This window comes from Colossoma macropomum, unplaced genomic scaffold (genome assembly GCF_904425465.1).
Source record: "Colossoma macropomum unplaced genomic scaffold, Colossoma_macropomum, whole genome shotgun sequence".
Lineage (NCBI taxonomy): Eukaryota > Metazoa > Chordata > Actinopteri > Characiformes > Serrasalmidae > Colossoma > Colossoma macropomum.
In genome coordinates this window covers 15,319,648-15,391,736 of record NW_023494801.1, presented here as the reverse complement: position 1 = coordinate 15,391,736, position 72,089 = coordinate 15,319,648, and the positions used below count along the sequence as shown (strand labels likewise).

At 38.4% G+C, this 72,089-nt stretch overlaps 2 protein-coding genes across 3 annotated transcripts in view; both read left to right on the top strand.

The window, feature by feature from the left end:
* Nucleotides 1-14,274: 14,274 nt before the first annotated feature.
* ttyh2l (tweety homolog 2, like) lies at nt 14,275-66,562 on the top strand. Of its 2 annotated transcripts, XM_036590280.1 has the most exons (15): nt 14,275-15,187; nt 25,559-25,731; nt 36,962-37,073; nt 43,809-44,029; nt 46,177-46,272; nt 49,440-49,512; nt 58,412-58,481; nt 58,687-58,742; nt 59,353-59,445; nt 60,618-60,710; nt 60,804-60,946; nt 61,028-61,213; nt 62,272-62,350; nt 64,229-64,241; nt 65,361-66,562. In XM_036590280.1, exons 1-15 carry the CDS (start codon nt 15,059-15,061, stop codon nt 65,399-65,401), a joined length of 1,578 nt encoding a protein of 525 aa, XP_036446173.1. In that variant the 5' UTR covers nt 14,275-15,058; the 3' UTR covers nt 65,402-66,562. The 2 variants fall into 2 exon arrangements, with proteins under 2 accessions (XP_036446173.1, XP_036446172.1); XM_036590279.1 differs by lacking the exon at nt 64,229-64,241 and having other exon boundaries at nt 14,276-15,187.
* Nucleotides 66,563-68,801: 2,239 nt separating this feature from the next.
* Nucleotides 68,802-72,089, top strand: part of LOC118821658 (charged multivesicular body protein 6) — a 6,878-nt gene continuing 3,590 nt past the window's right edge. Inside the window, exons 1-4 of the mRNA XM_036590372.1 lie at nt 68,802-69,048; nt 70,591-70,700; nt 70,966-71,053; nt 71,233-71,319. Coding sequence (XP_036446265.1) covers nt 68,983-69,048; nt 70,591-70,700; nt 70,966-71,053; nt 71,233-71,319 — 351 coding nt within the window. The 5' untranslated portion in view covers nt 68,802-68,982. The remainder of the gene's footprint in view (nt 69,049-70,590; nt 70,701-70,965; nt 71,054-71,232; nt 71,320-72,089) is intronic.

Below are 72,089 nucleotides of genomic sequence, written 5' to 3'. Positions count from 1 at the left end.
TTTCCTCCCACATTCCAAAGACATGCAGTCAGACCAATTTGGATATGCTGAATTGCCCCTAGGTGTGAGTGTGTGTGAGAATATATGTGTATGTCTGTTTGCCCTGCGATAGACTGGCGACCTGTCCAGGGTGAGTCCTGCCTTCTGCCCAATGACTGCTGGGATAGGCTCCAGCACACCGCACGACCCAGAAGGATAAGCGGCTTAGAAAATGTGTGTGTGTGTGTGTGTGTATGTGTGTGTGTGTGTGTGGTATTGCAATACGACTTGCAATATATTAAAAGCACAGTCAACCAACAGTGTGACATGGTTAAAAATCGGTTTACATTACATGAATAGCTTGATTCATCAAAACACCCACAGCTGTGCTTGGTTCGAGGGCTCAATTGCATATTAATTGCAACCTTCTGCAGTATAACTATTGCAAAGGCCAATATCCTGTTGCGGTACAGCTTGATGCTGTCAATTCCTGATGCTGTACAGCTTTCACATAAATTACAGAATCATCTATAGCTCATTTTTTATCATTCTGGACACATCTTAAGCGTCTTTACAGCTTCCTACAAATGATCAGAAATCTATGAAGTTGTACAATAGTTGTATCATAACAGTTACCAAACGACATATTGTGCAGCCTTAATGCAGAGCATCTACAAGAGCAGAGGAACAGGATGTGTCGTGTTGAGCGGTGGCCGGGCGCTGAGGCCCTTTCTCCCTATGGCTTCGGTCCAGTCCTGAGAAATTGATTACCACCCTCTCCCTGATTGCAGGGCCTCCATCTGCTACATCTAAATTGCAACTTGAAAGTGCCGCACTCCCCTCTCCGGTTCCGGTCTCGCGCTAAATCAAGCTCGCGGACTCCCCACCAAGTCCCCAGCCAAAAAGAGACAATTACAGGACGTAAAATTGATTGCAAATTATCATGCAGCATGACATTTGTTATGCCGTCGGAATGGGCGGAGAGCAGGGAGAGGGGATTAAGTGGTCCAGAGTCTGAACTCCAATTAGGACAAGTACAGACCAAGTAGAAGTGCGAAGGACGTGTGTGATTAGTTCGACGGCAGGTCAGTTTTAAAAGTTTAACCGCAATTATGTCCACTCAGGTCCTCTCTTTAGTAAAAAAAACACAGACAGCTTATGCGCTCGAGACGTGTCATTTCAAAGATCACACCGACAATATATTTGAATGGTAATAATAGGATCCCACCTCACTGATTATGCATGCTTATTGTGTTATTCACTGCGTTTTCTTTTTTTTTGGGGGGCTTGCATTTTTTTATTCCCATTACAAAAATAGAGTGAATTTCCAAGCAGCACTAGGATCGCTGTAATGGATGGGTGGGGGGAGACCGAATTGGAAATGTGTTTGTATTGTTCTGCTTGCTGAGTGCTCACTAATGCACTTGAACACAGACTAAGCCTTGTTTTTTTGCTGCGCTGCAGAATTTCTCCACTTTTCTTTCTCTCTCTTTTTTTTTTTTAGACAATTGGAGTTAATTCCACCAGGGAAACTGTCTGTTTAATTACCCACCATCTTTCCAGCCCAATGATTTACATTGTTAGCCATTTTAATTATACAATTCATTGCATTTTAAATGTGGGTAAACTACTTAAAATTCACGGATTAAAGGTGGTTGCAAAGTATGAGCAGCTTCTTTGCAAATTGGGTCTAGAAAACGAAACCTGATGCAAAGCTCCTTCCTCTTCCTGTTTTCTATGCTGTTTTCAGCACGACTCCGCTGTTACACGTCTCCCAGGTGTCATTCGACGCGTCTGTTTTAATGAATCCTCGCCGTTAGTCAGTGGCAGAGCTATTGTCGCCAGTGGCTGCCGAGTCTGCTCGGAACATGCAGCAGATGAAGAAAGGTGGTGAATCAGCCTCTTTCCAGAAAAGTCAAGTATGCCACGGTCAAAAAGTTACAATGCAACCTCTGGTAAACACAGGCCGCCTGTGAGGACATTGAAATGCATCAGCTCTGCTGCTGGCACTTTACAGATAGAGGGCCTTGGCATTGGGTGAATGTATTATTCTATGGAGCGGCCAAGTAGTGGAGATGGAATAATAAACAAGGAGGCAGAGTTAGGATTAGGAAAACACAATAGAGCCCAAGCCACAGCTTCTGCACCCCTTGGGGCGGCGACCGCAATCGCATACGACATACAATGTTTTCTGAAATAGCAGGATTTTTATCAAGGTCTTTCACGTCCTTCTGCCTCTCACCACCGCATTCTTTCTCCACGCTCTTAAAGTGAGGGCTCTTTAGCAAAGACAGTGGTTATATAATGAACCACGCTAACTTAACTATTTAAATTATTAAATATGTTCATAGTTGTTTATATGCCATTCTAATTACACTGCAGTTGCTTTCATGAGGTTTACTGCATACAATAAATAGTACATTATCTATTGGAATGTATATGGATCATTCTACTGAATTAAGTCAAACTGCAATCCCACCGTAAAAAGAAGAAAAATTAAGTATTCAGACCTGAGATACTTACAAGAATTATGATCTGTTTAAACCCAATGCATTCATTTAGATAGTAATAAACTAAATACACCTCACAGAGCAGGTACTATTTGGGTGGTGGATCATTCTCAGCACTGCAGTAACACTGATGTGGTGGTGGTGTGTTAGCAGTGACACTGATGTCACTGCTGTGTCTGATCCACTCGTACCAGCTCAACACACACTAACACACCACCACCACGTCAGTGTTACTGCAGTGCTGAGAATGATCCACCACCTAAATAGTACCTGCTCTGTCAGGGTCCATGGGGGTCCTGACCACTGAAGAACAGGGTAAAAGGGGGCTAACAAAGTATGCAGAGAAACAGATGGACTACAGTCTGTAATTGTAGAACTACAAAGTGCACCTACATAGTAAGTGGAGCTGATAAAATGGACAATGAGCATAGAAACAAAGAGGTGGTCATAATGTTATGCCTGATTGGTGTATATACAAAATCATCATGTATAGGGTACTTTCTGTTGGGAGGTGGCATTCCCAAATCTTTTAAGTAAAATAATACTTACATTTTTTGTATATTTTTCTTTTTCTTAATATCTTACTGATTTGTTTTAAAGTGAAGTTAAAAGATTAAGATCAATTGTGAGTTTGATTTTTAAATAAATAAAAACTTTATTAAAAAAATGCTGTCCCAAATTTTCATGTCACCTGTCAAGTTTTAGTCCATTATTTTAGCCACACTCCTGCATTTTACAGCAGGAAGTGAGACTGCACCCTGTCTCTCATGGCCACACGGTGAGCAGTTATATCCCATTGTTTTGAAGTAAATGTGTCCCAAAATCTGAAAATTAGTGTGTAAAATTAAGTACTGTCACTACCAAAACACAGTTTCTCTACTGTTAAGTAAACTTTTGTTTTAATGAAAAATGATGATTTATTGTGTATTTGCTAGTCATGTACTAGCTAGCGTTTCTCAGTTATGCTCAAAATGAGCTAAAATTGTCACTACCGAAACAATCACTATCAAAACCTTTGGTAAAATTGGCAGGGCGCGCTTTTGTTATGATTGTTTGGTAGTGACACATACAACTGCAAATGAAAACTGTTTAATGTTATGTATCTCTGCAGTAAATGTGTTTTTGTCTGTAAAACAAATGTAACATTACAATAAAAAACAAATGAACAGAAATAGAGTGAACAAGGACAAGAATGTTTTGTTTTCAGTAAAGTTATTAACTTGATAGTTAGAAGAATACAGTTAGAACAATAGGTTTAGCTCATCACCTCTCTGTGAACTCCAGCCATTGTATGGGTTTGTTAAATTCCATCAGCAGCAGACATGATTTAATCCAATCACGGACTGATTAGTTGAACTAGGTATTGGTTGCTAACTGTAAATATTGGGCCTTTTCCAGAAGAGATCTGAAAATGGTTACTCCAGACCATGTCAGGACCCACATGAAAAGGTAGTGTTTAACCAGCAAACCACCAAATATTCTGTGAAGTGGAATAAGGCATTAATGTGCCAAGGAATTGCTACATTTTCAGTATTTCTACATTTTAGTTAACAAAAGTAATACACCATGACAAAAGAATGAAATATGCACATTGATGAGATTGTGGGATAGAAAAAAAGAAAAGAAATTAAAAAACACTTTTCTGTATTTTGAAGTAATCATGTTTTATGCAAGTGCCTTTGCAGGCAAATTTATGAAGATATGCAAAAATAGAGAAAGTGCCCTTAGACCCAAGAGAGTTAATAAATTTCATTAATATTTAGTTAGACATTACATGCCTTATTTAAATTTGTTCTTCCATGTTGTCAGCTAGTTTAGAAGGCTTCCCCACACTCTACTCTGGTCAGGTTGATTAATTAGGCTAAAGCAAGCTTGTTTTAGATGCAGCATGGCATCAGAGTAGACTGTATTTGGAGTATTTTGTACATTTTTCTAGTGGCAGCTAACTCTCTGCTAACGGAAAAAGTGTGCTCAAAGCATTGAGCACAGCAATTGTGTGTCTGAATAGTAATTTTACAATTATTTACTGTAAATTGACAGTACTTTACTGCCAACTCTGCTGACAGTATACTACTGTAAATTGCATTGTCTGGTATAATACTGGTATAATGTGGTGCATATAAACCAATGCACTGTTCTAAAAGCCCAATCTTTAACAGTGTGACCCTGTAAAATAACAAAAAGGCTATTTCACTGTAAAATAAACACAGTAAATTTACAGTGCAATTTTTTTTACAGTGTACTGTTGTCATTCGTCATGCATAAAACTCAAAAACTGCACTTCAAACGTGTGTGACCATGCATGCTTTGTGTGGCAAGTTAAAAGCCACAGTGATAACGGGTTAATCTACTGTGTAAGGACTTCAGTTCAGCTCCTGAAGTCCTAAACAATGGGAAAGCTTGGGTGTATCTGCCTAAGTACCACAGAGAGAAATCCTGACTGGATAATTTTCCACTGGGTGTGTAATGCTTTTGTTTCCAACCAAAACTCAACAATGAAAGAAGAGAATTACTACAATGCTATGGAGAGGAGTTCATGGCAAATTGAAAATCAATCACTCCGGAGAAAAACATGAAATGCAACTTTTCCATAATGACATACAGAACATGTGCCAAAATGAAAAACAAAACCTCTAAAACATTGTTTTCACTTTGCTTTACCTCTTTACTGAAAAACAACGCATGAAGTTTTGCATTTTAGAAACAAAATGCTTAATTCATGTCAGAATAGAACAGAATCCACCTTGAAATGTAATGAAGGCACAGCTATTTCTTTCCCCCTTGCAGTCTTTCAAACAACTTTAAAACAATATAATGGCTAATAATATAATTTAATCCTTAATAAATCCTTTCCTTTTCATTTTGACACTTTTTCCACAAGTTAGTGTTTAAACGCAATCTCATGTGTGCATTACATTTCACTGTTTTGGTTGCATTTTAATGAGATAGATATGTTTGAAGTCCAAAAAGAGGTCAAGCAATGGGAGAACATTGTAGCAGAGATTCTGCTTTTCATTTTGGTGCTCATTCCACACGTCACCGATGGAAAAGTAATGTCATCTGTGTATTGTATTTCACTGTTTTCCCTGTTATGACTGCATTTCAATGAGCTGAAACTGTTCAAAGTACAGCAAGGTGTGAAGCAATATAGCCATGCATTCATTACATTTCAAGGTGGATTGTCTTCAATTCTGCCACAAATTAAGTATTTCACTTTTACATGCAAATCCTCGTACTGTTTTTCAGTAAAGAGGTCAAGAGAAGTGGAAACAACTTAATAGAGGTTTTGTTTTCATTGTGGCACATATTCTGCTTGTCACAATGGAAAAATATCATCATGTGTGCATGCATTTCACATTTTTCCACTGCAGGGATTGCTTTTCAGTTTACCACAATTTCCTCTCCATACAATACTTACCATAATTACAATACCACATGTAACAAGTATGGTGATTTTAGTAAACAAAAGATATTATTAAACAAAAATATATGTCAAAAATAAATTAACAAAAAATTACAGGCATGTATTTTTTTTATTTCATAGAAATTATTAAGCCTTCTTTGAAGGCCTACATGGGGCCTACATGTAGGTCATGTAGGTCTGAGGGTTTCCTGCTGGTTTTACATATTTCTTTAAGAACTGCTTCCACATAGCACTAAAAAGGCCCTGCTATTGTTGCATATTTTTTTGGTATTTTATTGAACCAAGACTATATGCTGTGAGACAGCAGTTGCAAGGCTCTGAACAAATGAGGAGTATTGACTGTAAACTAACATTTCACTTTCAGGGAGACCTCACAAAGCAGCAGAAATAATCGTGGCATCAGAGCAAACCCTTCCAAACCAGACATCTGTCTATTTGTCTTCTCCTCTGTTCGCCGTGTAGCTTGCATTAAACCTCGCCTCGCCAAAGCAGGCAATAACATCCGCGAGCTTAGCGCTTCATCTCAATTCTCCGTCTGGCTTTATTCGACATCCTCAGAAAATCCAAGATACACATAAAAGCAGTTATTACACACAGAAGTCTTTGGCGACTTCTTTCTTCGACCTGCTTTGTTTGGCTCCCTTTCCATCACTTTGCGAGATCAATACGACACTGAGGCAATTATCACCATAAAGTCAGCGCTCGCAATGACTGGATTTGTTCTGCGGCCCTGTGTTCGGCCATCGGAGTTCGAGTTCTGCAGCACAGCTGTAATCATGTTTGGTGCAATCATATAAATTTCAGGCTATAGCGTTGGGAGCGGCTGGAGAGAAATAAAAACAAATCAAGGACCTGAGTTAGATTCCCAATATTGCCATTATCCTTCCCTGCCATGCAACTTGCAGGACTTCTCATTTACGATACAATGGCCATTACTCACTTTAACAGCCCATTGCGTTGAAACATTGCAGCTACTGTAGCGCACTCTGGCATGGTTTTCCCAACGTTCACCTGTGCAGTGCTGCAATGGAATGAAAACGTTCCAGGCCTGTGAGTTTTATATCACTTTACACAGCGCTATGTAGGCCTGCATGTGCAGAACTATGTCAAAGCCTTTTTTTAATTTCCTCTCTCGGTGCGCACAGGGCTCTAAAATGAAACTATGCCCATCTTGTTCTTAAAGCAAATGGATTATCCTTGTAATGGTCAAAGGGGACAAAGTACAAGATCAATGGTTTTGGTGATGCGCATTACAGTTAGAACTCAACGGAGGTGAAAAGTAACCGATTTGTCGACTCAAGGCCGTGTTGAGTCCTCAACTGACCCTGACAGAAAGTCAAACATGTACAGTGAGGATTTTACTATTATACCTTCATGTTTGCCAAGTAATTACGGAGGCCGTCTGCAGCCAGACAAAATGCCAGGGCAAGGAGGTGCCATTTAAAAAGGCAATCTCACATTTGCAGCTGGTAAGCGCTGTCCAAATATGGTTTGGATTAATTCCCATCTAATTTAGGAAAAAAAAGGGAGAAAAAAATGGAAAAAACAACACATATGGACATCTGAACGAGCCTAATTCAACATTTTAACGTCCCTACTCTACTGCTACAAACGATTAAAGACAGCAGGCTTGGCTGCACCAGCATAGGTCATAAATGGTCACTAATTCTGTCTGTGGATCACAGATCATTCTGAAAAGACAAAATAGTTTGACAAAAGGGCAGAGCATGGCACTGCAACAGGCTTTACGCTTTAATATAATCTTGGGAAACAGTGAATGGCCACATTTGATTGAATAACAGAGCACTTTGAACTGCACGTGTAAATCTTCATTCATATTTATGGGTCTAAGTCGTGCAGCACACTGCACAGGGATTTAAGTGTCACATGGGAAAAAAAGCAATAACCAAAAGAGGGAAAGTCCTTATTATAGCAATGCAGTTTTTTCCCCACTCACAACATCAAAAGCAAACCAGCACAGCAAGAGCAGGATTTTGAAGATTAGCGTATAAAAACAGCGAATGAAGTGGCATTTTGTGACACTTTTTGTGGTTGTTGTTTTTGTTTGCATGGATCAAGTCAGCGTAACGTGCACTTTAATGTGCGTCATGACCTTTTTGAAGAAGGTCATTATTCAGAAATGTCCTCATGTCAGTCTGCTATCTGCAGGATCTTATGGTCATTACAGTGGACAGCAGCGAAGCGGTAAATAAGAGATGCAAATCCTAAGGCATCCCGCATAGCCAGACAGTGCTGCCACTTGTAAACAAGTAGATAAAAAGGGCAGAAGAAGTACACATACATGGTGTGGTGTATGTATAACATAGGCCTGATCTGCTGGCAAATACCGTACAAGTACTGAGCAAAAGTCAAAGTAAGTTTTTCATCTTTCAGCGTCCGTAATTAAAGCAGAAAAACACAGAACCCTCAACAACTAAATATAATATCTTTTTTCACTACTCAGTGTCCACCCTTTCTCTTTATTACAGCGCCATTCTTTTCAGGAGACTTGCTTTCAGTTTTTCAAAGAAATCTGCAGGGATATTTTTTCACATCTCCAAAGTTCAGTCTTAGAAGTTGGTTGCATTTTCTGCTTCTCATGATCCAAGTAATCCCAAACACATTCAGTGATGTTGAGGCCTGGACTCTGGGGTGGCCAGTCTATTGTTCTGAGAACACCAGCTTCTTTGTTTTCTTTGCAAGCTTTCTTCTTTTTGTCTATTTCTTTTTCTCATGGCTACACATCCTTTCAGGCCCAGAGTGTTGAGTTGTCTTCTTGCAGTGGAAGGATGGACAGAAACACCTGTGGATTTTTTCAGATCTGAAGCAAGAGTGAAGCTTGACTTTCTCCTCTCTCTCAAAAATGAAAGCTTTAAGTACTGTTTATCTGATGGTGACAGTTTTGGTGGTCTACCACGTTTTTGCACAGTTATTGTCATTTTCTTTATATCTGTTAGTATTTTTTTAACGCCCCTTCCTTGTGCAAGTGGATCATCTTATATTTAATCTCTTCAGAAAAATCTGCAGAAACAAATGAATAAATTGTACTTAACGGCTATTTTTGAATGGAAATTAAACAAATAACAGGGACGTCTCTGAGTTTTTGCACAGTACTTTTCAATTTTAGCTCCCCCTTACTGTCCTTAGTTGTTAATGTAAAAATTGCATAGTGAATTGGCATTAACCATTAGAAATGTACACTCTTAAAAAAGGGGGTTCCTTGAGGGTTCTTTAGCAAAGACAATGGTACCATAACAACATAAAGAGCTATTTGAATGCTTAAATGGTTTCTTTACCATTATTGAGTACCTGTTGTATATGGTTATTTAAAGAACCTTTGAAAACTGGTTCAATATAGCAGCAAAAAGGGTTCCACTACAGTTTGTTCAAATCCTCCACCAGATATTATGTAGTTATATGAAGCATTCACTGAGCCAAATCAAATATTGAATAATAACTAAATATAATACTGGGCTTCCTCAAGGAGAGGGATGGAAATGGCTAAGCGAATACATTAACATACAGTCCCATGCAAAAAAGTGGGCCAAACCCAAAACACTAATGGTCTTTACTGATGGTTTGGCCTGAACAGAGTCCAGATATAAACCATATAGAGAAAATTTTCATATTAAATACAAACTAGCTTGGCAATGTTTTTCAACTGTTTGAAGCCATCAATGCTAAGTGGAACAATGTTTGCTCTTCTTTCTGCAAAAATCTGTCACCCAAATTTTACCCACAAGACATCAACATTTGTTTAATTGTTGCTAATTTACTGACTAATAAGACTAACTACTATTAGTCTTTTTCTGAGCAAATTAGTACTTACTACCCAATTAAATAGGTTATCAAATCTAATTGCCTAAAATTTTGCAGTACTGTAAATGAATCTAATCCCAATAGGACACCTTGCATCTGTTTCTGAAGCCTTTTATAGCTGCAACTTTAAAGATCACGCAGTCAATTCCGTCAAATATACACATCGTCAAGACAGAGTGCAGCAAGTCAAGGATAGAGAAAGACACAGGCTCCGCAGGGAATCCCCAACTGATATTTGAAATTCAGCGGGACCAAATCCATCTCAAATATTACCACGATGACTGGTCGACCTTGAAAGCAGACATTCAAGACATAGATGACTTCAGCTCTAACTCAAAACTTTCTGATCATATCATATTCCATCAGTTCACCACAGCCCTGACGAGGGAATTCTGCATATGAGAAACCGTGAAGAAATCGCACAGCCAAGACAGACATGGATCTTTTAAATGTTAAATGTAGGTTGGCTTACTTTTTGGTGCACTGATAAAATAATGGTTCCTTATTTGGTTTGGATGTAGTATTTCAGACAAAACCTTCAACTGGTGCGAAACCATTACATTATGAGGAGGTTCTTTAGACTTTAAAAGGGCTCTTCACATTCGCTTATTTATAAAAATGGTTATTCATCCATTGAAATGTTCCAAAATTGGTTCCTCTAAGGTGGTTGTCACCAAGATCTACTTTTTTTGCAAGCTGCCTCTAACATACTGTAACACTAATGGATCTTATGCAGCCGATCAAAAACTTCTGATAAGTTTTTAATTAGCTGTAGCAGGTAAGGCAGACTGGGGTTGGAACCAGACTGCACAAGAAGGTAGATTTCCAGGATCTGGGTTGTGACCACTGCTCTATTGCATCACCGCAAAGAATCAGGTTGGCACCTTTATTTTAAAGAGTATCAGTGGTGTCATGCAAGCTACATTTCAGGAATGTCATTACCTAGGTTGCACTCATTTGAACTGCCCACTTTGTCCACCAGATGTCAACCTTGAACAAGGTTGTCTTTGGCGCCAGGGCCTCTGCCCCCACGTTAACTCTGATGTCACGCCTGGCCATCGCTGATGAACTTATGCTGCAGGCATGAAATTCATTTTAACTGACTTATCGAGAAAATATGCAAACCCTTAGTACTTGGGAGGAAATGAAGTCATGAAAGCAAGCACTGTCAATTTTCCAGGTTTTGATTTTCCCACTGTCCTTGCTGTGAATTTGCATCATTAGCTTTCGTTTGTGTGCTTTCAAACCTCATTACTTTGAATCCATTCAGTGCAGATACCTTGAGACTTCTTTGACTTTCAATGTCTGTGCTCAGAAGCGGCTGTATTCTGTGGATGGACAAACTCCTCAGAACCCATCAGAACACACAAATGGGTAGAAATAACTGCAAAAAAAAATAAAAATGCAGTTAGAGCTGCCTGCAAAACCTACTTGTTTCTTGGGTTTGCGTCACGTTCATACTTTCTAACGTAATGATTTCTCACCGTATGCAGGCCTTCATGGTTGTACCTGCTATGTGAAGGTGCATTAATCCTCAGCATGCTGCAGGCATTTTAATTAATTGCTTCAGCTCGGCGGATTCTTTCTGGAAGGAAAACGCAGAGTTTGGTCCCGCTGTGCATGCTGGACCATGATGCTGCACATAATGTAACTAATCATTTAATCAAAACAGCTGCAATCATGATAGCGTGTGGGGTGTGATGAGATACAATTTGAATCACACTGCTATTTCTTTATGCATGCTGCAGTGGCAAAAAATGTCACATCTTATATCCAAATTACAAGATGATCTGTATAACTGTGTAGCTATAACCAAACAGCATTTACTTTCTGTTCAAGTAACAAAAGCAAACTGCATAAGCAAACTATATATGCAAACTATATTTGTCTCAACACACTTCTGCTTGGCAATGGAAGTTGCAATATATATACAGAACCAGACATGCAAAGAAACCTATCACAGAAACCTATTCCAGGTGCTGATATTTCCCACGCGAGGAAGGAAATATGATAGTATCTCTCACCATGGCTGATCGCTTGTTCATCAAAATGAAGTCACCTTGCTCTATGAATAGGGCCTTTGTCCTGGGCTTAGAGTTCAAGACTAAAGGGTACTCGCTTGAGCCTTGTTTTTTTTCATGCTACTAAATCTTTAGTTGGTAGGGCTTTACTCTGTGACCAATCATAAGCTTTCTATTGTCTGTTCTGAAGGGCCTGTATAACCTGCTGTCAGATGATGAAGAGTGAACCTTCTCGTCGCAAGACAGAACTCTCCCCGTACTGGAATAAAGGAAGATTTCCCTGCTAGAGCATGGACCAGCATGGCTGGTCACCAGCAATGCTGGTATGCTGGTATGCTTGTCAACCAGCATGACCATGCTGGGTGACCAGCTAAACCGGCACCAGATTAGCACTAGATCAGCACAAACTAGCTTAGTGCTGTTTTTCAGCACAGTTTCCCTCAACTGCATGACTTCTCACTTTTAATTTAATTACAGTATTTTCCCTAACACTTCTTATCCACTACATGCTGTTTATGTCATAATGAAAACAGTACTGTGCATTTTGTGAGAACAACAGCTAAAATTATTAGAGGTAGTGGCACTGGTAGGTGTTGATACCACTACCACTAATGGACAAAAAAACTCTGTGTAGTTTTCATAGCAAGGATTTTATTCTGATAACTGAAATACAGCCTTTTAGTATTGGTTAGCGAGCCCCTGCTTCCTCTTCTCTTCTAACCTCCTCATACAAGACAATAGTCGAAAGGGCGACAAAGCTTATAGCAAAGATAACAATGTGAAGTATGATAACTATGATTCAAAAACAACAGCTGATTAATGATAATAATTAATTGGATTTGTATATAGACAAGACATGCGCATACGGTAATGATGTCACTCTACTGCGCTCACCTGCATTAGCATAACCATAGTGCTTAAGAGAATATTTCAGGCTTTAACAACTTTATACATGAAATTACGCATACCTGATAACAGAAATAATAAAGCCTTTTCCTATTGTTTAGAGAGTCCCTCCTTCTTCCCTTCTCTCCTCACTACAGATGAAAATAGAGGGACTAAGCTTAGCTAACTAGTACACTGTGTGGATACAGTGCAATGCTATGCAACATGTGCATGAGAATAATTTACTTTAAAATTGACCATAAGTAAAATATGATACAGCACAATTGCTGCTAATGAACCCAGTAACATATAACAATCGGCCATGACCTTAAAACCACCTCCTTGTTTCTACACTCCAGCAGCACTGCTGTGTCTGTTCCACTTGTACTGGCACAACACACACTATCACGCCACCACCACATCATTGTCACTGTAATGCTGAGAATCTCAACGTGCTTCTGCTCGGCAACAATGTAAACACATATAAAGAACCAGACATGCAGACAAAAAAACTTATTAAAGAGACATATCAGGTGTTGATATTTCCCACGTACACAAGGGAGGAAATAAGATAGTATCTATCACCATGGCTGATCGCTTGTTCATCAAAATGAAGTCACCTTGCTCTATAAACAGAGCCTTTGTCCGGAACTGTGATAACTGCAGGGTTTCAAACCTCCTCTGGCATTAACATCACCACAAAAAACTGTGCGTTGGGAGCTCCATCGCATGGGTTTCCATGGCCGAACAGCTGCATGCAAGCCTTACATCATCAAGTACAATGGCAGGCGTCGGGTGGAGTGGTGTAAAGCAAGCCGTCACTGGACTCTGGAGCAGTGGAAACATACTGTGGAGTGATGAATCACGCTTCTCTATCTGGCAGTCTGATGGACGAGTCTGGTGAATGCCAGACGTTACCTGCCTAACTGCATTGTGCCAATAATGCTATGGGGTTGTTCTGCAGGGGTTGGCCTAGGCCCCTTGGTTCCACTGAAGGGAAATCTTAATGTTTCAACACACTAAGATATTTTGGACAATTGTATGCTTCCAGCATTGTGGGAACAGTTTGGGGAAGAACCTTTTCTGTTCCAGCATGACTGTGCCCCAGTGCACAAAGCAAGGTCCATAAAGGCATGGTTGGGTGAGTTTGGTGTGGAAGAATTTGACTGGCCTACACAGAGTCCTGACCTCAACCCCACTGAACACCTTTAGGATCAATTAGAACAGAGATTGTGAGCCAGGCCTTCTCGTCCAACATTAGTGTCGGACCTCAGAAATGCTTTTCTGGATGAATGAGCAAGAATTCCCACAGACACACTTCAAAATTTTGTAGAAAGCTTCCCAGAAGAGTGGAAGCTGTTATAGCTGCAAAGGGGGACCAACTCCATATTAATGCCTATGGATTTAGAAGGGGATGCCATAAAAGCTCCTGTAGGTGTAATATGTATATACATACAGACATATATACATGTGGACATCTTCCATGCACAAAGGTAGGATTAATAAAGACTATAAATGAGGCATAAGGGAAGGAGACATCCCAACGTGAACTGCCCAGCACCAGTACTATATTATGGAGAAGATTTTTGTGTAATTATAACACTAAAGCAAACATGGATTTTCTAATTCTAATTAGTGGTGGCCAGAAAAGATACTAGAAAATGAAATATCTTTGTAGAATAATTGAGCCTCTAAATGATGGTGCAGGTTATACAACTCTACAAGGTGGCATGGCATGCCATTACAAGAGAAAATTGATTTTAAATAAAATATGAACAATCCTCAGTCAAGGTCAGTTCATTTACACGCATGCATTATAAATGCACACCCTGTTCTTTCACAACACGCTTAGAGGCAGCATTTAAGCCTCTTTAGCAATCAAACCTCACTATCTGTGAGATAGCCCTCTGGATGGAGTCTGATATGGCCTAATACCGCGGATCATTCGAGATTTAACGTGACCTGAATAGAGTAATCTCTGTCCTTTCGCGATGTTAGCCTCACATTTTATCCCACTTGAGCTCAGGCTGTGTTTGAGAGCGATGCTCAGAGTAATCATTTCTACAACTTGTCAAAAACGATGAGAGTTACCCGGCTTCCCTCTTCCCCCCTCGCCGGACGGCCTGCTGGTCGTGCGCAGGCGCGTCAGGAACAGCCGTTAAGTGCGGAGCGGAGTTCGCAAGGGCTCTTCAAGGAGCGCGCTCCAACATGGGATTAAGGACGTAGCCCAACTGCTGTGTCTTCTTTTGAGCGAGACAAACGAGAAGGAGCGCTTTCGTGATGTGTTTTTCCTGCCTCTCGCTGTAACTGACCACGTACTTCTACGGCTTTCGCAGTGGACACTCTCTGTGTTTCGATTTGTTTGAAAAGTTGGAGGGCGCGCGGGCTGCTCGCACGAGTCAGACTCGGGTTATCGCAGGATGGCATCCCCGCGACAAGGCTACATTGCTCCGTGGTGGACTTACTGGCTTCACAATTTCCCTCACCTTAATTTTAATTTCCAGCCGGTGGACAGTGGCTTCAAACCGGGGCAAGTGGACTACCAGCAGGTCAGTGCTCTAGTTTTAGCCGCGTCTCGAGAGGACGGGCGCGTGACTACTTTAGGTTACCTCAGTACCTCAGCAAGGCGCCGCTCACCTCACTAGCCGGTCAAATTCCTACTAACAACCGTTAAAAAATAACTTTCTCACTGTCAAGATATATGACGTCTTTGTTGAAGCCCAAGGACAAGTGTATATGTTAAGTTATATGAGTTGTTTTCAGCATATACACTTAAAAAAAGATGGTTCTTCGATGGTTCTTTAGTAAAAGGAATGGTTCTGCATAGAACCATGAGTTTTTACATTGATGGAGAGTGTGTTGTGTATGGTTCTGTATAGAACTTTTTAAAAAATGGTTCTTTATAGCACCAGTAAGGTTTCTTCAGTTGGTTTTTGCTTGACATCGTAACGATAGAACCATTTTTGGTACTATACAGGACCCTTTTCAAAAAGTTACTATATAGAACCATATACAACACATTCTCTGTCAATGTAAGGAGCCATTATAGCACCAAAAATAGCTATATAGCACATCTTCTGTTGTGCTGTTCTATTGTTACAAGCTTGACATCATAACAATAGAAGAACCCTTTTGAAAAAAGATTCTCTGTAGAACCAGATACAGTACATTTGCCTTCAGTATAAAGAACCGTTTCACCATGCAAAATATCATTTCAGCATGAATTAGTTCTATAGAGAACTCATGATTCTAAATAAAACCATTGTTTTTATTAAAGAACCCTTGAATAACCATCTTTTTAAGTGTGTACAAAGTATCAGAAAGTGTGTTACATTAGTTGTTCATGATCAGATTTTGATCATAAATACAGTGATTAACCCTATCTTGATGCATCACTTGGGCCAGCAGAGTGTTTCACAGAGATGATGTTACAGCAGGACTTGACTCCACTTTCCATATAAACAAATCGATTAGAATATAGAAAGAAATTGGAGAAGTATAATGACGCTTCTTCCAAGTCTGTTCTGTGTCTGGAGACCAGAAGCAGAAAGTGTTGCTTTTACTGCCCATTATTCCATTTAGAAACAGTTAAGGAGTTGACCTTGTCTTACTTACAGCACCATATCGTCACTATGCAAAGAAAAACAAGTATCTCCAACATGGAAACTTTTCAGGAGAGCGAAAAATATTCTGAACTTTTAATGTAAGTTAATATAAAAGTTTGTATTCCAAGCAGTTTTGGAGCTTTTCTATTGGTCTAATTATCTTTAAATTTCCACACAGTGTAAAAGGCAGCTGGTGTGCTTAAAAGATGTAGAAAAATAAAAATTGAAAAAAATTCAGATACTTTTTTTTTTTTGGTGGTGGTGGTGTTGCAGCCATGACATGTTGACTAGGTTACGTTCACTCAGATACATGTATTTACATGTACTTAAGTAAAAAGTGGAAGACGTGGTACTTTTCTGAGTATCTTCTGTCAGTAATATCTTTCACTTATTCTCAAGGCACATGCTTTTAATTCCATCACATATGGACACCTCTGCCTAGTTACTGCTTTTTTTTTTTCAGATTTATTTTCAGTACCATCCAACATAACTATTACTGTAGGTCAAAAATGGCAATGAGAAAACTTCAGTTCAGATGTTCATAGATTCTGTATAAGCTGTTTTTGGAGGTCTGTTCAGTACGGCCTAAGTCAACTTCCCTCCCCTCTGCAGACTGCTTTCACAACCTGCGTTTAGAATTGTGGTTTCGGGGCAGGGCAGGTTATTGTGACATCTGAGGCCATTTCACAGACTAATTCAATGAATTCTGATGAAAGTCTCTCAAACAAGATTTTAAAACCTAAAGCAGACTTGAAAGCCTGCCATTCTGTGTAGTGTCACTAAGTAATTAGTGTCTGCTGTGGGCGGCCGCTGAACATGCCTTGTAAACCTGAGAGGAAGGCTTGTAAATGTGATTTCAGAATTACGCTTTATTACCAACAGAACAGGCAGTGTCATGTATGTCCGCAGGTCTTTTCTCGTGGTTTGCTTTTCATCCTGGTTAAGCTTTTACCGTAGATGCTTTCTGCTTGTCAGTCTGTTTTATGTATCTCCACATGTGTATTGTTTTGATAGGTGTGGTGTGTCGTCATCTGAGCTGTTGCTGCTTTATACTGTAGCCAGTTGGTTAAATAGACTTGGAAAGAAAGAGGGTGTTGTCAAGGAGCCATGAGAGTATATAGGTGCAGTTAACACTGTGTTGGAGCATAAAATAGCTCCCACATCAGCATTGGATCACTCAGATAAATCCTTTGGCTTTGGTTCCTTTAGTTCCAAATCTATGACTTATATTCTTATCTGTCTTGATCCCACTTCTAGTAGTCCAGAGTATTGGTGAATACAAACACTTCACCTTGAACACCTTGTATGAATGTTTTACTATAGGCACACAGGACACATAGATGGAGGGAGGTTTGAGACTTTGACATTTTATGGCTGTGTTCCTGACTGAATCAGTACATCTCTTTGTGTTTTTGCCGTATAGATTATTTTACAGCTCACGCTCAAGGTCAGATTTCTCTGATTCACTTGAAAAAAATCTATTAGGAAGGAAAATAAGTCACTTTTATATCTCAAAGAGGAACAAAGTGGACTTTTCCTGCTATTGCAGTGACTTGACTGATTGTGAAACTCATCTAATCTTTTTGTTGCCCCTCTCGTAGAACATTGGATATGCTGTTCTTATTAAATTTCTGTTTCAAAACATGTTTGCAGTTTCCCTTCAAGGACTAACTGGTTTATTTGGTAACTGACTATGTGAGGAACTGAAATGAACTTTGCTGGAAAATAGAAGCCCACTGGATTTATTTATCAAAATGCAATTTTACATTCAGTTCTGAGCTGTTTTGCTAAAGTGCTTACCAAAATCTCTAATGGAAACATTTGCTTCATTCACATTCAAAGTGTATGATACGCTGGAGTTGAAAAGCATCACACATTGATTCACTCTTTTAGGAGGTTTGTGGTGTTTTCTGCACCTTATCTCATATTTGTTTATTTCTGTGTTATACATTTTCATATATTTATTGTGATTTACACCCAGCATGTCTTCCAACAACGTGAACGTGGCTGCTGATAACAATAGGCTAAATATAGTTGTCAGAATGGGGTCATGCGTAGAAGTTCAGCTGCAGTGTCAAATCTCCCACAGATTAGTCATTCTGTATTGTGCAGGATCACACCGTGCCCTCTGAAATGGGAACTTTTATGTTGCTTCATCTCTCACACTTCCATTACTACAGATTGAATTGTTCTCTCTATCATCTGCCTGCTTAAAACCTTTTACCGAAGATCTATTTGAACCTCTAGTAATTCTCAGCACTTTAACTTAGATTGCCAGTGATATATCAGTGCAGAGCATCCTTCGGTACATTTAATTTTACTCACAAAATGAGCCATGGTATGATGCCGTACCTAATGTGATGAGTTAAATTCAATCAAGCAAATACGATGCCTTTGGATGAGCTTAAACTGAGGGTATTGTGAACAGGTTGCAAATCATTTTTATGATGTTTCATAACTTGACAAAAAAACATGATAATGTAAAATTCATTTGCTGTGGAGAACATTTTGAGCAACCTCAAGAGAAAAAAAAACAGACAACAACAAGGATCATTTACATGAGTTTTTGCTTGTAAGACTGAGACAGACCGAATTAGTTTGGAAATGGAAGCAGATGGGGTACTGCATGACTATGCTGTGTTTATGACCAATATCTTCTAAATATTGCTTGCTGCTACCAGGAACTATAAGTGTGTTCTTCTGAAGAAAAACAGTCTGAGAGCAGGGGTGTGTCCAGCACTGTTTTATTATCAGAGTGAAAGAAATTAACCCCTTAAATGGTGAGGGCCAGCTGGCGGGCTCAGCTAATTTGCGCTGGAGTCCCTGTAGTTATTGAAGAATAAGAGGTGTCAGATCGGATTTTGTGGCTACGTCATATGTTTTTAAGAGTTAACGTCAAATGCACAGGCTCGAAAAGAATGTCAGGCTCGATTTTTGTGTCTCAAATGCAAAATCAACATTATTCTGATGAATATATGATAACAATGGCAGATAATTCACTTACATTCTCAGAAGACATGTCCTTCACCAGCTTCCGCATGTAGCATGCAATTACACATTTCCACCAGACAGTTCTCCAAATCCCCAAAACTTACATAGTGCAGGTTTAAATACACTAAGTACAGTCAGTTATTCCATAGTGCTACTGTCATATTGTTGCTTTCGTGGAAAAACTGCTATCTCTGAAATGATGAGGATGAAAATAGGTTCTTAAAGGAGAATTTGACTGATTATTAAAACGCTCTGCATAATGCAGTTGTTGAAATGAAATAAAGGAAAGAGTGTTTTGATGAGAAATGGATAATTGTGGAGAAACTTACCGCCTTACGTGGTGGTAGGAACCAAGGGTCACAATGTCTACGGTGCAAATATATCTGTCTTATTTACTATCCAGAATGACCAGTGAACCTACACATTTCTTCTGAGTTTTATATGTAATGTTGATGATGATAAAATAGTGGTAAATTCTTTACCAGAAAAACTGTTCTAACTTAGAACACCCTTCATGTGCCTCTCCAGCAGGAATGCTTTTTAAAAAATACATTTAAAGCCAAAACCTTATCTCAAACCTATAGTGAAACAATGTCTCAGGCATCAGACAAGGTAGTCATGATCATTTTGTCTAATAGCTTCCAGTCGGGGAGCTTTTAGAGACATTAAACTCTTCAGACATCTGGTTCCTATCACCACCACCATGAGCAATTATAACTTGTCAAATTTCTCTACAGTGGACCATTTCACATCAAACCACTCTGAATGACTTTGTTTGCATCTTATTAACTTATTCATGCAGATGTTTATTGATCAGTAGAATTCCCATTTAACTGTAATGCAAATTAAAGCAAAAAGATTTTATTCAGTTATTACATTATTTTGGGCCATTTGGTCCATTGATTATGATATGTTTAATGTCAAAGGCAACTGATTTTTTCAAATGGATCAAAAAAATTAAACAACAAAACAAAATGGAGTTATCAGGTCTTGATGTGACACAATATACATGGATGCTTCTGTAAGAATCTGCATATTCTTATGCTACAACTAAACACTTGCTTGTCCTACCCATGAAATGTATTCTACTGGCAGGACTTGCATTTATATCAAATGTTTATATGTAATATATTTACCCTACTGTCAGCCATTCAATTCTACTGACTGGCATTCCAGGTACTAAGCCTAGACTAAGGCAGATTTTCAGTTTAGAATCCTTCCTGACGGTCCAGTTTAGTTAAGAACTAGGCTTAATCTGTGTCTGGAAACCTAAATTTCCTTAAAATGAATTGGTGTCCTCCCAGTGGCTCTCTTTACATGTCTCTGCCTTTTTTCTGTGGCTTAATTCTGTTACTTAGTGCAGTGAAGTTTTCTTTTGGAACTGTTAAGCCAAGTATGTTGAATTGTATTTCCTGTGATGCAGTGAATTTACATTATTCAGCTGTGTACATTTTTACATACGTCAATACAGTTATTGCCAAAAGTGAGTGAACTAGAAACTAGAAGTTAGTAACAAAACTGTGATGTAATATTCATGTGGAAATGATACATATGTTTGAATCACATGTGTTCAGTGTTTTTCAGAGCAATGTTCCATTTGATAACATTGAAATTAGCTCAGACTCTTTTTTTTCAGTTTTTCCTTCTAATTCGGTTCATGACTATTAATAATATTCATAAAAAAGACCTTTTTATTTTCACTAGTGATAACCATTATGAATGTACAGTAGACTGTGAAGTCAGACCAGCCAAGTAGAAAAATTTGTTTCTCACACTCATTTGAGCAGTCTGAAAGTGTATGCAACTTTTTAGTTAATTAAAGCATGCTTAAAACAAATGAAAAAAAACAATTTACGTCAATTTTTCAGCCCGAAGCTGAAAATTGTTCTTAAAAACACTACAAAATTTGCATTATCTGCACAAAATTGTCGTGGCATTTAAACACGTTTTGCAAATGACTCTGTGCCTATTTCCAGCATCGACATAGTTGTTTCTATTATGTAACATGAGCTGCTCTATTAGACTTGCTATTTGCTGCTCTAATAGCAAGAGCCTGGTGTGATTGACTCCCATTAGTTGATTTCATAGCCCTCTGAAAATGACTGCAATTCAGAAAGGATGTATTATTCACTGAGTAACTCGGAGAAGCTTTTTACATTTCAGTCTGTCTGACAGACGTGCTGTGGCTGCAGGCCTGTAATCAGAGCTTTTACTCACCTGTTCTCTCAATTCACTTCATTCTTTCATCTCCACTACACCTCTGCTGCAGGCCGGGGAATCTCAGGGGTCACAAGACCGGAGGAGCCGTCTTACACCGCCGACTTTATCACATGACATTCGATTCAGTGAAACCGTTTGAGCCTGTCTAGTTTGTCTCAATCCATGTGGGTAACCATGGCAATATGCCCAGGCTCTCTCCTGCAGGCATCAGCCTGCTCCCATCTTACCCACTCATGACTTTTCCACCCAAAACTAAATAACTACACACACACGTGCTAGTACACACTACCTCAGCAGCATGCTTAATCTGCCCCTTAGCCTGTGCTCCTCTGAGTAACATGTGACCAGTCCCTACTAATTACTACACACAATGCATTCAAGCAAAACTGTTAAAGCTGATACATATTTCAACTTTGGAACCTCTCCATGTTTAGCTAGATTAAGATTTAACCTTCAGAGATTTAACTTAGAGTTATATTTTTGTATAAAGTCCAAATGTATAGTTACATAATTATTTAAGTGTAATTATATAATGCCATTGTTAGAGAATTATTATGTGTATATCCGTTTTACATTTAGAATCGACAGTTTGTAGTGCAGGCATTCATATCTGCAACTTTTTTCCATTTATTATGATGTCAAAAGTGATAAAGAGGGCAAACAACTTAAGAACAATCTTCCTCTACTTACACAAATGTGATATCAATTAATGTTTAGATTCCCAGCTTTTGACAGAATTTCTCTGCTTGTTTCAATGACCTTTAATGAGAAATAATTAGAGATGCACGATGGGAATTGTGGGCCGATGCAGATATCCCATATTTGTCATGTATATATCTGCTGATGCTGACACATACACATTTTAAAAATGTTGAAACTGGGACTAGATTCACCTGAATCAGCATTATAGAAAAGTATAACATTTGTTTGTATAAATAATGTAGTAAAACAAATAATTGGAGACTTTTTAGCGCAGTAGTCCAGTTTCACCCAAACGTTCTGCTCTTCCAGAACACAGTAAATAGGTCACAATTTCAAATATCGATTTGAAATATTGGTCAAATCTAAACATCTGTTGGATACTGAATTATTTTAAGCAAATATCTGCCATTTGACGAAATGATTTTCATATCATTGTGAATTGGGATGATGTCATAGACTGTGCTGAAAGGTTAGGTTACTATCATGATATTAAATTTCTATATCATTACATGCCTATAAAACTATGTATAAAAATGAATACAGTGAGCTACAAAAGTCTGAGTCAACACTGAAAATCTAGGATTTGTTTAATGTAAATTTGGAAATAAAAGAGCGAAATGTTTAGAATTTAAACAAATTTAACACAAAGAAATATCAAGAGAAGTAGGCCTGAGCGATAAAACGGTAACGATAATTATCACGATATAACTATCCTCAATAGGACTATAAGAAATGTTCGATAAACTTTCGATATAATAGACCATTCTCACACTTCTATGTTCTAGCGAAAGCCCTGGTGACGTTTTCTACTGCAAGGAAAGCGACACTACTCCGCTGTCGCCAGGAGAGGGCGCACTTCCGAGTTTTTCGACATGATTAGAGAGGGAGGGGGCGACGGGTAAAATGAGTCCCAAATATACTTTAGCAATGTCCAAAACGTGGACTTGTACATTCCCTGTTTGAGTGGAGCGATTGGCGATCTGTTCTCCTGTGACCAAGTGTGAGTGATAAGTGGCGTAGCTGTACTGTCCTAAAGTGAACTCACCTCTGTCCTAACATCCTAACCAGCTTTAGCAGTGTTAAATCACATCTGCTCCACACAACTAAAGCACCGTTACAGCGCCTGAACAGTCATATTTTAGTATTAGTGCATTCCCAAGCAATGAAAGTTAAAGAAAGAAGTGGGTTCATGCAGTTACAGCCCTGATTTAAACGAAAGTAAACTGAGGATGCTGTGAGGCATTGGAGAGTGGGAGAATGCTATCTTTCCAGGCTAGCTGTTTTTAGCAGCACAGCGAATTGATGATACTGTAGATCAAACAAGACACAAAAGCACCGCTTTCAGTTTAAATGTAGCTAAAAGGAGGACACTGTTTGTCTGGTGTTAGATATATTGCGGTTTACCCCTCAAACTATTACAATAGAATAGAGAAATCCAGTCGTCTTCTAGCTGGTGTGTGAATACTGTGATATGCTCTGACATGGATGTGGTAGGAGTGATGGCAGTAAGGCCGTGTGATCCATCACTGATGTACCGAGCCGGCTAATGTTTGCTGTTTGTATTAAGCTGATGTTGTTGAAAAACTAAACAGTTTAGCACTGTTATTGGCCACTTGTTTAGCATTTGTAACGGGATAGCCAAGCACTCATCACCAGACAGCTATAAATAATCTGTTTTCTTTCTTAAATTATGAATATTACAAAAACTGCGGCCGTACTTTTCCAGCTGGTAAAAACAGCTCACCAGAAACTTTCTCCCACTGTCCCAAGACAGATTTGTGAAATGTTCCACTGTTTGCCGAGTGTTTGTCATGTTCCGACCATAAAGGATAGTTTAAAACAGCAATTAACCACCCAAGAACAAAAATCAGCCTTCAAACTTAAACTTCAAACTCAAAGAAATAATGATTTGACATTTATTGCGATATGTACCGATATCAAACGATATGAATTTTGTTTATCGTGATAACATTTTTGGCCATATCGCCCAGCTCTAAAGAGAAGTAAAAGGAAGAAGAAATGCTTGAGATACTGCACTATTTCTGAACCACTATTCAAATTTAAGCAAATTTGTGATATAGGCAGTGTTGAGGCTTTTGTACCGAAAGGTCAGATTTTTTTATCTGATCTCCTTCATTGAAGCTTGTGGTCAGGTGACTGTCGAGTGGATATGATCTGCTCATCAGAGATATTTTTTAAACAAACTTGTGGAGCTCATGCCAGCTTGAGTGCACGCCATCATTAGAACAAAAAAGGGGTAAATCATAACTTTGTATTTAATTAGAAAAGAATGCAAATTAGAAGCATTTTCATTAGTGTTATCAGTCTTTAGGACCCCACTGTAAATTTAGGGTTGCACGATATGGACATAAAATGCGATGTCTGATAAAGCTGTTGGATGTCACAATGATAATATGAGAAGCGATAAGTTATTATTAAAATAATGTGCCTCTGACTGGACATGCTGCAAGTACTGACTTTTTTTTTTTGTAGTGTAAACAGAAATCAAACAGACCTTTTCACAAATTACAAAAGAACCTTTCACTATTGTGCAAAATAAAAAGAATCAAATACTAAGGGCTACTTATATCAGAACTACAAGCACATTTTAACAAGGACACACACTGTCACTGATGCAAAGCAGTGATGTTATGAAGCATCAAAAGCTAATTGCAAATGGACAATTTGCTGTCTGCAGAAACATGAATGAGTTCCATGAGTTCTATTCACATTTCTACTCAGACTGCAAACACATTTAAATATTATATAATACATAATATATAAACATAAATAAATAAACAAATATATATTGTGTAAATATGTAATTCCTTAAAAGATTTGTTGTGACAGTAGCTATTACTGCTTCATATATTTCACTATATAGTCTATGCATTTTAACACGGAGAGTGAGAACTATCATCATGCTTTATTAGAGACTAATAGTACGAGATTAAGTAGTTGCAGAGCTGTGCACGTGTGTGTGTTGTAATTGCCCATTTAGCTGAATGGTTAAGTTACTCATTCTCCACGTGGGAGAACAAGGTTCCAGCCTGGTGCAGGGAAGCACTTGTTGGACTTCTTATGCTCCATTGCAGCCAATCTAATTATGTCACTCTGGCCCCGCACGTGTGAGATGATTTGATCTGTTCGGTAATCACAGCTTTTAACAATGTGTTTATCACCTAAACTCATATCGCAATAGCAATAAAAATATGAATTATTGTGCAGCCCTAATACATTTATAATTAAATATCATGCTTTTGTTATTGCTGGGGGAGACTGTGACTTCTAAAGGTTAATTAATTAATGGCAGAATAAAACTGTTATCTCTCTACTGTTTTTTTTTTTAATTTGTCACTCTCTTGCCCTCTCCCCTGTCATATCTTCTCCCTCTTTTTGCAGTCCCTGATCTTCCTGGCCTGCGTTGCGGCAGTGGGCCTAGGCCTGAGTCTGTTGGTGCTGGCCGTTTACTTGAGTTGCCTGTGCTTCTGCCGCAGGGAAGAGGCGGAGGAGACCAAACGGCCTGATGGCTGCTGCATCACATGGACTGCTGTGATCACGGGCCTGGTCATATGGTGAGTAAATCCACCTCACTCTCACAGGGTACAGTCTCCTGGGGCCACGCTGAGCACCCTGGAATGTGGCCGGCTTGTTTACTGTGTGAGAGAAAGAAAGAATTGGATGGAGCACAGCAAGTACTGTACAAAAAAGAACTGAATAGCGTACAGTGTGAAAGGCAAAAACAAGGATTGGATAGAGGATTTTAACCATTCATTGGTGATAAATTCAGCCACTTTAGTGATCTTTAGTCCTCTTTCACTTACTAAAATCTGCCCCCAGAGTAATTGGAACCCTTGCTTGTGGAATTGGAGCTTACTGTATGCTACTGTGTTTTCTCTCACTATATAAAACAAGCATGATATTGCCTTTATTGTTGAATGCATTGATAGTTTCTGGGAAAGCATTCAGATTCAGATTTCTTACACTACACCAAGGATAAAAGTGACTGAAGAGTGAATTATATATAGTTCGCTTGCTCAAAATGATAGTTTGTGATTTAAACACAATAAAAGTCTATGCATCTTCAACTTTGCTGGATCAATTTCTTTACATATCAAAAGTAAACATGACAGTGACATTAAGAATTCATGTCTTTAAAGTAGAAGAACAGATTAAGAGGCAGAAACTGCTGCCAATTAAAGGTTCACTGCACAATAGCCGACGTAAATACATCAATTACATTGATAACATGACTGACATATTTCTCCAGCCTCTTCCTTTTGTTGCCTATTCTTAAATGCTACACTAGTTCATGTATTCACAGAATTTGAGTATTTTTCTGTGGAGCTCAGGGCTTTGTGTTTTTAGACAGGAGGGGGAGCGGCAGTGCAGGCTTTATAATAATGTTCTATTTAGAATTCACATCCCGGCCCTGATCAGAGTGAAATGCTCAGACAGGACCTGCATTACCCCTCTTTGCTTATGAACCGCAGGCTGGGAAAAGTGCTGGGGGGTGGCGGTGGGAGGATGATGTGGATAGAGCGAGATTGACATTAACCTGTGACATTTCATTTGGAGCAGCTGACGTATTTTGCCAAGGATAATGAGGCACTATAGTAAGGGCTGGATTTATAATACCGCAGGTAGAGAAGGGGAGAGGGCCACGCTGAGAGGATATGTCTAGGTTTTAAGCCAAATGTTCTGGCCAGTGTTACCTGTGGAGTTCAAAACAGAAGACGCTTGAAGCTGAAGTGCAAAAAAGAGAAATGTCAAATCTGAGACCTGCACTATTTACTTATTTGCATTTCTCAGGAGATAATATACAAGCTCAGTTTTAATATGGAAAAAATGAGCTTCTGCACACCCACTCTACAGTCAGAGCCTAGTCATGGCACTGACAGGGCTGCAGCAGTCACTTTGAAGGCACAGCATCCTCTAGACCCATGATTCATTACGCACAGTACTGCAAGCTAAAATAGACAAAGATGAAGCAAAAACCAAAATGCCCTGATGACACAAAAGCGCCCATAACTTGGATGGTGCTGCGTCTCTTGACAGGCGCGTTTGCGTACGTGCGACCACAAATCGTTCTACTGCAGAATTGGCGAGAGGAAGTGGGCGAGAATGAGATGTCCCTGGGCTGGAACCAGGCCAGTGAGCATGAATTCGAAGAACGTCAGCAGTCCACAGCAATCAGTTCCCAGTTCGGTTCATGCCCCGAAGATGACTCTTGCTCTCTTTTACCCACTTAATACAGAAGAACTCTTCTTTAGACATCAGAAATAGCTCAGACATTAACCCTTTAAACTCCTTGTGGGCATGTATGTGTGCCCACTCTTTAGTTCCTCACTCTACATAGCTTATCTGTTTGTTTCAAAGTAGTTGCTGAATAATAAATCTTAAAATAAATTCACAACAAAATATTTTTAGTTTTTAACATAATCTCTGTCTACCACATTTATAGCCTAAGATTAATTACTATTGGTAGTGACTTTACTGAACTTCGTTAAAGAAGAATGTTGATCAGATTTTATTATAAATGTAATTTGAGTCAAGGGGATTTCTGTTCTTTTCCTTCTTTTATAAGGGAAACAAAATTATTGCCTGTGGTTCGGTATAGGCAAAAATTTACATCACGGTAAAACTAAACTTTCTGACAGTTTTGTTGGATAATCATGATATACATTTAACAAATCTGTATTAGATGTGTAAGTAAACCTATTTTTGTAGGTTAATAGTGGCTTATTATTCTGGGATGTCCCTTTACTTTTTAATTAAAAGCATTTTTATCAAAAAAATAAAGCTGAAATATTTTTGTTGTGCAAAATAGTAAAAACAGAACTAACCAATATATAGATAATATTACTTTTTAACATTATCTAAGTGGACCTATCAAAAACAGTACTAAATGTTTCAAGTCTGAATTTCTACAAGGCTAAAATTTTCCATTCCACCTTAAATGGAGCAGCAGATGTACATGTACATTATTTGTAGCATACTGCCCACTACCAGTCTGCAGTAATTGACCGTAGGCTATATAGATGCATTACACATTATACTAGGCCTGTACCCAGTGACAGTTAACTGATTTACTGTGAAGGTAAAAACTTTTTGCTGCCAGGTTTAAAAACCCGTTGTTTATTTAATGATTAATCTCATGCAAATTATAGTAAGACCCCAGCATTCCCATGCATGAACACATGAACCTTCAAACGTTTGGAGAAAACGTTTGTAAAAAATGCGACTGTTGAGCTGCGCTGGTTGAACTCTCTTGGTGTTGTGGGAAGACATTATGCCTGTGTAGCTGCCTATATGGTACGGTGTACATTTTATGAAATCCTCCATCTATTCTCCTCCGCTACAGTGTTAGGTTTCAGACATTGGGCAAAATAGTTCTAGGCTTAAGAAAAAAGACATGAATGAAATCAAGTCTCAGCTCTCATTCATCAGGTGAAACAGGCTGTTTCAAACAGCCTCAGGGGGCATAGCTTCAGAGAAGAAGACGTCAGGCTAAGCTAGGAGGCCTTAAATGGTAATGTCTGTATGACATTCGCAGTTCTGTTCTGTTTTTTTAATACGAGTAATTACAGTGTTGTGTCCAAATCAATGTCACAAAGATAAAGGTTTAACTCATATGCTATCACTGTGTTTGTTCACACATTGGTGGACCATCTCCAAATTATTTAACAAAAAAGTGTTGCTATATCATCATAATTGTTATTATTTAAATAAACATGAAGCCCCTAAAGTTTGTTGGTTTACTGTGTTTACTTTCTACATAGTTACCCCAGTAAGAGGATTCTGGCACAGATGTACATTGTATACAGAAGTGACTAGAGATTAGGTTAAAAAATGGATTCCTTTAAAGTGTTCCTTTAAGAAGAAACATTTAAACAATTAAAACTAGGATGCACCGAAACAGGAGGAGCAATTCTGATATCCTATATCTTTTATATACACCATTTATCAAATGTAGAAATAGGCACTGCGTCTGCCTGGATTAGCATTTCAGCGTAATCGCTGAATAAGGTGAAGGAGGTTGTTAAATAAACATTTTAGCACAGCAGTCCAGCTTCACCTCAATGTTATGCTCCTCTGGAGGGCAGTAAATACGTTATCAAATATCAGTATGAAATATTGACCAGATCAGCTTATGCTGATATGATTTCAATCTTGTGCATCCTTGATTTAAACAATTAAATGAAATATAATGAGTTAAAAAGCATTTGCTGTATTTCCTTGGATGTTAAAATTCTGCCCTTCAACTCTGCAATGACTAAACTGTCAATCCTGTTTTGTTATGGCCTTATCCCCCACCATTACTCCTACATAGGGTCAGTGCGCTGTTCACAGTACTTGCTTTTCATAATGCCAGTGAAAGAGAACAAAGGATTTTTGCCAAAGTACTTAATTGAATTGCGGAAGGGTTCACCTTAATCTTGTGACAGTCATGTAAGTGCTGAGTTCTGATTGAATTAGCTTGCTGTTAACATTCCACCTCTGAACACAGAGCCCCTTGTAGTGTTAAATGCTACAGCATGATGCTGCTTAGCGAAAAGGATCTCTTTTAACCCTTTCCCTGTGCCCTGACTCTGTATTTCTTGCTACTGTGCGCAACGAATTTATAGTCTAGTCTTGTATTTTTTTTCAAGCACCGAATGTAATTTTATTGAGTGACTCCATTGGTATTTTAAAGATTCTAAGCTGGGTAACGATGTCTGGTAGTTCATAACTATTCTTGTTACATTTAAACTAAATTAAGCTGTCTAGCTTGATTTTTTTCATTTATGAAATATATATCTCATTCCATAAATGTATTCAGCTAATTAAATAGGTTGTCTTAATTGTAACATTTAGATAACTGTCAGACATTGACACTTTTTTCTTTCAATTTTAATCACTTGCTGAGAACTTATTTTAAGCAAATCAGCCTCAGTAAAAAATTAATGCATTCCCTCTTTAACAGCTTGTAAAGGTATTTAAAAACTTATTTGACTTTTAATTTTCCAGTATTGTCTTTTTTATATTATATGGCATGCATGAACAATAGAGACTACAGGAGCACAGAGACAAAAGGCAAATGCAGAGCATTGTAACAGGCTATTGTAATAGGCCTATGTATTGTGATTAGTCATTACATGTTGTTTCTATATCATGAGAAGGAAGGACAGCAAGGTCTTGGTACAGTGCCATGTTATAACATCTTCTGTATTGTACATCTACTGGGATAGTTCTTGTAAATTTACCGTTTCTCTGGCCAAACATTTATAAGATGAGATTGTGGTTTCCCCTTTGCTTACTTTAGTACTACCTCTAAACTCCCCCACTGCTGGCAAATATTGACTTCCGAATGTCATCTTGTTTTTGGTTGACCATGTTCCATGGTCCTGTCTGTATGTCAGCTTAATTTTTCTGAGTTAAAGCTATATCAGCAATTCATGTTATTCTTGCAGGAATAGTTTCATACTAGTTTGAATCCTGATTTAACAGACATGTTTTACTGTAAAAGCAAAAACATCTAAACCAATGCATGTATGTCACCATGTGAGCATAGAAAGACAGTTTGTGCAGAGATCTACTGGGAATCTTCAGTGTAAGCTGGTTCAGTCAATATTTTCAGCAACTGACAGTAAAGACACCTAAATAATAGAGACCTAATTCAGATTGTACTGTTATGGAGCAGGCTGAAGCAGGCCATTACAGGACAAGGCTTTTGTTTGTTTTTTTTCACTGAACAATAAATTAAGTTTGTTTTGAAGTTGGCATGACCTAATGATCCAACCATATGATCTTAGTGTCTTTTGTCTTGTGGATAGGTGATCTTTATTCAATTATTTTACTATGATACCTTAATTTTATCATATTACCCTCTGGGCCTCACAGAGCTGGACCATGTCAGTCCTTGTTATCAATTATATAACTGCCCTTTGCTCTTTTTGGAATATATAGTTGTGGAATTAAGACGTTGCATTGCTACCCAAGGTGCAGTTATGTGGTGATGCCAAAAGCATGAAGAGACCACCCAGTTTTTTTTCATTTCTAATCAAAACAGACATTAATTACAGGTGATTGTCAGGAGATGTTTCTGAGTAGATGAGATGTGAGATAGTATACTTGCATAAATAAGGTGAAACTCAAAGGAAAATAAGTGGAAAAAATTGGGTTTTCCAAACTGGAGTTCAAAACCAAGTATTAACTTAAAATGGGACTCCTAACAACCATGCAAGACCCAGTCTTTCTGTCCATCCTTCCACTGGGAAAAATGAACTCAACACTATTAGTCTAAAAGGATATGTAGCTGTTAAGAAGCTGTTACTCAGAAAAGAAAATAAACAAAAAAGGAGAAAATTTGTAAATCAAACAAAAATGCTGCTGGTTTTCTCAGAACAATGGGTTGACCACCCCACAGTCCAGACCTCAACATCATTGAATGTGTTTGGGATTACAAGGCTTGTGAGAAGCAGAAATTGCAACCAGCTTCTAAGACTGAACGTTGGAAATGTGGTAAAAATATTCCTGCAGATTTCTTTGAAAAACTGAAAGCAAGTCTCCCAGAAAGAATGGAACAATAGAGTTGGTCTTAATACCACCATTAATAATATTCAAAATACTTATATATAACATATATAAATATATATATATATATATATATATATATATATAAACATATACCTTTTACCTAATAATGAAAAATGAAGAACTAAGTACTTAAATGGCTGTTGTGACTGTAAATTAAATGAAAATACCAGTAGTCTCTTACATCTGCACTGTACTGTTCGCTCATATTGTAAATTAATGTACTCATGTTTGGATAGAACAGCCAGACAGAGTAATATCTCTTCACTTCTAAGGCCTCCATGTGCCTGAACTCATGTCACACATTCATCCATTTGTTCCTCATGTTTGGATAACCAAGCGAGAGCACAAAATTGTATTGTCAGCATTTTTCCCCTAAGTCCTTTATAATATAAAAGTCCAGGGTGGGGACACTTAGCTGTGCTTAGAGTGCTGATGATGTAACTGAGCCTATTAAAGGTGTGTATTGATGGCTGGAGGCCCAGCCGCAGTGAAGACTTTCTGCAGCCTTCATGCCTCAAACTGCCTTCCAGCAACAGAACAGCAGCAGATTAGTGTGAGGGCCTGTGTTGTTAGTGCTGAGACATTTAGCCACATCCAGTCTGCAAGCAAATACTCTTATCCTGAGCTGCTCTCACATTAATTAGTTCAAATGCCATCCAGATATTTAGCGAAGCAGCAGCTGCTAAGGCTCTTACAGCGAGGCAGAGTGAAGGATCACAGCTCATTCACGCTAATGCTCGTAGCTCGTAGCATCTTAAACAGGTGCATGTGCTGTGGGGTGGAGACAATGAGTTTGAACTGGCAACTTTTCATACTCCCATTAAAAGGATTACTTGCTGTGAAAAATACTGTGTTGTTTGGCCTTTTTTAAACTCTGATCGTCAAATTAATCAATAGATTACTCAATGAATAATATAATCAAGAGTGACAGCCCAACACGAAAGGTCATTTACAGTGCTAATGTGAGTCGTCAAAGAATGAACTTCATGAACATTGTGCGGGTACTCGAGTCTTCGCGCCTTTGCCGATATTCTTTTTCTCGCTCTTGTTCAGGAGGTTCTCGCGCATTACTCATCAGATGTGAGTCCGGCTTCAGTCTATTCATTCTCATTTGTGCCTGATTTGATTAGTCAGAGGAAATGAATGGAAATGTGCAGGCTTTAAGTGAGATGTAATGTAATGAAAGCTCAGCTTTCACTGCTGGCTGAGGGAGAAGCAGCAAGCATGGAGAGTCCACTAATGCGAGCTGAAGCGCTGCTGGCCTGAGAGAGCCTTAGCAATGACAGAGAGAGATAGCCTGGCATCCATCATGATTAGAAGATTCTAGAGGCAGGATAGCCCCCTTCTACGCACACAAACACACATACACCATGCAAGAGGACGTGTAACAGTCGAAATATCTCTCCCGCCACTCGTATCCGCTCTGGAACTTGTAACAGCAGGGCTGCTTGGCCCATCTGTTCAATCCCCATTGTCCTCTCGTGGATTTCCTTTGTTTACATTATGGCCGATTTTAGGCTGCTTTTGTTCCTAACAGTGTGAAATCTGACAACAGCTTATCTATTACGTATGCTCTCTTTCTCTATTTATAGACACGGTCAGAACAAAACAATGTATCTCAAAATTGTTAACGTTTCTGGAGAAAAACTTGACTTCTTTTTTAGTTAATGTGAAAAGATTTCTTAAAGGCAGCTATAGCTACAGTGCTACTTTCATATTGCTGCTGTCATGGCAAAACCCTGTATCTAAAAATGGTCTCTTTATAGGAGAAGCATTGTTAACTTTAATTGTAGGTTAAAGTAATGAGATTTTATTCTAAGTATTTTGGACCATTTCTTTTGGTATATTCATAAAGACCAGTTGATATTTTCAAATGATATAAAAAAGAAACTGAAAAAAGTTTAAAAATGGGCTTATGAGGTTTTATTACAACTGTGATTATATATACAATACGTCAGAGACCACCCTTTGTTTATTTAATTTAGAGTCAAAATGGCAATACATGCAAGTTATTTTTTAGAATTATTTCTGAGGTGATTAGATATAATGTAGTACTTGCATAAGGAAGCAGAAAGAGAAAGAAAATTAATTTAAAAAAAAAAAAGGGGAGAAAATGGGATTCCTTACAGCTGTGCAAGACCCAGTGTTTCTGTCCATCGTTCTACTGTGAGAAGATAAATCTTAATTTACAAATCAAACAAATAAACTGCTTGGGCTCCCAGAACAATTGACTCCAACAATTGTCCACCCCACTGTCCAGACCTCAACATCATTACTGGCATTGAGAGAAGCAGAAAATGCAACCAACTTATAAGACTGAACTTTGGAGGTGTGGAAAAATATCCCAGGAGATTTGAAAGCTGGACTGCCGAAAAGAATGGTAGCTTTAAGAAAGGAAAAGGGTGGAGACACTACATAGGAGAATTTCAGTATTAAATTTAGCTGTTGAGGCCTCATTGTAGTTTTCTGTCCTTCTGCCTGACACTGAAAATGAATAACTTCTACTTAATGGCTGTTTTGACTGGAAATTAAAAAATAAAGGGTGGTCTCTGACTTTTGCACAGTGCTGAATGTGTTCATGTGCTTATGTGCTGTGCATCTTTATTTGTTGTAGGTGGATGACTATAACTGAAACAGTCATGATCACAGTGTACAGTTCCTACATCTCTTATATCCCTTCCAAAAGAGGAAATATCTTTTTTTTTTAAATCACCTCTCCTCTATTCCTCAGTTCTCTGAATGCATTTTAGATTTTACTTAGGTTAGAATACAATGAAAAGAGTCCTATAAATCATCTCAGCCAATGCTTATCCAAATGCAGGAGAGGTTAATCTAGTGCATGCCTTCTCACTGTTTCCTTTTTTCACAGCTTCTGAGAGATAGCATCTCAAAAAAAAAGATACGCAGAGGCTGGGAGAGGCTCAAAGAAACGGAACGATAGAGAAAGGCATCAAAGCAAGACGAGCACACACTGAGACAAGATCTCATACATCCATTAAAATCACACAGGGGTAGGTGGGTGGGTAGGTGGGTGAAGCTAGTGCCTTGCTACTGAAGGACAGTGTGAGTGGTCCTTGTGCTATATGAACCACAGTGTGATGAGCACATGGCTCTAATGAAGTAGCCTAATGAGACCAATCAGAGTGTAGAGGACAGGCTGAAAAGACAGGCTATGGGTTTATGACACTCAATACTGTACTCTAATTAGACTGACTTGTTAAAAGAGTCACATTTCTACTCTGCTTTCATTTCTTATTCAAAATGACAGGTTATATTAATGAAAGAGTATGTGCAAGCATTTACATTATTCTAATATTGCATATAGATATTAAAGTGTGCATGAATATGGGCCTGTACTCGAATGTGTACAAAATTTCTTAAAATGTGTATGTATTCAACACAATTATGGCTTACCTAGATAACAAAACACAAAAAAAGAATTTGATATATATTTAGGGCTGGCCTGAAGAGCATTTTACTTCTTAATAGGGTTGGTATAATGATAATAAAGTGATATTCAATTTTAGTATTTAGTATTCAAAATTATGTAAAAAATTATGTGTCAAATTTCTGTTCCACTTCTTAACAGCCAAATAATCACATTCCACTCCAGTGATATTTTAGAGGGTCTCGCTGATTGGTGGTGTGGGAGCTCACCAACAGGTGGCACTGATAGAAAGAGAGGAAAATCGGTGCCAGGAAAACCTCAGAAAAACTAAGCTTGATAGTTGTTTAGTGATGGCTAAAGGCCACATATGCCACCATGTTCGATTCTGGCTTTCCCTCTTAGACATCCTCCAAACAGTTTTCATTTTAGCATTAGTTAGCTGGAACCAAGCCTGTGCTGTGCTGTGTGGCGCTCCTGGCCTGGTAAATAACCTATCATTAGTTTAGCCAAAACACATTCGTTTTTATCCTCTACTCTTTTTTCAGCAGAGCACCAGTGAGTCAGAATCAAACCTATTCCGTGGTGTGTGACACCACTTGGGTTCGTAGCCCAGCGTTACGTTAAATTACCCTATCAGGCTACTTGTCAAAACACCACAGAACAGGTTTAGTTTCACCTTTGTGTCCTTCCAGTAGCTTCACTCTTTTAAATTTGAATCATTGTCATATAAACTCTTGTTGGTGGTTTACTTAGCCAGAATGAAGCCTGTTCTGAGGTGAGTGGAGGTGTTGTGATGCTAGCCTAGCTAATGTAAAGCAGATCCTCAATCCTACTTAGCAGCACCTTTTAACATTTATTAATTGTTAAATAGATGGTGGGATATTTATTGAATGATATCTTGAAAATTATGCACTGTTTTCATATTTGGTGATCATGTTCTCTTTTTATTTTTTTTTTCTATTATGAAGTAATGCAAGACAAAATGGCAATAAAGCATCATAGATGCTTTTATGTCACTCATGCCGCACTACACATGAGGCTGATGCTTTCCACTTGTGAAGCATAAACTCCATAGAGATCCAGTTAAATCACACACTGTCACTTTCTGTAGTGTTCTAAACTGTTCCTGTCTGAAGCAGTTACGTCATCAGCTCTTGGATAAGGAGCACTACACTTATTTAATTCAACTTCTCATGCATCCATTGTGTACCAACCTATTATTGCAAATATTTCATTGTGTCTATTTCCTATTGTCCACTAATTTAAAGTGCTTCCACATGTGATTTCTTTCTGAGACATCTCAGCTCTTTTAGTTTCAGTGGCTACATGGAAAGCAATGCAGTTTGTTGCACTCTGAAGCAAGGTGATGTGGATGTCTGGAATGAATTTATGATGTATTCATCTGTATCAGCTAAAATTTTTTTATTTTTTTATTTTATTTTTATTTTTTTTTACTGTTGTCCATACATGATCAATAACTGTTCTATTTAAAGGCTTATATATATGCATATACATATTATATATTGTTGTTTAGACTATTATTTGGGCCAGTCCTGAATATATTCTATTGTGGAAATAATCCACACTTTTGAATCAAGTATATTAGTGCATTCATTTTTTTCAGCATATGTTCATCTTTCAAGCCTCAAACGGAGAAGTCACCTTTCCTTTATGTGAAGTGAATACAATTTAGAAGACCTTATAAGGCTTCCACGAATCATGTTTCTTTGCATCAGTTCTCTGTATTAAATTGTGCTTGTAAAATTGCATTTAAGAGCATGTGACTAACCTGAAGAAGCATTTATGATGATAATGTCCTTTGCCCTTTTCCCTCTCAGTTCTGCAGTGGGAGTCGGTTTCTATGGAAACAGCGAGACCAATGATGGGGTCTACCAACTGACCTATTCACTTTACAACGCCAATCACACTCTGGGTGGTATTGATAGCCTGGTAAGAGTTTGTGTTCCATTATGTGTTTTATATCTCTCTTTTTTTAAGTTGTCACATTCAGCCGCTTTTGCCTGAGGGGTAAAAATGCATGCCCACCCACAGAAAACAACCAAGGGCTTTGTTGAAGGTTTTTTCTCTGTAACAAAAAAGAGTGAAGGGAAATAATAGTGACAGGTGAACTTTGTCCTGCTCTTGCTCGTGGTCTGTGTATACTGGTTTGTGTGTGTGTGTGTGTGTAGGATCAGAAGAAGGTATTAATCACGATGAGAAGGCTGGGACTAAATACCCATCTGCCTAAATGGGAAATCTCTCTGTATCTGCATCTCTGATCAGCAACAGGCCTCACCTGACATGCAAGAAGATAGACATAGATGGATGGATGGATGGATGGATGGATGGATGGACTTACACATAGTACATATATTTCCACCTACACAGTACAAAGGCACCATTAACTGTAACATTCACATTCATTGGTGTGAGAGATGTGGGGTGTTAATGTGTGCAAAACAAGGCAGTGTCTGTTATACAGTACTGTGCAAAAGTAAGAGAATTTTATTTAATTTTCAGTAAAAACAGTCATTAAGCATAAATTATTAATTTTCCAGTGTCAGTAGAAAAGTACAAAACATGTGTTTAATAGATAATTACACAAAAGCCTTCAACACTAGATAAAATAGCAAATCTATCCAGTTCATCTTTGAGAAATGGAACAAAATTAAGCTCAGCTTGCTTCAGATTTGAGAAGACAGATCTGAAGACACCTCAACACTATGAGTGTAAAAAGATGTGTAGCGTTCATGAAACTGTGAGAAAAACTGAGAAAAGATAATAGAAAAAACAGAAGAATGTTTGCACTAGAACACCAAAACTGGATATCTGAGATGTGGAAAAAGATTTCATAAATTGATGAGTCTATAATTGTAATTGGGATTAAGAAGCAACTTCTAAGATTAAGTTTTGGAGGTCTAGGAAGATTTCTTTGAAGCAAGTTTCTCAAAAACAAATAGAAGCTGTTATAAAGGCAAAGGATAGACACACTAAATACTGAAAAAAAATATTGTATTTATTTGTTGAGGCTTCTGCATAATTATCTGTTAAATATATGCTTTCTGCTTTTTCCTGACGTTGAAAAATAAATAAGTAAACCTAATGGCCATTTTGATTGATTTAATTAAATCAATGAAGGGTGATTTCTGACTTGGTGGCACAGTGCTGGATGTGTTATTGTTCACATGGAGAGGTTCATGACACACACTCGGGACTCAGAGCTTTGGGTGTTTTGCGGATTCCTCCCGTTCAGCCTGTTGAACAAGTTTATAGCTCTCAGATGATGTCTCATAGCACTTCTCCAGACCTTCGTCCTTGGAAGACACTCTGCACTGGAATTACACTAGATATCATGAAGTCAAGTGTGGTTCATCAGAAAACACAAAAACAGGAACCAAAGAAGAGCAGCACCGCTATACTTGTAGGATTAAGCACAGAAGAAGGACAACATGGAAAACCCCCTACAAGAAAGCACATGTCGTACGAGACATGATCCTTTTCACTTCTAAAGGGAATTTCCACCCATAAGCATTCATTGTCTCCCTCGCTTAGGTATTTACTTCTTGGTTTTGAATTACCAAGCTTGTCAAAACAAATCACCTGACATGTCTTAATATAGATCTGATCGGAATACAAAGTAAGCGCTCTCTCATTTGGCATGTGCACAGCGTTTGTTGTGTGACTGACAGACAACTGAGGTGAATATGAGTGAAAAAAGATTTTATGGTGAAGTCCTTTAAAAAAACAACAGCCTCTGGACAGAGACCGTAGATCTTTTATTTTTTTCAGGCTCAGTTTTCTCCGCAGCTGTCTGGATTGTGTGATAAGCTGATAGCTATCTCAGGAGCGCCCGTTCTCTCCCACTGCCGATTGAATGCCTGCACTGTGTTATCAAGCCTCCGACTCCTCAACCCATTTCCTTTGTAATTCAGGGCTTGTGGCATTTTTAAAGCGTCAAGCTGGCAGCTGCGTGTCCCTGCGTGGATCTGCTTGCTGGCTGCTGGAGTGCAGTAGAGGAATGGTTGGACTCACTGGCTATCAGAGCTCCACTCTCCCATACCAAGCTCTTTGCCAAACTGCCGTCTGCCTGTGGCAGCCTCCAATCTGCTGATGCACAGCCTTTCAACATGCCCATGTCACCCTGCCAGCCCTGGCCACTTCTATGCTTTTTAAAGTGGTGGTTTGTTGAGAAATCACATTCACAGAACTTTCGATTAGCCAAGATTTATTTGGTGTCCAGAGTTTTGCGCTGAAAATATGAGGGTAATGTTTCTAACGGGTAATGAACACCTAACGCCAAACTGCTTGTCTAAATGATCACAGTGGCCTCATAGTGCATTTGAGTTGTTTTAGGGCTCATATTCTACATTTCTTTTTGTGGCTTCATGTACTCAAAATGCTTATTTTTGACATTATCATTGTGCAGCCTTTTTCTTGGACATTCTTGCAGGTTCATTTACATATGCAGCCCATACAAACTGGGAAATCAGTGTTACATTTAGAAAATCCGGTTTTCCATGATTTGAGCCCTTTATGTAAGCTCAAATAGACTTGCTTATGTACTCTCTGACACTGTATGACTTAGCGTTGTCTGTAAAAATGGACGAAAGCATGTCATAAAGCTACAAACAGCTATATATAGTTGTAGGACCCATCTTGAAGCTTAAATGTTGTCCATTCTTTTGTTCATTTTTATAGATAAGAGAATATCATACAGTGCCATAAGCCACAAAAGCAGCCGTCCATTACTAGTTTGGTACATTAGCTTTATAGCTCCAGCACAAAACTAAAGCAGCAACCTTCAGTAACCACATAAGAAAGCATCCATTACTTGTTAGCTTCATTAGCCTCATAGCTCCTGTGCCAAACTACAAAACAGCAAACTTTAGACACCCAACATGTCTTGGCTGACTGACTACATTTGGGGTGAGGGGAAAATTGTGTCTATTTGCTTTTTGACCGAGTCGCTTTAAGGCAGCTTCTACATTCAGCTGGGTTATCTAGATCACCATTCACATGCATTCTTATCTTCCAAAGCCCTCCAGGGTCTGGGCACTGCGCTATCGCTTGATGCAGCAAAATGAAGTGGACCTAACGTAAATTGAGTCAGAAGCACAACTGAATAAATCCAGTTTATTTCCCTGTGAAAGACCCACCTTGAGAAAGCTGAGAACCATTGTGCACATTTCCACATGTCGTCACAGAGCTAAGATTGACTGAATTTGGGAATGTGGAATTGATAAGTGAACGTGATGAATTGTCTGCGAGGTGCTGCAAGACAGGTTTAAGAGCAGCAATTTTATTTAAGTTACAAATAAGGCAGAGATGATGTTATTTTTAAGTGCTTATTTTCTGTACTGAGGAGTACAGAAATGCTCCTTTGGAGACCTACATAGAAGGTTTCGTTTGAAGCTAAGCTGGGATGAGTCCTGGGAGTTGTAAACGAAGGCAGGCCACAAGCATCCTAATTTCCTCTGAGACATAGTAGAGGAACTGGACAGATGGGCTTTGCACTGCATCTCCAGATTGCTTCTGCCCTATTGCAGGATATGCTTTACCTACCTAGTGCAGCTGGAGAGCTATACATAAACAGTAGTCCCTGTTACAAACTACTTGGGCAGTACTTCTGAACTCATTAAAAACAGGTTGAATGTAGAGTGGACTTTCATCGTAGCTATTCCTGCAAGTAATGATTCACTGCAGCAGCTTAAATGAATGAGAATTTATTAGTTTCAAAGTGACAATTTACAATTCATGGGATTTTCCTACTGAGGAAGTGTACAGCTTCTAAAAAACAATTTAACAGCTCCATGTGTTTTCCTGAGTTAAAGCACTCTGATGAAAAGAGCATCGTTCCCTCTCACTTGTTTATTACTTCTTTCCAGTCAGGCCTTTACTCTACCTGACTTTAAAAGCCCCATCAGCATTCACTTACAGATGAATAGCCTGACATCTCCGACAGCTCCACTGTACTCCTCTTCCTTTGATAAACTGCAAGCAGAAACACACAAAGATAAACAAAATCACAAAAAATGACTGTAAACAGATGTTTACAATAGATCTAGGAGACTATTTGAATTAAAGACACTTTTTTAATTCATGCAAACCTTCTATAGCAAATTGGTAAATCTGGATTGTTTTCCCTCAGTTTTGCATTGGAGCTATGAATCTAACATAAATAATAATGGAAGTTTATCTCCCACCTGTTAGCACTGTGAAAATCACATTTTCACAAAAATGAAGCTGAGTTGAAGCCTGAATTATGCATGTCTTGGTTGTTTTCCCTCAGTGGCTTTTCTGTGTTGCATTCCATGAAACAGCAGTATGTTGTTGCTGTCGAGCAAAGCCTTGTGTCTCCATTTGTGACATTTTTATATTTTCACATGATTTCAAAACGGCAGTTGTCCTTTATACTGTGTCAGAATTTCAGGATGAATAGGCCAATGGAAATACTCCAAAATGAATTGGACATATTCATCGAAAGACATTTTTTGCTTCTCCTGTAAAGTTACTGTTTTGGAAATGGTTCAGTAACAATATTATGTGTCTTTGATATTACCAGCATAGTTGTTTGAATTTTATACAAACATTCTAAAACAATTCATTTTTCAAGTTTTACTCTGAATAAACACATTATTACAAATAAATAGGAATGTTAACCCTCCCTTTAAAATACATTTTATACCATTTTCTTTGATGTGGAGATGGGGACTTTGAGGTGCTGCATGATTAAGTTGAACAACTCTTTTAGCTGGTTAAGTTTCAAAGTTTCAAAGAAGTTTGTTAATAATTTAAGCATTTTGATTATTCATTTTGCTTCTTTCATAAAAATATCAAGCTATTTAAACATGTCCAGGAATCGCGGTCCACCCTATTATCTTGGATATCTGCCCCTTACCTTTGATATCAGTGACATCACAACCTTCATTTTGTTTTATCTTCAATGGACTGAAAACACCTGCTGCAAGTTCAGTAACTATAAAAATTAAATTAATATTGTCCTCATACTTAGCTAAGATCAAGCATAAGATGTTCACCCTGTTGTGGTGAAATATTGAGTTAATTAAATTAAAATTTATTTAAAATTTTAGAATATGAAAACAGATCTTTGAAACAAAACAAGGCCATCTTGAACATTTCAACATGTCTGCCACTGTCTGTCACTCTGTGATTGCCCACCCTGTCATGCATCTTGCCTTTCATACATGCCTTTTCTTTGTTGTTTTCTTCTTATTCTTTTAATAACGTAGTAGTTCCTATTAAATGTTAAACTATTGATGCTAAAGAAGACAAATTGTTTTTACAAAGTTTTAGAACAGGCTAATTCTACCTTCTGTCACTCATCACACTGCAACAAGGGCACTTAAATAGTAAGCAAGACCAAAACACAGACACATTCAGTCATTTGCACACACCCAAAGCCACTCTCCACTGTCAAATATAAGCCTAGGTGTTTATTATGGACACACTGTTAATGAGACTGCTGTCATTTTTGTAAATATGAAATGTTCTTGTCCACCCCGTCATCTACATATTTTATTAAAAAATATCAGTAGTTCTTCACAGGTAAACAAACCACTATAGTTGATTTATTATGCATGACATTGGGTCAAGTAATTTTATTTTATCAGTATATTATTTTGTTTCAATATTTTTACTTTTACTATACAATAAGAATTACTGTTGGCTTGCCATTGCAATCTGCCTTTAAACTGGTTTTGACTCCAGACCAGTTACTCCAGAGCTACACTTGAGGCTGAGAGCGTGTAGCTGTGTAGAAGCTCTAGCAGTCCAAAATGGCTCCTCTTTGCCTCAACTGTCTCTCATGGGCTTTGTCCCATATTCATCCAATGCCTCTAAAAGTGCTGACCACATTATTTGTATACATTAAGAAACAAAACAAGATTAGCACCCTTGTAAAGTTTCATGAATACAGCTGTTTCAGTTTCTTATGCTCTGAAAAGCACACTTTCCCAGTCTCTGTCCTGCTTTGCTAGTGCAGCTAACTTTGCTGACCAGCCCAGCTTCACTGAGTACTACAGGTGACTTGCCCCAGGGTTTACTGATTACTTCCCACTTTTACCAGGTTATTTAATGTGGTAGTTTGGCAAAGGTCTAATGTAGCTAACTAGTAATGGAAGCTTATATGCTACCAGCATTGTGAAAACCGCATGCCTTAATCATAAACAACAATTGAAGTCACCTTAAAACCTGAATTGTTTGTCTTGGTTGTTTTCGCTCAGTGGCTTGTCTGTGTTACATTTTATGGAATAGCTGTATATGCAAATTACTAGATTACCCTTAATTATACCAAAGAGCTCTTGCTCCAAACTGGTTCGGACTTTGGGGTGCCCTTCTTGTAGAGAGCAGCGAGTTGTGTAGAAGCTCTAGCAGTCCATAATGACTCCTTTTAGTCTCAGCTGTCTCTCATGGGCTTTGTGTTGTATTCATCAAATGACTCTAAGATTTCTGATGTTATGTTAATTATGTTAATTATATGTTAATTATATACATTAAGAGGAGGCAAGACAAAAGATTAGCACTTTGAAGAGGTTTCATAAGTTAGCTTCTTATGCTTTGAAAAGCACACATTCTCAGTCATGGTCCTGCTTCTCTAAGGCAGTTTTTCCATTGACTGGGCCACCATGCTTACAATGCTGAAGGCTCTCCTGGCTCCTCTCTCAGGTGGCTGGTTCTTTGACCAGCATGCAGGCACGGCTAAAGGAGCATCTGGCTCGGCTAGACGAAATCTTCTCACCTCGGGGAGACTATTTGCAGACCTTGCGCTTCATGCAGCAGATGGCTGACAACATCGTTCGCCAGCTCACCGCCATGCCAAATATCAGCAAGGCCAGAGAGGACCTGGCAGACATTGCTGACCAGGCCAGCTACATCGAATACTACAGGTGAGTTGTCCCAGGTTTAACAGACTAAGCCTTACTTACTTTAGGTTATTTAACGTGGAAGTTCAACAAAAAATTATTTACTCAGTTTTCCCTTACTCCAAATGTAGTTTATCAGCCAAGATATGTTTAGTGTCTTAAGTTTGCTTCTTTAGCTTACACTGGAGCTACCAGGCTAACATAACCAACGTAATGGGTAATGGAAGCTTATATTCTGCTAGTAAGCACTGTAAAAACTGCATGCCTAAATCATTAACAAAAGTAAAGCCATCTCAAAACTTAAATTATGCCTGTTTTTTATTTACTCTTATAGATAACAGTAAGTCTTACATTTTATGAACCAAAATGTGTAAGTCTGTTTGAGATTACTCACCAACTCAGTGTTGTTTGTGGAAAGTGTGTGATGTTTTTGACATACAGTTATACAGTGCTAGTTATTTTTAGCTCCAGTGCAGAACTAAAGAAGCAAACTTCAGTCACAAAACATGTCTTGGCTGATCAGCTGCATTTGGGGTAAGGATTAAATTGTTTAAATTATTTTTGATTGCCCTTTGAGCCCTGAGTTATCCAATTATCACGTATTAAACCAAAAATTGTGCTGTTTAATAGTCAAATCCAGCCCTGTTCCCAGCTCTCTTTAATCCCACAAAGCCCCACCTCCAGCATGTGCCTTGCATGTGATGGATTATGAGCTTGGTCACCCACACCTCTTCAACATCACGCATAATACAGTTCACAGTGTCATTAACAGCTGACTTCTGGCCCACAGACAAGCGCCATTAACTATTGCAGCAGAATATTGAGAAGCCACTTTTCTTGTTGACCTTTAGCCAAGTGCTAAAGCAGTCTCGCATCTCCATTGCCCTTTTGGAGCTGTTAGACCCAGCCAATTGACTCGTATATCCTCTATGAAGATCGCATTGCCGTTTGTAGGCCAGTGTGTTATGAACTAGAAGTGGGCGTATTGATGAAGGGCTCGTGTTTCTGACGACCGGAGGTCTGTGGTATCGAGCGAGAATGTGCACACACTCTTCCCCCATTACTCACAGGGCAAATCGAATCAGCTGGCCTCCGCGCTCCCACAGTCTCTCTTTCTCAAGATGTATGGGTATGTTTTAGCCCTTGTGGCACAGGGTTGTGGCTATATTTACCTGCTGTAGCATTCCTCTAGCATTCAGAATGCCTGCAGCCAAAATAATACCACTACAACCCTGAAAGATACCTTATGTACATGATTTAGTGCACAACATGTTGTGTAGCTGTTTCATTTCTATCCACTAATGCTGGCCTGATAAACGCAGCCAAAAAGTAGAGCACAATTCCACTTTTCCGATAATAAAAAGTTGAGTGTCGATCCAATGTTTATGAGCCATATTTTTGTCCAATGTCAATTTTTTCTTTAAAAATTATTAACCTTTAAAATAAGCTATTTTAAACTGAAGACTACACTTGAGTTAATCATCTAAAAGTACTATGCTCAAATTGTTTAAACAAACTACCTTACAGGAAGAAATACATGGCCAACAACGTGACTTTTACAAAAAACAGCATTTTAAATTTAGTTACTTGTCCACAAAAGCAAACAAGCAATGTTGAAGTTACTCCACGTCTGTCTGCTGTTAAGTGAGTGACCTACTTTGCTTTACATTATGTTGTGCTACGAGCAATTCTGTGATAAATCAGTCTGGATATGTTACAGAATCGTATCAGATTTGTTATATTTTTATATCTGATTCAGCATTTTCTGAATACTAAGGGCTTTCGAGCACAGGTGTGGCCTAGATCATGTAGTGTAATTTCCCACTGTAGAAGCCAGAACACTTGGAGCTCAGAAACCCACAGTGCCTCACAGATAAATACACATGCATGGGAGGAGACACTGTCAGACTGAGTTGTTGTACACAGCATCTGTTCTCTCAGACCATGCTCTGGCTCATGAAATACTCATGTGTATGGATTTGCTCTGCTAAATTATTAACTATCCAGAAAGTGCAGTAAAATACACTTACAGGCACATTTAGAACCCCACTGTTAGTGGGTTATGTACTGTACACTTTTTAAGTGCTATACATTAAGTGTTGTACAATATGTTGCTTCGTGCCTGTGAAAGCAGGTGATTCATTATTGCGGTCTGCTTGTGCTTCTTTCAGATGGCTGACATATCTGCTGCTGCTGATTCTAGACCTGGTTATCTGCCTGGTGGCTTGTTTGGGGCTGGCAAAGCAGTCTCGCTGGCTGCTAACACTGTGAGTATTTCTCACATTTCTGCATAATGAATAAGGCAGCAGAGATCTTCTCTTCACCTGTCTACAAACAGAGACACTTTCTAGTTTTGAACAGCAGAGGTGGCAGTATATTCTGTATTACCTTGTACCTACACATTGACCATTTTATCAGGTACACCTACCACATATGTTTATTTTGTAGGTTTACAACTGAACCCATCTGTTGCTGCACAATTTATCAATATTGTATTATGCTGCAAAGCTGTCCATGCTGTGTACTGTAAACCATATTGGTGCATGAGTTTATCAGCTACATACAGTTAGTGGAAATAAGTGAAACTGCAGATGGTTTTGTTGAATGTATAATTTATATGTCAAATAATTTCTAGTCTTCACAATTTTCAAAAATTGTGTCACAACCACTTTTCCAAATAAATTGGGATGCTGTGAATGATGAATGTAAATAAAAACAGAACGCAGTGATGTGCAAATCATTTAAACCCTACATTGACAATAGTACAAAGTCAACATATCAGCTGTTGAAACTTAGTAATTGTATTGTTTTTTTGAAAAAAATATATGCCTAAAAACCTATATGGGATGCCTGTAATCTTCGGGTCCTCAAGCAGCACTTCATTTAAAACACGTGATTCTGTAGTGGAAATCACTGCAAGAGCTCAGGAACCAAAAAAAATGAAAACCATTGTCTAGAAACAGTTTGTTGCTGCATCCACAAATGCAAGTTAAACTCTATTGTGCGCATATATGAACAGGATCCAGAAACGCCGCCACCCTCTGTGGGCTCAAGCTCATTTGATGGACTGAGGTGAAGTGGAAAATCATCCTGTGGTCTGATGAATCAAAATTTGAAATTCCGTTTTGGAAATCATGGATGCCGCGTCCTCTGGACTGAAGAGGAGAGGGACCGCCTGGCTTGTTATCAGCGCGCAGTTCAGAAGCCAGCATCCGTGATGATATGGGGATGCATTAGTGCACGTGGCATGGGTGACTTGCAAATCTTTAAAGGCACCATTAATGCTGAACGACATATACAGGCTTTGGAGCAACATGTGCTGCCATGCAGACGATAGATTTTTTTAGATAAGGCCTTTCTTATTTCAGCAAGACAGTGCCAAACCACATTCTGCACATATTACAACAGCATGGCACTACTGTGTTTGTATTACTGCTGAGCTGAGAATGATCACTTAACCAAATAATAAGTGGTCAGGGCTGGTCCTATGGTGGCTCCTTTCCACTGATGCATATGACAAATGGCTGACAAATAATGCAGAAGCAAATGGTTTACAATCAGTACTTGTAAATCTGCAAAGCGCACCTATATAGAAGATATTCCAGGTCAGCGAGTGTAAGTACAAGGTAATAAACTAGTGTATATGTGTTTCAGCATGAATATGTCGTTGTATGCTTGTCTGTGATAGGACATGCAGAGCTATGCCACAGGTTCTCAACCCTGGTCCTGGAGTACCCCCTTCACTGCACATGTTTGTGTTTTATAACAGTCATTTAAACTCAGGAGGGGCTTACTGATGAACTGCTTGGTTGAATCAGGTGTGTTAGGAGAAGAGAAAACACTGAAATGTGCAGGGCAGGAGGGAATGTATTATAGTGGACTCTTCTGAGATTATTCATGGCATGTGATCATGAGAAAGTAAAACAGGTCTTTAAATGCCATTAAATACACTTTTCTTCCTTCCCTCTGTCTTCTCTGCTCTGTGGTCACCAAGCCATGTCCAGATTATTTTTCAGTAGGAGTGCCTTTCTTACTTTGTTTGTCCTTGCTTGTCCCTGCTTTAACTGAGTAATAACATCACACAGTGACTGCATGAAAAGGAGCCATGCAGAGGCCGGTTAGAAATGGCTGTGTGGTTAGCGCGTCGCCATCATGCTGGCTATTTTATTCTATCCTTCTCTCATTTCACATACGTTCAGCTTTCTCTTTCTCCACTTACCTCACTAATGCCTATCGATCCCTCTGCCGGGATGTGTGTGTGCGTGTGTGCACCCTTAACTAATTATTAAGTGCTTCCAGCCCACTTTATTGGTGCTTTTAAGACCATCATCAGACAAGAGACTTGGTTCGAAAAAACCTCAACTGCCTTTTTGCGCCCATCAGGGAGTCGTTTTCCCTGTTTATTTCTTTCCTTTCCTCTCTCTTTCTCCCTCTCTCTCCCTTTCTGTCTTATTTTTGCAGACACACACCCGCTCTTGCTTTGTCGTCTTATATGTCCTGACTCAAATACTTGGAAATCTTCAGGAAATATATATGTGACATTACCTTCAATAATTAAACTTGAACTTTGTGTGAAATTAAGGTGAACAGCAACAATATCTGGATATTCCAACACCTCTGTGATTGCCGATTGTAGCCCTCTTGCACTCATAGCACAATGGTATCATCCTCTAGTCCTTCATGATGCTGTTGGCTGGATGTTTTTGGTTGATGGACTGTTCTCAGCCCAGCAGTGACACTGAGCTGTTTAAAAACTCCAGCAACAGTGTTGTGTGTGATCCAGTCTGCACACATGCTAAGTGGCGGACCTCTGGGGGTCCTAACCATTAATAAACAGGCTAACAAATGATGTAGAGAAACAGATGAAGTGCAGTCTTTAGTTTCAGAGCTTCTAAATGCACCTATTGAGTAAGCCATCCTGATAAAATGGACATTAAGTCTAGATACAGTCATGTCAGGTTAAATCTTTTAGCTTTTATTTGAAGAGGCCAGTTCCATTTACATTGTGTGAATGTTTCATAATGAATAAACTAACAGGAATGGCATTACTTGGAATAAAATAAAACTGACATTGAAATTAAGAACATTGGGCCTCATTCACCAACTCTTCTTAGGAATACATTTCTTTTTAAAACACACTTATGCAGTTTTCACAAAGACTGACATTCACCAATATTTTCATATTTGAGATTTGTTCTTAGGTAAGAACACTAAGTATGCTCATTCAAGAGCACAAAGATGCGAAAAAGTCTGCGGTTTAAGGACATGTCATGAATCTGACTTAGACTTTTTCTTAGGATGTTTCTGAAGAACACTTTCAAGAAAGAAAGGCCCATTTTTCCTTTCTCCTATAACTTGCCTTTTCAGAGATAGAGATATGAGATTTTGTTACATTGCTCGTTACTTTTTCTCCCTTCTATTCTCTTCTTTTCAGCATTATGGCATTAGGTGTGCTGACTATGATCCTGAGCTGGGCTTCGCTGGGAGTGGGGACGGCCACTGCAGTGGTAAGCTGTCACTGATCCTCCTACGTTGTCTAAAACACCGTCTGTACAATAGTCTGTGCAGTCACACAGTTGGACAACTTTTTTTTAAAAGAACAAAGTGGGTGTGTGTTTTCTAGGTCAGTAGTACGGGGGAAGACTCAGTCCCTGAAGATTACTGAGGCTCAGTGACTGACTCTTATTCGCTTAGCTACTCTGTGTGTCTCTGTGGCTCATGCCAGTTACCAAAGCAGATTAGAAAGCTCTGGTCCCTGGTCATTTAGGTTAGACAACCCTTAGGCTTATTGTTGTAAACACTTCTGTCCTCTAGGTCACTCATGGGCTAAGCTGGTCAATCTTCTGCCATTGTGTTTCTCCTTGCTATGTCTCTCTCTCTCTTTCTCTCTCTCTCTCTCTCTCTCTCTCTGTCTTTGTCTGTTTCCCACGCTTACACACTTTTGACATGTTTGTGTGTACATACATTGGCTACAGTATTTGGATTATGTATGCAGTTCTGGCGCCAGGTTTCTGAGCTATCTGCATGGAGATGGATTATCCACAGAGCTTCTACAGCTGCACAGCTGTGCTGTTTCCACACTGTGAGCCCTGTCAGATCAGGGAGTAAGAATTTCGTTGTCCAGATATATTACATCCTACATATAATATTTTACATATAATTTAAGGTGACAGATACTATATTTTACATACACACAATTCACTAAATGTACAGTGCTGTGCAAAAGTCAGAGACCAGCCTTAATTTATTTAATTAACAGTTATTCATTTGTCAGCACTGGGGAAAAAAGCAGAAAACATATGACAGAAAATGACACAGAAGTCTCAACAACTACAACCCCATTTCCAAAAAAGTTGGGATGCTGTGCAAAATGTAAATAAAAACAAAATGCAATGATGTGCAAATCATTTAAACCTTATAGCTAATGGAAAATAGTACAAACACAACATTTTATTGTCTTTGAAAAATATATGCCCAGTTGGGATGGGGGCAACAAAAGGCTCATAAAGTTATGTAATGCTAAGAAAAACACCTGGTGGTTCATTGGCAACAGGTCAGTAACATGACTGGGTATAAAAAAGCATCCCAGAGAGGCTGAGGCTTACAACAGCATGGCTCCATATTAAAAGAGTCCAGGTGCTAAACTGACCTGCCTGCAGTCCAGACCATCACCCACTGATAACATTTGGCGCATCATGAAATGAAAAATGCGACAAAGAAGACGCCATTGAACAGCTGAAATCCTATATCAAGCAAGAATGGAAACATTTCTCTTTCAAAACTACAGCAGCGTCTCCTCAGTTCTCAAACACATACAGAGTGTTGTTAAAAGAAGAGGTGATGAAACACAGTGGTAAACATGCCCCCGTCCCAAAGTTTTTGGAAAGTGTTGTTGGCATCAAATTCAAAATGGGCATATATTTTTCAAAAAACAACAAAATTTCTCAGTTTCAACATTTAATATATCGTCTTTGTAGTATTTTCCTTAAAAATACGGTTTACCTGATTTGCACATCATTGTATTCTATTTTTATTTACATTCTGCACAGCGTCCCAACTTTTTTGGAAATGGGGTTGTAAATATAATATAAATATTTTCCATATGTGTCCATTTTTTGCCTTTATTACAGCTTTCAGTCAGGAAACTTGCTTTCAGTTTTCAAAAAAACCTGCAGGGATATTTTACCACATCTCCAAAGTTCAGTCTTAGAAGTTGGTTGCATTTCTGCTTCGTGTGATCCAGGTAATATCTAACACATTTAGTGATTCTGAGCTCTGGACTCTTGGGTGGACAGTCCATTGTTCTGAGAACGCCAGCAGATTCTTTGTTTGATTTGATTTTCATCTTTTTTTGTACCTTTACTGTTATCAGTTAAAGCTTCTTGTCAGCTACACATCCTTTCAGACTCATCGTTGAGTTGTCTTCTCACAGTGGAAGGATGGACAGAAACATCTGTGGATTTTTTCAGATCTGCAGCAAGAGTGAAGCTTGATTTTCTCCTCTCTCTCAAAGATAAAAGCTTAAAGTACTGTAAATATTTTTGAACTTTTTGAACTTTTGAATTGAGAAAACAGTTTTTCGCTTTTCTTCCACTGACTTTCTTCTTCCTTATGCAAATGGGTTATTTTTTATCTTATATTTGTGGGAAATATCCCCTGAGAAATGAATAACTTGTACTTAATAGTTGTTTTAACTGGAAATTATATAAGAGTGGTCTCTGACTTTTGCACACTACTGTACATCTTTTATTACATACTTAAGATGTACTAAATGTATATTAAACTGTGTTAATAAGTGCAGTCATCTGTTTTGATCTTTTATTCCAGCAGGCAAAACTGGTTCAGAGAAAAAAAATCTTTTGTATATCATCAGGTATTTAAATTCTGCCTTGTTGTGTTGAAGAAAAAAACAGTGTGTGAGCTTTAAATGCCACTAGAAAATCCTGTTCCCTGTCATACATGAGGAGTGATCCAACCTTGTCATGTCAAACCCTTCATGTACGCATTAGCACTTCTGTACAGGTGTCTGCCATTCGTCACTAAACAAAAGTAAGCTGTTAAAAGAAGTCTTCACAAAGATTAAACTATTCCGGGGTAGGTTTCCCAAAAACATTTTAGTGTCGAGATCATTTTAACTGGTAGAGAGAGTGTTCGGTGTGCTGCTCGCTCTACCATTTAAGAATCATCTTTTTACTAAGATGCTTTCGGGAAACCCAGCCCCGACTGTTTATCTGGCACTATGGTAAGCTTCTCTACTGAAGTGATCAAAAACCAGAAGGATGCTCTCGAGAAAGGCTTGCACAAAGCTGAAAACTGAAAGCATTAACCTAGAAAAGCAGAGTTAAAAGGCCCAAGTCATGGAAAACTGAAAGTTCCTCACTTTTCTAAGAGGTTGTTGTAGTTTGTCACCTTTGTCAAAGTTTCAAAATGTGCCATCTGCAAAAGTGGCCTATTTTTAATTCATTTTTTCTGTAATGTCTTTGAAAACCAACACATTTGCATATCCTTCTATTTGGCCAGTAAGCGATGGTGCATCCTAGATTGATGTTTAAATAAATCACAGTGCAGTCCAGCCAATCAGAATAGAGGTCATTTACATATTATCAGTCAGTCAGTCTTAAAGGAACAGCAACATAAGCAGCCTGTTTAAGTCTGAGAGATATAAAAAGGTCAGAAAAAGGTTGTCATATCAAGTGGACCTCAGGGAAACAAAGGAACTAATTGTGGTTTACCTTCCAAGCTTCCAAAGCACTGTTAACTCAGATGCAATTGCTTTCTTGCCTGGTCGCTGTGAGGAACTACCCCTTTGGAGACCGGTGTACTACAACAAGGCAGCAAGCCATTGATGATGTCACTCTTCAAACACGAGCCATTGACTCTGTGGCTGTTGGAAGCAGCCGGTCTCTCTGGGGGATAGAGCATTAGTGTGGTCAGTGGAGGGCAAGAGCAGGAGGTGGTCACCCTCAGTAAAGTGGATTACCTCCTACATTCCTCAGCTGCATTGATTCTAGCCTGCTGTCACCAGTTTCGTACTACATGTAGAATATAATGTGTAAAATATATATTGCATCCTTGGACTGAAAAATGTCCAAATATTTCCACTAGAAGCAAATAGCAATGGATGCAATCATCATCATTCTTGCTACAGCTGTACTTTACCCTCTAGTCAATTACAGAAAATAACAGGTCTCTGTCGGATTTAATTTGTGTGAAGATGAATGCGATGAAGTACTGTAATTGCTGCATGTTTCAACAAATTACACTCGTGCAAATCGGTGTGGAGGAGACGGAAGAATTTTGATGATATAATTCAGGAAAGGATGTTTTGCTTTTGGTGTTAAGGCAGGCCAATATGTTGTAAGGGGATCAATAAGTAGCATTGTTTTTGTCATGCACTTATCACTGGCTTGCTGTTGGTGTATGGCTGGTCTGTACATCAGAGTAGTACATTATCTCATTATATGCTGCCCCCAGATGCGTATATGTCCGTGCTGGCCATAGTAAATGCGTGCGTAATTGGAGCTTTCTGTGTACTACTATGTTTTTATAGCTGTGTAAAAGAAACATAATGCTGCCTTTACTGTTACATGTACTGCAGTGGTTTCTGAGCGAGCATGTACGCACATTCAGAATGAAATACAAATTTCGAATTTTAAATCTCTTATTTTTGATTTGTTTCTTCAGAATTAAGATGAAAGTGATTGAAATATGAGGCTGGGATGCAAAGTGACGTTTTTCTGAATCATAGAAACTGTTTGAGCAAAATCAGATTCAAATCATTCATCTGATTCAAAGTTCTGAAACCTGAGTTTCACACCTGACAGGCTAATGATGTCAGGAATGTTTATATATATACAGTATATTTATATATATACAGTTATATATATACTGTCAACTTGGATAAAAGCAAAATATGTTCAGTTTCACTCTTCTGCATTACATATGTATGTCTGTCCATAGAGTAGAGCCATTCATAAATTATAAGTAAAATGATTGTTTCTGTGAACCTTAATACATTTATTCATGCTGTTGTGAATTCATCCTAGAATGTGAAACCTTATTAGAGTTGAGGCCAAAAACGTCTCTCTCTCTTTCTCAGATTCTTTCCCATATGTCATGGGAATATAAATAACATTTTTTGCTCTTTAATGGGCCAAACTGTCATTTCAAATGTGCAAATGATAAGTCAGCTGCCTATTTTACATCAAATCAAATCAAGTGCTACATTGGAAGAAAAAGGCAAGTAGCTACTTATTCAGCACAGTGACTCATGGGCAATTGTGCTATGACATTTTGGTAGCAGCAGCAAAAAGCAAAAATAATAAATTGGCAAACTGCAGATCACATGTTGTGAGCAAAAATCTTTTTATATTGATCTTGGCTGATTCAGATTGTATAGTATATTGTAATATATATTCTTATTTAAATATTCCTATTAGTCTATTTTCTCAAAATGATTGTGACACAAACAGAAAGTCAGCCTACACAATTTCTCCTTTTTTAAATCATTATTACATATCAAAATAAATGTAACAAACGTCATTGAGAAATCAAGCTATTGCAGGAGAAGAATAGATTAAAAGGCAGAAATAAATGCTTTTTTGCCTCAGCATTACAGAGTTAGAGTTTTAATAGGGAAACTAGAATGGAAACTTTACTAAAGTTTTTTGCATTATGTTTTGAGGAGAGCAGATACACAACCTCAAGTGAACCTGAACAGCAAGTTTTGCGTGAACAGGTTCATCACATTTTATTCATTCTGTGTATGCAACATATGGTGAGGCAGCAGAACCTCAGCCAATGAATTCTGCCCCATCCACAAAGATAATAATTCAGCAGAACGCAAGCTTTCCCACAGAAGACATGAGAGGGATTGTGATGGAGCAAATGGTGCATAGGCCAGATAAATGTGTAGCTGTTATGTTTGCACTTTCACACAGTGGAATAATTTAAGATTGTTACCTTGAGGGGTGAATAATAGGACACTTAGAGCAAGATAGCTAAAACGTGTTCGCACACCAACAGCCATGAAATAAAGCATTCATTTTTATTCATATTAATTTTGAAATTCAGGCTCCCAGTTAGTTGGTGCTAACTAACTGTATCCTATTGCCAGGAGGCTAAATCCCAACTTCTAATCCTGACAGTGGCACAGCTATCCATTGCTGGCAGTCCAAAAGGGCTCAGTTGGCTCTGCTATCTGGGTGGGAAGGATGTTTCTTTTTCCTGTTGACCTACAGTAGTGCTGGCTAGTTGTGAATATCTGCCAGCTCGCATAAACAGAATTTGGGTAGTCAGTACTAGTGATTCCCCAAAATGCTATTTCTGATAACTAATAATCAGCTCCTTCTTGTGGTCAATATGGATAACAAAAACTGATAAGTCTACTTTTGTCTCTTTAAAACACTTTTGTTGGTGTACGAAGTGCAATAAGTCACGTTAAATCTCAAAAGATGTATCATCGATCAGTTTGCAAAGCTATGACCTTCCTAATCATATGACAGTTAGTATAAACATTTACTTTTTAATGAAAGCATGTTACACTGTGCTGTCCATTTAAATTAGTTGAAAATTGAGCTGCCCACCACTAGTAACTAGGCTTACATCTGTGCATGCTAAATTAGGTTGGTAAAATATTCATTGTAATTATTGGCTGTATCTGGCTGGTAATAATACTCAACTTTTCCCAGTTATGGGTGAATAATACATTGGCTAACCCAGTTAATATTCTCTTACATCGCAACATTTGAAAAGATGAGGTGAATCTTGGAGAATCTTTGCTTTCACACGCTCAGGTTGTTGGTTTTTTACTATAGGGGAGATTTCTGGCAGCATTTGAGATTTAGTCATCACTAACATTGGAGATAATTGGGCAAAAATAATATTGAAATTCAAATTGCTGCTTCTTTATCGATCACATTTTAGTTGAGGTTGTTTGTGGCCTTGCATACTGATGAATTCTTGATGGTCTTTTTTTCTTTCAGTTTTCCTTAAGAAATTCACCCATTTTGGTCTCAGTGCCCCTATCCTGGGAGACAGTTGCCCCACTGCAAAGGTTTGGCTTGTTTTTGCCAAGGACAGTGAGCTCTCCCGGTTATAAAGGCTATAATTGCTTAAGCATCATGGCAATCAGCCCTGCACACTTAAAGCAGCCTGTGTGTGGGAGCAGACTGCACGGTCCTGTTGCGGGCAGTAAAGTAGATTACAGGGTTTACACAGTTCTGGAGCAGGCTGATATAAACAAACCAGGCTCAAGTGTATGCATTCCACAACATGCAGCATTCCCTGAATACTTGCACACATGTGTTTTTAAAGAAAACACATTGAGAAAAATTATGTATACACTCTTTCGGTACATTAGGTACTCTCAATGTTGTAGCCAGAGTTTCAGTTTAAGGGGGGCCTGGTTACGAGTTGAGAGACTAGCAAAGCCAAAAAACATCACTACAGTGAAGGTGATGAGACCACCAACTAGCCAAATTCATGTTAAATCCTTAGAAAATTACCCACCCTGTATAATAATCAGATGGACAAAAAACATTTTGAGTCTTGTTTACCTTGCATTTAACTGGCTGACATTAGTTACTATAACAAAGGACAGCATGTCATAGCAGGTAAAGGCTAATCAACCAATGTCCTGACTTTTACAACACTGTAAGTCTGGGTGAAGACTTTTTAAACGAAGTCTTTACTCAATTTTTCTTTCATTTGTTCCTTTCCCATCCCACCATTTGCTATTACTGTTCTATCAAGTGATTTGACTCCAGTTCCTTTGACTATTTATGTACATATTTATTTTCAGCTGAAAACCCTTTACTAAATCACGTTGATTTTATTTACCTCTCTGTCTCTGTCTCTTTTTCTCTCTAGCATCTTAGTATTTGATTACTGAAAAAGCATACATTAAACATGCGTCATAAAAGTCTGTCTGTACCAAACCCCAACTAACGGGAAGGACAGGCTACTTGTACAGTTAATGGGAAAAAATACAGCCTAATGTATTTGTTGATTTCTAAAATATGCTGGATGATACTTTGCCATTGAATAGCTAGTTAAAAGTCAACTTATCACACTCGTTGTAGTATGTTATGAGTAGGTATATAACCCAACTATGGAGCCTGTAGCCTAAATTGAGCATGCTGATTTAGCTAGTAATGTTACAAGTAGTCCAAATAAAAGCTAATTATGGTGTTTGCATTTTACAAGCATTATCTGTTAATTACACTCATACATTTTCACATAATATAATTTTTATGTTGTATGTTAGCCAGTAGCATATGTGCTGCTCACCTAACATTAGCAGAGTGTCTTGTACAGACATAAACATAGTGAGTGGTTACGTCTGTGACCAAAGCACAGCTGTTCTAAGGTGAGCTGAGAAAGAGTCACTACCTGATTGGGTAGACTCATCGCTGTTTCCACATTGAATCTCATAAACCCTTCCCAAACTTCCGAAGCCACTTTTTTTTATGAGGACCTTGGAGTCATCGTGCTAGTTACAAATGTGATGGGGGCTGATAATGAACTGAAGCCTTGATGCAGTGGCACCTACCAGTGGTTGCTACTCAGTGGTTGGAGGGTTAAGAAAATAAGGCAGTGCTTGGTGGAGAATGTAATGATTTTGATAGGCCATAATACAGTGACACCATCACAGATTCAAAATTTCAAATTTCAATATCTTAAAAAATACGGCTAAAAAATATCCCATCCCCATGAGAGGGGGTAGGCCAGTGATACCATGACTCCTCCCTTGATTATCCTACTGCATTATCACAATGCTGCTATATTAAATCTTATAAATGGAGATCCATGAAAAAAACCTTCTGAACTGCCGAGGTCCGGACCTGGATGTCCTCAATTACTGCTGCTCACTAGTTTGGTTAGTAGCCTATAGTAACAAGCACAGCTCAGTTAAGTTCTCACCATCAGGAGAAACAGTGGAGTAAGCTAATGTTGTTTGTATTTGTTGGTGTTGAAAAAATGTCTTTCTGTGCCATTTTTGTGTGACCGACAGCAGCAGGCAGCCATGTAAACATTGTCATGGTGAATGCATCTATCAAAAAAGTTTGATGATGTAAAGAGAACTTTATCAGATGGAAAAAAACATGAGAATGCACAAACAAGCCATGAGAATGCAAAAACAGTGACCGTACTTTTTGTAGCAATTTTATTGTCCAAGCTTGCCCAGCTACACATCTGCTTACTCTACTTGCTCTCTTTTTCTAGCTCTATATATCTCTCTCTCTAGCTCTGTCACATTCTTTGTATTTTGTTTGTCTCTCATACAAATTCTGTTTTTTTTTTTTACTTGGATAAAATAAATGATAATTATGCACATTGCTTAAAATATCTACTGTTTTTTCTAATGTGGATCAAATAAATTATACATTGCTTGAAATGTTTTAGGGCACCAGTGACTTTTGTGTGTCCCCAGACAAGTTCATCGTGAATCAAACTAAGGAATTCTTAAGTGAAGGCAAGTAATTTGTTTTAGCACATTCCCTCCGCACTATTTTAAGCATACACCTGGGTCCTGCTGTGTAATATCCCAAAGACCAAGATTCACATCATTTGTATGCAGTTCATTAAAATAAGCAGGCATGAGGAATAGTTAGTAAGGTAATGATCCAAATTCAGTCAGATTTTTGAAAATGTTCCTGCTGTATTTTTATGCCTTGCAGATATCATGCACTACTACCTTTACTGCAGCCAGACTCTTCCCAATCCCTTTCAGCAGGTAAGTCATGAATGCTGCCTGCTTATGAATTCCTCTCAGGCATCCCAAGCAGGGCAATTATTAGGAGCCTATGGCATAATTGTACCGGTTAATTGAGAGAAAGCTCCATGTTAAACCCATTATTATGGCACGGTTAAAATATCAGCATGCTTAATTTAATTACTTAAAGGCGATATGGAAATAAACTTTGATCAAAGGGAATCCTTTTAGTCTGTGGGTTTGTGGTAATTAGCTTTGTCTGGCTTCTATAGAGTGCCTGTGGGATTCCTTTAAAAGCTTTTACAGAAATGTAGGCATTATTTTAGGTTGTTGAAACTAGAAGCTAGACTTTTTTTTAGCATTTATTAAGTAAACCTCTCAAGGGCAAAATGCATGTGCCAGAGGCATATAGTAAGAAGCAGATGGAGACTGTAACTATTAACAGATTTACATTCAGGGTGTAAGCAGATCACCCAGTACAAATCTAACATTTAAATACATTTCATAGCAGGGATCAGAGAGAGGCTGATATGTCCTCTAACGCCGCAATGTGTCTCAGATTACTGGAAAGCTCAGCTTAAGTATGTCTAAAAGCGTTTGATTAAGCCCTTACTCCTATTCTGTGTTGCAGTCTCTGACCATCTTCCAGAGGTCACTGACGACCATGCAGATTCAGGTGCAAGGCCTGCTGCAGTTCTCCCTCTCAGTCTTCCCCACTGCTGAGGTAAGAGCAGCTCCACAGCAGAAGGCTGGCACTGAATGGACACTTTTTTAGCAGCACCTAACTTTTTGAGGTGACTACTGCTCATCCTTGACCATGCACAGTTTGTGTTAGTCATCCTCTTGTCCCTCATCAGTGGTCAGTTTCTGAAAATAGGACCAGTCTTGTCTGGATATTTCTGCTTTGCAGACTATTCTCAACACAGAAGTGACAGTGCAGTGTTAAAAATCCCCAGTAACACTACTGTGCCTGATACAGCCATCATGTTGGTTTGCTGAGAATGGTCAACTAGCCAAATAACATCTGGTCACTTGTTATTTAGTGGTCTTGTGGTAATCCCTTTCCATTAATGGACAGGGTAAAGGGCTACATTGGGTGGTGTCGAAGTTAAAGAAATAGTTCAGTAAAAAATCTAATTTACAAGATTTACTGGAACTAGAGCTTCAAGGCTAGCAGTGCTAACAAACACTGATGGTAAAAAGTCACCAAAACCATTTCCACAAATACTTCAAAATCTGGGAGGCTGTGGTGCAGGGGTGTGTTGTAAAACGTCACTACAGAGGTACATAGCATTAGCACAGTAATACCTAAAGCTTACTTGTGTTCATTGGATGCTGGGCCCATCAGTGACACCCTGGACCCAAAATGTTAATAAGAAGCTTACTTCAGCTTCGTGCTAAGAGGTAGGTCAGTGCAGTCACTGATGGTCCCGCATCAAATCGACGCACTTCTTCATATGTATATTTAGTTCCAAACCCAGCGTCTTGGCCTGACTGCATTTAGGGGTAAGTGGAAAATCATGTAAATTAGATTTTTCTCTGAACAGCTCCTTTAATGTGTTAATAATATGTTAACATGGCATATGGTTTATGGCACTCAAGTTTTTAATGTCGTTAACGCATTTTGTTAGTTTGACCCTTGAAACAATCAGAGAGAAGTTGGAACCATTGACTGACTATGTATACAATTGATATATCTGATATACACACATTGGTTGGAACATGCAGCCACTGGCTTCACTGGATGTTGGTGATGACAATTGAAAAATAAAATTCACATGATTCCAAATAATGAGAATTATAATAATGTGATTAATTGAATTAATTATTATTCTAAACATTTGACAGCTGTAATTTAGATATAACTCATGCTGTTGTTACTTGTTTGTTTATCAGAGGGATCTATTGGGCATTCAGCGCCTCTTGAACTCCACTGAGTTCAACTTGCACCAGCTCACTGCCTTGCTGGACTGTCGCAGCCTGCACAAGGTGAGGTGCCTCTCTTGGCCTTAATGCGCTATGTTTCCCTCTAACTCATCACTCTGAATCAGCGTCTCAATGTGTGTTTCATGACCCCTGCAGGACTACCTAGACGCCCTGGTGGGTGTGTGTTATGACGGGGTGGAGGGCCTGCTCTATTTGTGCCTCTTCTCCCTGCTGGCAGCTAGTGCCTTCTGCGCCATGCTGTGTGCCATTCCACGAGCGTTTATCCTCATAGCCAGCAGGTAAGAACATCACCTTGTTTCAGTGCACTCAACACTCCTCCTGCAGTGCGCTGATGTGAGCTCTCCTCTGCCCACCCGCAGGGACAGGGACTATGACGATATAGACGAGGAGGACCCCTTTAATCCTCAGGCGCGGCGTATGGCTTCCTACAACCCAAGCCGAGCCAATGTGCACAGCTTCTGCAGCTACAGCAGCAGCCTGGGCAGCCAGAGTAGCCTGCAGCCACCACCACAGACCGCCTCCACTGCACCAACAGCAGAGTACATGTGGGTTTGTGCTATTACATATCAAATTAGCGCAGGCATATAAACGATTGTTGAATTTTCACAATACGTTTTTTGGGGTGTGAGGATTTGGAACTGACAAAAAAGCACCAGCATGCCACAAAAGCTATTTTATTTTTTTCCCTGAGGTCCATTTATAGCATTTGTGTGGGTTTACGTGTCAAAACAGTCACAAAGCAGTCCAGGTTGAAACACTCCTTATAACCTAAGTGTGAATGAGTGAAGCCTAAATGTTCTGGACTGAATAGGTGGATAAATGCATTGATTTTTGTGACATCACAGAAACAGGTAATTCAAATCACGCTGTTTTTGCAGCTCAGTTTTCATACACAAACTGTAAGGACTGGGGTGCGAACAGTACATTTTGGATCTTTAGCCGTGCTTACATACTGCAGTAAACTGTTTTATTTGAAAATAGTGAGGAAAATTCAGTTTTCCACGATAGGCTGTCCAACTAAACAGCACTAATAATTCCCTTTTCATAAAGAAACATTACTGACGATATCCACAATATGCTCTGGAAAGCTTATTACGATGTAATTTGTTACAATAATGATAAGATATTGCTGTATTGCCCAACCTGGCTTAACATACTAAAGATCAAACAGGTTTAGTTTATGAAAGACAGTAGCATATTTGTGACAGTGCGGCATTAAGAATAATGTCATACCTCACACATTTTATCCCTGTGTTGTAATGTCAGCACTCAAACCTTTTAGGTGTTCAAATCACCTTTGAGGCAAAAGATTTTCAACATGTGCTTTTAAAATAGTTTGTAAAAGAAAACTGTCAAATCATTGTTTGGCAAAACCTTCTGTTTATGCTACTTTGATCAACATGAAGCAGAGTGTTGCAAAGCATACCCAAAGTACTACCGAACAGCTGTTGATGTTAACAAAACCTTTTTTTACTCAATTGAAAACTAACTGCAAGAAAATTCAAGCTAAAAAAAAAGGGCAAACTTTTGACAGGCAGTGTATTTTGCTTTTTTTGGAATTTGTCTTCATTCTTCATTCTTGTATCTGCTCTTTGTTGTTTAGGAATCAGTCGATGCTGTTTGGAGGAAATCCTCGATATGAAAATGTGCCGTTGATTGGGAGAGGTTCACCGCCCCCGTCGGTATGTTGGTTCTGGCATCTCTATTAAGGTTAAAACGGTGACCCAGCATACAGCAGCCATGCTTATCATTTTCAAAACAACCAGCTACCTCTGTGTACACTGACATGATCCCTCTGGCAAACGTGCTTCATTCTGTTAGACTTGGTGAAAGACTGCCCTCTGCTGGTTGTAGACATGAGCATCTAATTCTTCTCTTTTTTGTATGCAATACGCAAGAGCTTCTCTTTCTCTTGATTTGCCTGTGCTTTGTTTTTTTAGACAACACTCACAACCTGCCCAGCCTTTCTTAACAGCTTTTTGTTTGTGTGTACTGCATAACACTTATCTATACAAAGAGAATTAAATTAGCATTAACAGTTAAAAACTGTCTTTGGCCTGATCGCTAGCTTTAATGGGATTGGTAATAGCCCAGCAGTGTTGTACATGTCCCTGAACATGAGATGAATCTTCAGCAGTCAGGGATGAGCACTTCTAATCTAATTCAGTCCAGGTTAATTGCTAGAACATTGATTAGCTCTTTGGACCTCTCTGGATTTAGACTTGATTCAGTGCAATACTCTTTAGCACAGAGGTGCTGTAAAGGTGGGTGTTGTGGATGCTCTATGGCCAGGAAATGAGTGCTTCTAAATTAACTTTTGTGTTCCTAAAGCATCTTATTATATCAGTTTGTTATGCAAATGCGCATCAAGTGTATTAAATGAGAATTAGGGCATGGGCGATGTATCAGTTGTCTGAAAATGATTACCCAAGTTTTCTGGGTAGCTCAACCCCAATACTACAATATTTAGATTATTGACTGTGAGTTTCTGCTGTGTGTTTGAGTTTAAGAAGTGTGACAGTTGAAAACTGGCAATCATATTTGCCAGTAAAGGACTGTTTAACTGAAACTGTTGGATAAAATTAAAGTATATAATATAAATCTAAAATATCGGCCAATATTATCAGTTATCAGAAATTTATATCCCCTTAAAATCAGTTTCAGTGTCGACCACAAATCAGGCCCTAATGAGAATATATTTGACATTTAATGATAAAATCTGAAAATTAAAGTTATTAATTTTAGGTTTAGGTACTACTGACAAATGTGTCTATTTCTTTAGGTTAAATCTATTCCTGAATATGTTCTTATACCAGAGAAAGGTTCTTTGACAATAGCTAAACCCTTTTTGGCGTGATGTAGAACCATTTTCAAGAAGGTTCCTTATAGATCCATTTACAACATGCTTTCCGTCACATACAAGAACCATTTAATGAGCCAAAGAAATGTTTTTTGAGTGTTCATGGTTCTATATAGAACCATTGTCTTTACTGAAGAACCTTCGAGGAACCATTTTTTGGGTGTATTTAACATCTTCATAAATTGATTTCAGTCATTAAATCATTAACCAGCGTGCGCAGGAACATGAGAGATATAAGCTTTCTGTAATTAAATTGATTAAATCTATTTGTAGATTATATTTTGTGTTATTTAAAATCCACTTTAACAGAAAAAAGCCTTACCTTTCACACCACATCCATTTTTTAGATTATTATGAACAGCATCACAAGCACACCAACCAGATGAGTCATGCAAGCTGAAGCATTCAATCAGAGAACATCCATAAGCAGAAATGGCAGACTCTGAAGCAAAAGCCCCATTACCTTTTTCATTATACATCCTTTAAATTACGTTTTTGATCCATTATACGGGCTCCATAGGAGCATATTAATGTAACTGTACTGTACTGCGAGAATAATGCAGGAAGGATTCATTCATATGTGATTCCCAGTACTGACTGGAATATTTTTCAAGAGGCTCCTTTCACTGAATATTATTTGCAGCTAATTGAGTGTTTTTTTTCTTTCTTTTTTTCGTCACTTCTGGACTTATATCCCCAGACATTTAGAAACAGTAAGTGGGTTCCCTCACATGTGCAGTGTCTCTTGACTTTGTTCTCTGTCTCCTTATTGTACTCCCCTCAGGCTATAATTACCTGATCCACCAATGTACTTTCTTCTTTGTTCATCACTCTACTTACTTCACAGCAGTTTGTTTGGTTTAGCTTGAATTATTCATGTAAGCTTCACTTCTCAGTCACGTGAACTTTGACCTCTTCCTGTGTCGTTGTTTTCGTATGTTTTGTCTCAAAGTGCCCCAACTCCTTCACCTTTGCTTGAACTGCTCCTGAAAACGTTTCTGCCTGTCTTTGTTCACATGCTGGGTTTCACAATGATCAAAAAACACAGGATAGCACCTCTCATCCAAACCTGATTTGCTGACATTAAACTGAAAGTAGCTCATAGCAGTAGAGCTTGTTGGGCCCCGTGGTTTCCATTTTGACAGAATTACTAAAATTGGAACCCAATGATATGGAGTTGTGCTCAGTTTCTACATTGACATGATTGTGCCATGCTGCTCCTCAATCTGGTTTTGGCAGCATACACTTGATCTGTGAACACTTGCTACTCTGCTGTTTGGACACAATTCCTACATTTTATTTCAGTTGTTTTGTTCGTTAATGCTGAGAAGTTTATTTAGTCAACCTGAAATCAAAATGGACCTTTTTACCTTCTTAGTTCATGTCCTTGTTTATATTAAGCAGGATTCATCAAAATGTTTAAAACAAATTTTTAAGACAAAATTTATGTTTTTCTGTAGTCTTGCATTAAATATAATGACTTTTGCCTGCCTCAGAGTTTTTATTACAAGTACCAGTGGGTGAGGAAAATAATATTAACTAATAATATCATGTCATGTTGACATTAACAGTATTTATTTTCACTTTGGGAAATAGTACACACATAAAAACATGATTATAAAAACAAGACGAATGATTTACCATGTTGATCTTTGAAATGTTTAATTAATAGAAGGAAAAAACTTTAAGATCACAGAAAAATTAATTTATGGAATTACAGAAAAAATAAAAACGGAATCCACAGGGCCCCTAAGCTTGTCAAGGCATTTAAACTGTGTCTAATGGAGGCTCTTTGCTTTTTCTCTTTCTTCTTCTTTCTGCCTTTTTCACAGTATTCACCCAGCATGAGGACCACCTACCTATCTATGACTGATGCCCAGATCAGACACTTTGGAAGGGACTTCAATGTGTAAAGCGCTGGTCTCTTCTCCCCTGACGGAGCTTCAGTCACCACAGGACACTCTCTTTGTTGATATTTGAACCAGGACTGTTTTCTATATCTATGCGACTTCTTCAACTGTCTTGGTTGAGGAATTCAAGACTTGCAGCTAGTGTGAAGATTTTGCACTGAAAGAATTTCTCAGAGGCTGCACTCGCTCCAGACTGAGACAACGCAGCCTCTTCGTCCCGAAAGCTGAGGTCTACCAGGTTAATTGTACATCAACTACCATGTAAAGCCAAGCTTTTACATTCCCTCAGAATTTGATCAGTGCATAGAAGGCATTGACAGAAAATAGAGAAGGATCTTGCCATTGAGTTTACCACACAAAAGCCTTCAGCTCCACAGTGAGCATGTCAGTCATCCTTCCTCTGGTTTTGTTGTATAGAATGGACAGACCTCTGACATCAACTTTGAAAAAGAAATACCTGCACAGTTCCACCTTAAGGCACGTTGGCTGTGCTTTGCATTATACAGAAAGGTGTCACTGCTGGAGCTTCCAACCAATAAATATTTACCTCATCCATGTTTGCATCCTGGTTGTCCGACTTAGTTTATTCTAGCACTGACAGTTGTGTCAAAGGCCCGAACTGTTTGTTAATCACATACTGAAGTAGCTGCATTCATGGTGCCAATTTGAGTATGTGAAGAACACAGCATTTTATTCATTTTAAGCTCAGGTCTGAGAGAACTTCCCTGTTAATGCGATTGTCTGTTTGTTACCCCACGCAAGGTCAAGGCTGACGCAAGAGTATTTTACAACGTCAGACGTGTTAGTGTATGTGTGGTGGTGTTGTGCATAAGGAAAGGGGCGTATGTGTGTCTGTGTGTTAGCTTGTTGCTTTTTAAAGATCTGAAATCTTTTGAATAAGACGTGTCATTTTAGACAAAAAAACCCAGTGAATGACAAACTGTAAAACGAGTGAAATTGTACTTAAACTGTCAAGAATATATAGCCAGATTCCTAGCACTGTTCCTTCTTCATGTCTTTATAAAATGCATTACAAGATTCTCAGAAGTGCTGTTTTTTATTGTTTATGTTTTGGACCAATTTGGCATATGTAAAACTTTATTAAATAAATAATTGGTCTGTTTTATTGTTGCTCATTGTTTTTATTACCAACATTTACAGAGCTCATTTTAATGGAAAAACATAGTACATTTTAATCAACCTGACAGCTTGACTTATAACAGTTTTGAGTACATTTAGTCTGAGAGTGGACAATATAATGAAATGTGTCCCATTGTTCTGGATAAATACTTGTCTGAGAATACAGTCCATATGCAAAAGTTTCAAGGTCAAATGCCATGTTTTGTGGATTTCCTAAGTGAAAATAAATTCACGTTATATCTTTTATAGGGAACAAATGTAAATACCTTTTTGCTAATTTCAGTGCAGTTTCTGTCTATTTGCTGAGTTTAACATATTGGGGGGAAATAAAATATAAAATATGCTTGTACATGTCACTAAGCCAATAAACAGCAGTCAATGATTAAATGGGCAAAAGTGTGTTCTCTACAGAGAATGTGTTCACTTATTTTCACTTAGAAAATCAACAATACATAATTTGACCAGGGGTGCCCAGATTTTTGCATACAGCTGTTTTACAGAATGTGCTTAAAGAACATAGGACAGCTGCATGTCTCATTATAAAGAGAGCAGAATTTGGCCTGGTTAAGGCGTTTAATAGTACACTTTAAATGTGCCACTACTGTTTTTTTTTTTTCTATTCTAAATTATCAAGACTTAGAAAAAATAAATATTTTGAAAAGCTTGAAAAGTTTTTTATGGATTCTGAGAGCCGACAGGAGGCATTTCCATGGCCAAGCAAATGTAAGCAAACTACTGTTGATATCAAAAGCTTTACAGTTACTTATTTTCTTAATTCAGAGAGCATTCTACTTGTATTTAATCAGGCCATTTTCAGTTTATTACAATAGCTATAGCCAATTACTATACACTTCTGGTTAGGGATATTATCATGGCTTCTTTACAGCAAATGTTGAACACAGGCACTTATTTCTGTTTTTATACACGGTTAGTGGTATTTACACAGTACAGTGTATATTATAGCATGTTTTCACAGCTTACTACCATGCACTGTATAATGACATGCTATTACTTTGAAAATACATATTTCAAAATAAAAGTTTATCATTTTGTCGAAAATGAAATACGACAAAGGATGCAATAATTTAGAATATGTACTTCTGAACATGTATAACATAAGTACGAAATAAAACTGAGCAAATAATGTGAGGGCCCTAGCTTTTCTGTGGACGTAATATGTGGCTGTGAAAATTAGAAACTGCACCCCCTAAGTAGGGTTGAAATGGTCTCTGTGGGGCGGCAGGGGGCGTATAAGCGATTAGTAATTACACTTCTAAAGAAACTACACTCAGTATCGCCTCACAGCATTTAATCCACTGCAGAATTGCAATAAATGGTAACATGTTCGAATCAGCATGTGGGACTGTTTGAAATTATTCTTGTTTAGAAAGACAATACAAAAGCTACAAATGTGAGTGATTCATCGCTGCCAAAGACTTTTATTGCTGTTGTGTCAGATCGTTCTTACAGCCTTCACTTGAGTGGTTAATGTGTCTGAAGCGAAGATTGTGGAACATGATATCAAACAAGATAATTGCTGGAGCTTTTCTGTACTGTTACCAAGAAATTGTTCTTAATAATGAAAGAATTATGCTTTAAATTTGGATTGTGAAAAGGTGCCTATTAAAGGGCCCATATCATGGAAAAACCAATTTTCCCCGCTTTTATTTATTTATTTATTTATTTTTAAAAGGGTTCACTCTGCAGTCCACACAGTCCAGATATAGAAAATAAGCTGCAAACAGCCCGCTTGAAATTCATTTGTTTTGTAATGTCACAAAAGCCAAAGCTTTCATATATCCAGCTCTTAATTAAACTGAGGTTTCAGCCCTGACTGCTTTTCGAATGAACCACGATACAGACGTTAGAGAGGTTGGAAAAGGTTACGTAAAAACAAATAATTACTTTTTTTCTTAAATAAAACCACGTGAATGTTATAATATAATTTGACCTCTGGGAAAAATAAAATAGTAGCCAGTTAAAATGTAGGACATTGCATATTTAACAGAAACCGAATCATAGGAGACTTTTATTTTAAAGGTTTTTTGTCCATTGCTCCTAGCAACGGTGGCTTTAACGGCTCTGATCTGAGATCAGCTCTAAAGGTGAGTGTTAGCGGGCCCTCTGATGCTGTAAGTATTCTGGGCAGCGGAAACTGATCCTGGATCAGAGTAAACTCGGCACATTCAGCCTGAAAACTGCAGTTTCACGCGCCTCCCTGTTTGTTGTGGTTAATACGCCTGGCTTGCTAGCTACTGAAAGTAGCGAAACAGAGCATCACTCTGACTCAGACCGGTGTCAAAAACATACGGCATATTTTTGGAATGCATTCCAGTAAGAATAAGTAATTGATATTTCATAAAAGGAAGCGACCGTAGTAGAGTGGCGGGGATGTTGCTTCGCAATGGGAAACGTTTTCACCAGAAAGGGACGCCCGAGTCGAGTCACCGAGCAAGACAGGGCCATTTTGGTAACTAATAACCGATAACGTTAGCTGTGATTGTGTGTAACTCTGTGATGAGAGAGAACGTTTGTCTGTTTGCTTAGTTTTGCAGTTAATGTCGCTATTAGACTAACATGTATACATTTATAAAATATGGATAAGATGATTAGCATTGAGCTGCAGACGCCAGGATTAGTCAGCTGTCCTAGTTCATGTAAGCACTGTGTTTGAGAGGTTTTGACAGTTAGAGGTGGACGATATGGCGAAAATATAACTTATGTATCACGATTTTTAGCTTTTCTAAGGTTTGGTGAGATGGAAGAGACAAAAAAGGCACAAGTAGTGCCAAACATAAATACTATAAACATGCACGAAAACAATGATTTTTATTCAACGTTTCATATTCTACATTGCACTAAATCTAATTAAAAAGGAATAAGTGCCTCATGTTTTCTTTGTAAAGAAACATAATCTACAGTTTTTCAGTGCTGTTTAAGTGCTGGCAATATTTATGATTAGAGGTGGGTGATATGGTAAAATGTAGGCTAATTTCATGATACTTCAGGACATTTTTTACAGTACAAGATGTGTCACGATATTTATTTTTTCTGACGTCCAGTAAGTTAGAGCAGACAAAGTAGTGCCATATTTTAAAAATACAGTGAAATGCTATGAATCCAGTTAGTTGTATTCAGCATTTCACATGTTGTGCTGCACTAAATCCAGTTGAATCAGACAAATTATGCTCTCTTTTTCATCAAACGTGCAGTTGGGAAGTGACTTTTAGGTACTTGCGATGTCTATGATATGCTCAGAAAAGCATTTTGTGATGAAAATATTGTGATGTAATTTATCACGATAACCATAGCTATTGTCATATTGCCCAGCTCTATCAGAAACATCATAATAACGATACATATCATCATATTGCTCACCACTAGTTGATAGTTAAACACCCACTGGCCGCTTTATTAGAAACACCTACCTTTTAGGTCCTTGTTGCTGGTGTTAAATTAGAGACTGTAGCCATGTACAATGTCATTCTGTTAGTTTTTGACCACTGGTCTTGGATGGATATTTTTGGGATCGTGGATCACTCTCAACCTGCAGTGAACCTGAAAAACCTATAAAAACTGCTGCTGTGCCTCATACACTCGTATCATGCCATGTTAAAGTCACTGCTACGTTGAGAATGGTTCACCAGCCAAATAATGTCTGATCATCAGCAGTCCTGTAATCAGAAACTGACCAGTGATGCCTATAATGGAGGTGAAGGATGACAGACAAATTGTGCATGACAAAAATGGACTGTAGTCTGTAATTTTATACCTATAAAGTAGCCATATAAGGTAGGTGGACCTCATTCAGTAGCCACTGGTAGTTTCCTAGCTAATTCCCTTTCAGTCTCCCAGTTTACACTGTTCACTGGCTGTTGAAAGATTTTAGGTTGAATCTCTGTGTAGATGGGGCATTGATTTGTTTCTGTTTGCATCATATAGGTGTGCCTTGTTGTTTGTTCATTCTCTCTGCTCTAGCTTGCCCTTGCTTTGTTTCCATATGTTTGTTCAGCAACTGAAACAGCAGCGAGATAAGCTGAGGCAGTACCAGAAAAAAGTCACGTTGCAGCTAGAGAAAGAGAGGCTTCTGGCCAAACAGCTCCTAAAGGATGGGAAGAAGGAGTAAGACTGTAACTTGATTTCTCTCGCACATTGTGTTAGATGATAACCTATTCATTTATTTCATGCTTTTATTATATCCCCCAGATGTATCTCAGTACCTGGGCTTTGAAAATACACATTAAAGAGACTAATTGCTCCTCAAAGCCCACATACTGAATAATGTATCACATAAATCATAGCATGGATGAAATGCTGTCTGCAAGCTGCTCGGGGAAAGTCGATTGTTAAGATGAAGTGATAGCAGATTCCTGTGCTCTCATTGCAGAAGAGCTCTTCTACTGCTCAAAAAGAAGCGCTACCAGGATCAGCTCCTGGAGAAGACTGAGACCCAGATAAGCAACATAGAGCGCATGGTGAGAGTCTTCTGCTCTTCAGACACTGCACTGATCCAAGTGAATGACATACTGCAGAAGGCTCCATCTGTTGGACATGTCCTACTTACTTTTCCACTTTGTGTTGTAGCAGAACACATTAGTACATAGAACACTTGTTGCAATCAGTACATAAAAGTGTGTGAATTTACTTTTTTCAGGTTCAAGACCTTGAATTTGCTCAGATTGAAATAACGGTCCTGGAAGGTCTCAAGGTTGGCAATGACTGCTTGAAGAAAATGCACGAGGTAAGATCAGCAATGAGGATTTTTAAGGGTCCAAGCACCAAAGGTGCTGGGAACCAATTGTTTTGGATAGAATTTGTCTTATTCGTTGTTATTATTAGTATTTTATGAGTGTCTGTAACATCTACACCTAATATAAAAACATACATTTACAATTTTTGTTCTTTTAGTTTTTAAATGTAAGAATTACAAATACAAAACATCAAATTTAGTGAATAGGCCAAAATGATTTGCGTTCTTATAAGGCTTGATTCTTGATTCTTGAACAATACTTTTTTCAATACGTGATTTCATGACTTTAGAGGTCTATTTAAATCATCCCATATTAAAAACTCCAGGTCTAAGCAGATTTCTCTATGGGCAGAAAAGGATGCTACATAGTTGCTATCCCATCCTGTAGTAAACAAAATTGTTTTAAACCTGATATGTTTTTGCCATATGTACATTTTTTCCATGAAAGATCACTGGATCCTCTGAATTATGAAGTTGTTAAGGAGTTAAAATATAACTATTGGGACATGCACACTAATACTGCTGACATCATACCTCACCAAAACCCCACACAAAAAAGAAGGCTTTGTCAAAGGTGGTGGTTAAGTTGCTTTGTCAGTAGTAGTTTACAGTGTGAGTGGCTAATGTTGTTTCATAATAGTGTTGCAGTTTCATAGTAAATCAGTGTTAACTTGCTTGTGGCATGGATGTAGCAGTATTTATATTTCGACTGCTGAGCATTTCAGAGGATCCATTTGCCATTTGTTATTCCCATGGAGGAA

What these genes read in the sequence shown, in the direction of transcription:
- ttyh2l (XM_036590279.1), top strand. Translation starts at nt 15,059, where the DNA reads ATGGCATCCCCGCGACAAGGCTACATTGCTCCGTGGTGGACTTACTGG. An exon ending in GCACCAACAGCAGAGTACAT is followed by an intron (nt 61,214 to 62,271) that starts GTGGGTTTGTGC and finishes TTTGTTGTTTAG; the next exon opens with GAATCAGTCGATGCTGTTTG. An exon ending in GAGGTTCACCGCCCCCGTCG is followed by an intron (nt 62,351 to 65,360) that starts GTATGTTGGTTC and finishes CCTTTTTCACAG; the next exon opens with TATTCACCCAGCATGAGGAC.